Genomic DNA, 72,089 nt, shown 5'->3' on the forward strand with positions numbered 1-72,089 from the left:
CTGGTTACATCACCAAGAGCAAACATATGTGGACGGGTGAGATGATTTTGGAAAATACAGTGATGCAGGATGCAGTTTTGGTCTCCAAACAGCCCTGCTTCTTTGAGGTGGTTCTTGTCTTTAAAAGCATCTCTTCCTTGTTAAAAAAAGACCTTTAAAATGTTTATTTGGTTGGCGGTTGGACAATGGCAGAATAACTGGCTCTGAATCTACAATCGTAGCCACACAAGTCTCTTAAAAACCGTGGTGATGACAAATTAGCTTTTTCCACTGCGCGACTGCTTTCACTTCCTTTGGATCTATTCCTGTCTCAGACAGTTTGTCCCACATACTTAAGTGGTGGTTTGAAAAATTGCAGGTATACAAGGATTCGCGGCAGCCCCAGGCCTCCTACAGTCTTTTATATGAGCCCTCTGAACAACAGCAGGGGTGTAATTGATTTTGTTGAGGGATAGTAAAAGTTAGAAACATCTTTCTTTTTTTTTCTTTGCTATTTAGAAGCATCCACTACCGAACGAGGAGACACGTTTACATTTACATCACCTTCGATGTGAAGCACGGTGGAGTTAAGGTTCATGTGATAGTTGATACACATTTGCTTCTTTCTTTCCTTCTAACCTCGCCAAAGTCTGTATCAACATGACCGTGTTTTACATGTCTCAGGTCTGTGCCCCCATGAATAAGACGTTCTTTCAGTTGAGTTCTGTTGTAGCTGCACAGTGAAGCTATTTTGCAAATGGCACAGTACTTGCTTGTTTGCTGAAATGCCTCATTATGAGCCTGTGTATATAGCCCATATACACATATGTCAAGCTGTCATGGCTCCTTCACATTATAAAAAGGCAGTGATTTCTAAACATTTTCTGTCAAGCACGTTTTTGGTGATAAGAATATATTTTTTTATCTTGTTTGTGCATGTCATACCTTTTCCTGCACTTATATGTGTGTCAGTGCATGTGACTTCGTAAGGCTATTTGTGACAAAATTATCTTTTATAGTTATCTTACTATCTTTCTGTGTATCACAATTGTATTTCTGGTTATCTGTGATACTGATATACTGAATGCAAGCCACATAAATGGCTTTTCCACAAAGCAGCTCTGTAAAACACACCCTCTGCCTTTCTCGCTCATTTAAAATGTCAAGGAAAGACCTCAGTGCGGATTCAGTTAATCATTCTAAACCTTACAGGAACACATGTCCTCCCCTCGCCCACAGATGTGTTACCTAATACCACAACGGGTAATGTCAGCATGTACTGCCAGGTTTTGGATGTAGCACCTAATTTTACCAACTCTGAACAGAAACTACAGAAATAAACACTTAAGCAATGGTTCATTAGGCCTAAGGTGAGGTGACAAATGAAGCAGTGATAATGGAATATCTGTGACACATATGGAAGGAATGAATAATTTTTTCCTTCTACACAAGGCGAGTGCAAAACCGATCCTGGATATTGATCACTTGTTGTTATTCAAGATTCAAAAAGAAGAAACACTGCACTGTAAATATTAACATTGATGAATTCTGCCTGAACAGTGCGTACAGTGCAGTGACATAAATATGTTGTTACTTTTAAAGGGATAGTTGGGGTTATTTGATGTGGGGTTGTATGGGGTAGGCATGTATAGCCGGTGTATTACTTGGAGTAGATTCAGACCATCGCGGTGGCGGTTAGGAGAGACGACAGGAAACATTGGCACACCAGCAGATGATGTGTTGCGGTGCACAGGTCCAGCAGAAAAAAATGTGTTTTAGACACTATATACTACTTTAATATCCATTTAAATGAACACTTTATGTAGCATACTTCCCGTGAAAACAGCACTTTCTTTTGGTACTACATTTCTTCAACCGCTGAACTACCTTATAAGCGCGCCTACGGAGTGCACTGTATTACACCTCTTTCTGATTCACTCAGTTGACCCACGCTTGCAGCTAGGGATGGCAACATTGGTCTTGACTGAAATTTAAGTACTGTAGGTCGGATTGTCATGAACATTTATGTTGCTGAGAGGATGAGTCCTTCTAATATTGAAACTTTGACCGCCTTTGGTCAGCAGGTCAAAATTTTAATTTATCCTACTCAACATCTACAGGAGGGATGGCACACAATTCGGTTTTAGGCATATAAATTCCGATGCCTTTAGTTATAGAATTTTCATGCTATCATTATATTAGCATTTCAGTTTGCCCAACACTTTGGTTTATACCATTGCCACCAGCCTCGTCTGTACTTTGTACTTTGCTAAACTAAACTGGAGATCATGGAAAGCATTTTAGCATTGTGAACATGTAGCATGCCAACTAGCTCTTAGCTCAAACCATTGCAAAGCATGCTATTGCCTCACAGAGCTGCATGATTGTGCAGCTACATTTTCAAACATTTTGTTGATAAACTTTCTGTTACAGGAGTTATACTGTTATACTGTTATAGTATACAGTATTATAGTGTAACAGAGATGAAATGTCACAGGTAATTTTGGCCCAAGTGCGAGATGCTGTATGATTTGCTACATCTGTGTTTGAGAGAAATGTTTTTTAAGTGTACGTTAGACCCCTAACAAAGTTTTCAAGGCATTGTTGGTGTCTTGTATTTCAGTTTCAGCCCACGTAGTAGTTAATCCCTGCACGAATCCTGCCTCAGCGTAGTGGCGTCAATATGACATTAATAGCACTGGGAGGGCCAAGTGATGCGTAATAAGTGCTGCTAACCTGCTCATGCTTCTCATTTCTCTGCCCCGTGACACATTATCAAAGACGCATTGCACAGATGTGAATACGCCGTCATGCAAGCTTTGTTTCACTAGAGGGAAATCCAATAAACTTAAATTAATGCTCCTGAGGGACTAAGCTACAATATAAACCGCTCTCTAAAAGGTGTTGATATTTTTCAAAGGTAGTTTCATGTTTCAGAGCATCTAATTATAGGAGGGAAGGAGTCGTGCTTTGAATTTAATTTCCTCAAGTTATTTTCGCAGTGGAGCAGTGATCGATAAAATTTCGTCAGTGGAGTGAGATGCTGCACATGCACACATAAGCAAACAGATGTTTACATGAAATAACAAACCGAAAGGAGTAATGATTACACTTAGTATTTTTTTCCATAGTGATGTTAGTGATAATGGTAGATCATTTTGTATTATTTACCCCTTTAATTTTCTCTTTCCTCTCACTCAGTTTTCCCTGGTCGGTGACTCATTCCTGCCATTCCTTTAGCCCCTTTACCATTAGTCTCTTAGCAACCAGGGCTTGATCCCTCAGGATGCAGTCAGGAAACTCCTCATCTCCTTTTTTCTGATGTAAAATTAGAAAACAGGAACCAGGGACTGGCAACATAATCCCTAATTCTACTCCCTGCAGGCCTTGATGTAACTTAAATCAACAGATTGTAAAACCATCTAAGAAATGGTCTCAGTGGTCATTAGAGTATGAGAGAGAAGAAACATGGTGACATTATCTTTGGACTCTAAGTAATTTGAATTTAATATAGATTCATGATAAAATGGACCAAATCAAACGCCTTGAATTGACTTAATATAGCTAATTTCTGTTTTATTCATGATTGGGAGAGTGGGTGCAGGTTCAGTGCCAAAAGACTGAATGGTTCTAATGGTTTTGTTTTCATTTTAGCTTGATTTACACAACCTGTTACTCTGAACGCAACTGGCTTTTCACTTGAAGCTTTTAGGTATCTTTTCTTCCCCTCAAAATGCCAGTAGCCTGCAATAATATTGTAACTGGCGATTCTTTTTCTCTTCCTCAGGATGGGAGGAATGATAAAGCATATTTTTCTCAACTGTCTGAGACTAAAAATAACTAATGAAATTATTGCGGAGATTCTACCGGGAAGGCCACCTCACCCTTTACTCCTTGCCCAAGACTTAAATTTCTCAGTAGCCTTTAACGTAACACGTCCCACAGTTACTCTGGAAAGATCATTATATTTCTCTCTTTTTCCATGGTTACTAAAGCATAGGCCTATCATCATCATCATTATCATCATCAACATCATCATCATCATCATTATCATCATCTTATCTACAAAAACTATGAGATACCATTACTCACATATTAAATGTCAAATGTCCTGTAGATGAAAAGCAATGATTGTAATTATAGACGAGTAGAGATGCTCCACAAAAGGACAGAGACATTGTTGCAGTGTCAAGCTCACAGTTTTACTTCAGAGCTATCATCAGGAGCACGTAGAAGCTAATAAATACCAGGTGCAAGTACTGAGCCATCCGAGCCATCCGCCAGCACAACTGTTACTTATTAGCTGTTTCCTGGCAGCTCTGCTCTTTTATGCTTAAAATATTAGTGGATCAGTGGAGTTTTTTTTTTTTTTTTTTCTGGTTGAACTGATGTTATGATAGCGAATGTCTGAGTGTGCCACTTGAATGAACTCCCACTTGCAAACAGCAGATGAGTAGATGGGTGGTGCAGATGAGTAGATGGGAACAGTGTAAACAGATCGTTCAACAGAGCACATTGAATTCACCAACAGAAATTTAGGACATACAGAAATGAATGAATCAACACAGAAAGAGAATGTGGGGCAGCAACACAAACACCCACACCCACACACACACATGCCATGTTTCAATAATTATACCAAACACATGCTCGTAACTGTATCAGTTAAGTAGTGACGCATGTTCTACGTCACACTGTGACTAACAGGCTTAAGTAGCTCTTCAAAGAGTGGTTTGACATTGAAACACAAAAATGCCACAGGGGGGGGGATGTTACACTGTATATTACTTTCTAACGCCCTACTGAAAATGCTTCAAGTGAGGGTGACCATACACCATGGCTACCGGAATGACACGACTCCTGTCTCTCTCTGGTCTGAGGAGGAATGAGACATAGAGAAGAGAAAACATATAGTTTTTTTTTTTTGGTGGATAACTCAACACATCCACCCCCAGAGGAGGAGGGTCCTGACGTAACCAGTACCAGTTTTCCAGTCAAAAGTGAAAATCTGTTGCTTTTTTTGGATGCCATTTCAATTTTATCTGACTGTCTTGTCACATGAGGTCATCTCCTATGTTTTCCAGGACCGACATACGTCGTTAAGATTTCCAGTGGGCCCGCAGCAAACGGCTGTCTATTACCTTCAAAAGAGACAAGGACAGAACTCTGCCCTGTCTGTTTGTGAAGGTAATTTTGATACTGCACAGTTGTCTGCTCTCACCAGTCTTCATTTTTATTATTTCATAAACTCATTTATTACTCATTTGAACTTTTCAGTCACATTTTTACTTTTAGTCAAAGTGTTGGATTTTTATAAAGTTCTGGTGAACACTAAAATGTGTTCAGACAACCAGTGCATCAACTGTACAATTTAAACTAGCTACATAGCGTGTGTGTGTGTGTGTGTGTGTGTGTGTGTGTCTGATCTGATTAATTCTCACTTCTGCTTGCAAGATACAGTCTTAGTTAGTCTCAGATACTGATGAGCCACACTTTCATTCTCAGCTGGAAAGGATTTTTGGTGATTTTTACCAAATGCAGATACCAAACATCTGCTCCGCCACTTTGTCACATTGCATCATTTCCTCCCCCTAACACACATCCTGTAAAGCTATGGATCAAAATTATACAATAACAATTAAGCAGCCCATTCCACAGCACTTACATGACATTTCAGTATGAAGGTGGTGGGAGGGGTTCTCTGCAGGACGTCAACACTTAAGTTGATGGTAAGGCGACTCTGACAATATCCTGCTTCTCATGACTCACTCTTAAATGACAGAGTGTGGGCAACAGCCTGACAGTTCAGTGCTCGCCACTCAGATCACTGGCAGCAGTGTCTGTAGTGCATGATACTAGTAGAAGTTTTAGGGAAAGGATACATGCTTATTTTTATATTAAGGCATGAATGTACTTTAACTCCCCAACTTGTGCAAGAAAGGTGGATGCAGGGAGGAGATAAATGGCTAAGCCTTAGACACAAGACACACTGAGCAGTATTTAGTAAAATCTAAAAATAATCTTTACTGGACTCCATTCATGAAAACCATAACTGGAAGACTGGTATAAAGCATCTAGGTCACCATGGAGCTCCATTCCCGCTCAAGCCTCAAAAATGAGATAGAAGCTGTCGGAAACTCATCCAGATTAGAGCTCACGTTTGGTTTAGCATAATCCTCGACTCTGGCATCACCAGCAAAGCGTAATGATTAGAGATGATGCACAAACAAAAGTGCACATTCACATGTGTGTGTTTGTGGCTGTGTACACAGCTGGATTTATAGCTAACCAACGTCACAGGAGGGGGGAGTCATCCATTAAGGTTATTTGATGAGTATTTTTAGCTGTATGCATCAATGCAAAACAAAAGGATGAATGACATCACATTAATAAAGCAAATCGTGCAGCTTGTCGTCATGCCGTTTATATTGTGAAATTGCACATTTGTGTGAAGGAAATCGACAGTGATAAATGTTAAGTTCAATGTGAATTACATTTATTTTTTACATTTTCCCATAGTTGAAAATTATATATAGTTTTCTATGTCAAAGAGTACATAGAGTTTGAAATGTCTGTACTTCTGCCCTTATCCATTATTCTGTCATTTCTTTCAGTTTGAGCAAAAAGGCTTTTAAGGACAGGAAAGACATTAAGCTTTTACTTCACAAGGAAACCATTGCCTGAACAATGACAGAAAAAAAAAGGCAAAGAACAGACCATTCCCCTGCTCTCTAAGTCGGTTATACCTGTAGGTCAATTATGTAATTTCACACAATTAGAGCATGTGCTTGAGTGGCTCCATTTCTGGTGTGTGTAAAGACAGAAAAAAAGGACTGACACACTCCCCAAAAAGGAAGGAAGGTACAGAAAAGAAATAAAACGAATGACAAAGGCTCAAGTGTACTGGAGTGCTTGACGGATAATTTTCTTCACAAGGTTTCATTTTCACTTCAATTACTGTAGTTTTCACGAGGAGTAAATTTAGACAGCAGTACCCACACAAACACACATGAGCTAAAGCCCTGTTTGTTGCAATCTGTTATGTAACAGTTCAGATTCTCTTATACTGTGAAGAAAAATTATTGCTTTTTGTATCTGGCTTGATCATTTGAGCCTGATGTGTCATCTTATACATGCGCTAGGTCAGACATCAGCTGCCTAGAAGTTATCTTGAGTGAGGACCAGGCTTTTCTAAATAAACCACCACCAAACCACCACAGTATGTACTTGAATGAAAACGCATGTGACGTACGTGACTGAGTGCAACTAGTGTACCCACTCTTTCTACACATAAATAAAACCTTTATCCTAAATGCAGGGGTAACAAACGTCAAAGCCAGTTCAGGATCAAGTGCACATTTAGTCTTTGTCCTTACTGTGGGTACATGCAGTTAGCAGCAAATTGATAATCAGGAGTTAGTGGAGCTGCTCCCAAACAGTTTGCATTCAAAGAGGGTAGAGGACCAGTCACGCACCTTAGGCAGTAAACTGCGGGGAAAATGGACCTTAGCTCTGCTTTCAGTGCTGGAAACTAAGTTGTCAGCATCACAAAGTCACTATGTGATGTAACTTCCCAAAATCGGCAGTAACAGCGGCCGCCGTAAAGACGGCACGGTGTACAGATGAGTACAGATAGACTCATTACCACAGTCTCAAATCAGTTCTTTTAACAAACCTACGTATGTGAATCACTCACTTTGGAATATCATTAACAGAAAATTTGTGAATTAATCCATTCTGTGTAGGTGTGTGTACGTGCACAAATAGTTACTGATGAAAGTAGGGCAGCACTAGCACTGTGAATAACAAGTGCTGCAGTGTTTTGTAACATCCCAGTGTAGTGCTGCAGAGTCCCATTCGCAATTTCAGTCACTAACTCTTCATTCATAAGCGAGACAGACACACAGACAGACAGACAGAGGAATAGAGGGGGAGGGAAGTGGAATTTTTTTTTGGGGGGGGGCAATGATTAGATTAAAAAGGAAACTGGAAATAAAGATGTGAGCGACATTGAAGAGGACAGAGGACAATGTAAAGGTAATACTCAGAAAAGAGAGCAAGAGGGAGAGCGTGCTCAAAATAGCAGCAGTTGGGTCAGATGATGAGAGAATCAAAGAAGTCATAAGACAAATTTTGTAAGTGGAATGAAGCAAAATGCAAGTACAGAAAGAGCCCAGGTTTTTTTCTCAGAGCTAGCACTGTAAAATGTCCTCCACCTACTTATAAATTAAGATTAATTAAGCCATTTTTTTCAAGTCTCCCTCTGGCTACATTTATCTTTAGTTGCTTGTCGTGTTACATTGAGGACAATGGAGACAGAGCCAAGCTGCACAAGAGGATCCTGAGTAGGTGACAAATATGGAAAATGGAAAAGGCTCTTGACAGAGCAGCAGCTTCAAAGAGCCACATACAGCTCTCAGTAGAATGTGGATGGTCAAGCAAGTACATACATACACGACCTACTGTAGCTATAACAAGGTTAAGAAGCCACAAAAGCGGTACAGAAAGAGAGGGATGGATAAGGCGACTACCACCCTAGAACTGTAATTTTCGTTGACTTCTGAGAAAGCACAGAAAGCTGTTCCAGGGCTTGAAAGCACATACAGTATCTGCAGCAGCATACTGTACAGAAGCACAGCCTGAGCCGGACATGGTTCAAGCCATGCCATCCCTCAGAGATAGAGCTTACCTATGCACAGATAGAGGCCAACCACTCAGACACTGGAGAGATGAAGCAACTTCTACAACTCCTCTTTAAGATTCTTGGTTAGAAAATATATAAATAAATGAAAATACAGGATTTTTGCCTGCTCTTAAGTTCCTGATTGTATTCCGTACTAAAAAACATTTTTAAAAAGTACGTGGATACACCTATGATGCACAAGTTTCTATTGTTCTAGTGGACCTTTTAAGACAATCTGCTGTCACTTATTTCTGCCCCATTAACCCCATTACCATTCTGTTCAAAGGAATGCATTTTATTAAGCGTTGCTGTATATTGGGTAAACATTAAATAAAGGGCTGGTTTGTTTTAGCTTGTAAGTCTCCTTGATTTTTATTATTAATTTGAATTCATATATATGTATTAGGTGAACCTGGATGAAACTAATGCAGTATAATGGAACAGGCCTTTCAGTAAATCCTCCTTCATGAGAATTATAATGTTCAGTATTTGCTGAATCTGTTTGAAAAGTGTTGGTTTATTTTAATGGTCAGTGTGGAGGCTGTAATTGTGGTAATGTTTAAGTGTACTGAGAAGTGTTCCTAATAGTTGGTCAAGTCTAATTCCTATAAATGGGATGGACAAAAAATTAGGAACACATCTCAGTATAGGGTTAGTTTATATACAGTGGTGGCCAAAAGTCTGAGACCACTTTCCCATGTAGCCTCACATATTGCTTTCAAAATAAGTCTCAAAAAGGTAACAGGTAAGGTATATCATAAAGGTTCTTAGAAGCTATTCTAGTCTATATGGGGATATAGTGGTATAGCTTTATTGCAGATCAACTTCTGTTAGGACATGTACATGTGTGCATACATGTCTTGCTATGGTTGTGGGGACAAATCTGGGTTTGAAACAATCTGTGAGGTTATTTTGGCCAGTTGTGACAGCTCCAAAAGGCTTTTTGAAGGACACCTGCAGTGACTGAGGCCAGTGTCAAGTTGAGTCTCTACGACGTGAATGAAACTGAAAGTAACGTCCTTTGTAAAGGTTGAAACGTGAAGAGTGAAGTACACGCACCAAGCGCATTCAAAATTTCTCCAGTAATTTTCGAATACTTTTATTGTTATGCTCTACCGGGGCAATCATCCGTAATTGTGTCATCAGTTCAGCTCTTTCTTGTTAGACTTTCTGCACGACCTAAAAACATGTTCAAATGAGCGCAGCGCAATCACCTGCTTCTTACAGTGTGTTTTGTCTGTATGCTAATCAGGCTGCGCGGACTCCGTGACGGGATTGGTCGAAGCAGAGAGGAGGAGCCTCCAACTCCACGGCCGGCTTCTCCTATTGGTGCGACAATGATCCTGCGAGTTCTCACCACAGCTGTAGTCGTTCAAGCATTCAGAGGAAAAGAGCTTAAGAACCCGGCCAGCACATCATTAGTGGCGGCTGACCTGATAGGCAGCGCGCCTCTTTACCGCCTTTGTCAACGTGTGTGTAATTTGTGATTTGGTTTGAGATGCTGGTAGTGATTGTTGGGGACTGGGTTAGTTTTAAAATTGTGATTGTGCATCACACCCTTAGAAAAAGACTGTTGGACACATTAGGAACAGGGGTGCTGCTTGTGTTTTGGGGTTGGTTAAAATCGCACAGTTGGGCTCTTTTTTTGGCTTCTGTTCCCCTGCTTTAGTTATCCTCTCACCTTGTTTGTATTTTTGTTTCCTTATTTAACATCTGGGTTATGCAATAAATTTGATTTACGAATAACACCTGGTTTTATGTCGTTTCCCTTTTCCCCCTAGCTGTGTCGTAACAAAGACTGCCAACATATGGTGACTGGGGGGACAATACACCATGATTTCTTTGTATATGGAAACCAACATGGCTGCAACTGAAACCTGGCTCTGTGAGCAGTCCATGATCAGTAAGTGAAATACTCGGTGAGTAAAATTTCCCGGGCTGTTATGTCTTCTTTGCTTGCAGAAATCAACTGCCTGGTACTGGATGTGAGTCCCACAGCGTCTGAGGTTTTTCTTTCCCAGGAAAGTGGTTCCACAAAGGGTTTATATCTTGATGCTTCATGTGAACAGTGCAACATCTACTGGCCTGAATGCAAAATGGGCAAATACAAATGTTCGTAAGTTACAAATTGAATGTAAGTATAAGGTAAAGCATGATTGTATTTTATATTCCAAGCATAGATTTATATACTGTCAAAGCAAATCAAAATGTTTTGTATGAATCGAATGTGTCAATATCAGTTAAGCTCAATGTCTTAGTTTTAACTTAAGTGTTGGCAAAATACATGTATCTTTAGTTTTAAATGTCAGTGTTGGTGGTTGTGCTGTAAAGGTGCAATATAAGATGTGGCCAGGACTTTAGTTTAAAATGTTCAAAAAATGAATCAACACTATCAGCAGTGTGTGAAGGAGACGCAGTGATGTCATGATCTCCATCTGTTGTATTTCAGTTATCGACTGAAATGACCTGTCCTGTGTTGTAATACCACTTTTTGACAGATCAGATGATTGATCTTTTATGTTCTGAAGTCCTTTTTACAAATGCTTCAAAAAAATTTCATAGTACGCTTGCAGGAATTTTGAGCACCACATTTTACAGTTTTGTGCTTTGCATGTGTACATAGACAGAAGCTCTTCCTCTTTCAGTGTTTTTGTGTGTGTTCTTCACATGTACATGTATCATTTATTCAGATTTAGTCATAAATTCTTGTTTTTATAACAGTATATGGTAAATGAAGTTTAAATGGATGATTGATACATCTTTTATCTTAAGTCCTTAGAATGCTTCAAAAACATTTCATAGTCAAAAGAGGAGCTGCTTATGTCCTTATTTTTCCTTTTGTCTTTTTATAGGGATGGCAGCATCCACCTCGGGCCAGAACCACACCTTGCCCTAAGTGACTCTCACTTGCGTGACGTCTTGCGCATCAAAACCACTGTTTTTGAGCCAGACCTGGACTACATACTGCAGTCGAAATCTCAGTATCACCCTTCAAATTAGTGCAGGCAAGATATGTGTTTAGTCCTCTGATGTGAATAAATTCTAAAATCTCAGTGAATTGATTTTTTTTTTTTTTTTTTTTTTTTTTTGTGATGATCAAAACCACAGTTTTGAATATGCCCGGACCACTGTTTTGAATTTAGAAGTTTACAGTGAGCATTTAATGGTGAATAATATGTAATTTTTCAAATGAACCTAGATATGTTTCATCTTCCCAAAAGTTTTTTTCCAGACAGGCTTTTTCTTCATTTTATGTGGTCTTCAAATATGAAAGGCAGAGAGATTTTGGCAAAAACTTGAAAATGAAGTATGCCATTTGCAATAAAAATTTCATAAAATAGTTCATTTGTATTTAATGTTAATGGTTCAAAGAATGTCAGGCTGAATGGTCGGCCCCCACACATTTTCACCTTACCAAATCTGGCCCTCTTTGCAAAAAGTTTGGACACCCCTGTTTTAAGGTTATGTAACCACTGTTGCTATGGTGGCAAGTTTACATACATTGGTCAATAACTGACCCCATAATCAAACAATTTAGGAATAATTAATGAAGTCATCATGTTGCAACTCATTTATTTACAAAAGAACGGGTTACAATAATATTGCCATAGAGGATTATTTTTGTCTCAATATTTTGTTATCAGTCAGATGACTATTATATCACCGACAGCGAGCCAAACCAGCAAGCTAGCTGCAGTCTCCCCTGGTGGAATTCTGTTTACTGTGTGCTTTTACTACTGTTCTTCATCCTTTTTTTTTTTTTTTTTTTTTTTTTTTTTCCCCCCCATCTCCTCATACGACTTCAACTGCTTTGTCATACAAATTTAATTAATTTGCAATTTCTTCTAGGCAAACTTCTTCCGTTTAGGCACTTCTAGTACTTGGTTTAAGTTTGGGTAAGATTATGATCTTCTTTGAGGGTTTGGGTTGAAGGGTTAACAATGGCTTCTAACATTATGTTTATTTACTTTTAACCAAAGCCATGAGTTTTCTCTAACCTTAACCAAAGCGCTAGGGCCCTGGATACGGGCCCAGGTCTGTGGTGTGGCAGTCGTGCTTTGCATGCTCGCCAATCCAAACCAAACCACTTCCTGGTGACTGCTGCTGTTAACAAATGTAGTGCATTCCTTCAAAACAACAAAAAAACTAAAACATTTCCTCTGAACATAATCCAGCCAGCGATTATGTGTCCTACAAAACGTATTTGCTTTTGCAGTTTTGTGATAGCCTAAACTTAATTTCTAGCAGACAGGGTTGCTGTTTTTGGTGAAAAAAGCTGTGATAAACCCACTGCAGGCTACCAAAACAACACCAAACGACAGCCAGACAAAGCTGGCATTTAGCAGCTTAAGAGCCAAATGTTTTTCTCAAGTTTATTGGAGAGCAAAACAGCACTAAATGGAGATTGAACATTGGACTTACATTCATCTGGTGGAAACACGACTCCACATTAATGCAAATGTTGCTCTGTACAGTATATTCTTGATAATATGTAAATGCACAACAGTTTTGACACAAGTTTGCCATATCAGTGATTTGGAGTTGGATTTTTAAAATATTCTGCAGCCAAATTCTGCAACTAAATATATATATTTTTTTTTTTTCAAATTTAGCTTCAGAATACTAAGCTACAGCAGTGACACCTTAACATTTAATGTTTTCAAGGCGAGAGCAGACAAACACTCAGACATGAACTCTTTTTTGACAAGAGTCAAGAACATGTCTCCAAATGTTGCATCACTGGCAGAATTTAAAGCCCCCAGGGTCCTTGAGATGCCCTGCCTCTATTATAACAGCCCGCTAATGAGGTTCCATTTATAGACTGCTCATTTATATGATGTCAGTGCTCAGGTCAAGCCAACACACACACACACCCATATATCCATATTTAACTTGAAAAGGGGCACATTCCTAATGGATACATGTAATTTATGATAAAAAGTCTTGCTTTCCTAATTTATTAGTTGAGTGATTTGTGTTTGGGGTTCCTCTTGACCCAAATGTATACTGTTACAGTTACATAACTTCCTTTCATTTGATTAGAAACTGAAACTTGACGCTTTACTTGACGGCGATGGCCTCAAGAAACCCCTGACCAACCACGACCAACCATGACATTGCTGCTGCCCTTGGATGTAATTTCATTGAATCTCTTTTCATGATAGATGAGGCTACAATTGTTTGCATTTAACATGCAGCTGATGTCCTGATGTGTCTTACCATCTTCTGCCTGACACTCTTGCAGTTGGGGCAGCTGCCCTCCCCTCACCTGACTGGAGCAAACAAAGAGAGAGCATCAGATTGATGTATTCAGCCTGGACACTTTTAATGTTTCATAGATATCTTTGCCACCTTTGGATATCTTAAGGAAACTGCTTTGTAAACCTTTCCCAATATCATCTCAACCCAAGTAGATGCCATTTTTCATATTTATACTCATAAATGAATTTAAGTTTCATATCCTCTGGATAGCTACATTGTCTATCAATGTAGCATTAAGCTACCGCAATGCAATTTTAGCCATGTAAATAGAACAAACTTCTTATGAGTTATATGCAAATAAACCATTTTTCTAAATTAACAGTGTAAAGTAATCTTCTGTATGTGTGACAAACTAATGCATATCGACATACAGCTGTTTAGCAACAATTAACCACAACAGGCAAAGTGGTTTATTTTGTGTTTTGTAATGTATGGAGTTTCTATTTCTTCAGAAGAACTAGTGAGCATTGTGTGTGTCATCAGCTGTCACCACACCGTCTGCGTGGTTGGAGGTCAGACAGCCTGTCTCTTGTCAGTGGTCACAACCTCAGCTCTGGGTCAGGCCAAAGGTCGGCTTTGAGACGATCAGAGCACCATATGGTGCCAAACTTCTGAAGTCTTCCAGATTGCCAAAAACAATCACTGACTGTGTTCTCTGTTAAGTTGATGTTGAACCGATTAGGACAAGACGCTGACTATTCATTGTGTCACATTTAGGGGCCCCTGATCCCCTCCCAGGGTAGAAGCCTCCCCAAGCAGGATTGTAACACCTACAGAGAAGATCTTTACCTCTCTGCTGGTTCTACTTCTTGATGCCACTGAAGTGTTTTATATTATACAACCAGAGGGGTCATTTATTGTACCGTCGTCTTTCTCCTCAACTTGATAACAAGCCATCTGCTTTTTTTCAAAATTTTGTCACCATCTGTAACTTTTGGAAAGTGTATTCCTCCCTCTGCAGATGGAAAACTCTTTTTGTTTTCCTTCATACTTGGGGAGCTTTGTAATCTGTCGCTCTAACTTGGCCAGCTTTCTGGTTTTGTTCTCAAGCAAGTTATGACAGATGTTGCATTTAGGTCATTGTCGCTGTTTTCAATAAAACTAAACTCAATTTATCTATCAGTACTCATTCTTCATTTAGCCGGTAATGAACTCAGCAATGTGGAATGGAGAAATTGCGGTGTTACAGCTGTGGGGAGTATCATGTGCTGTACATCAGCATATGTGATATTTTTAGCACTGTAATTTTATTTTTAGTTGTTTGTATTTTGTCTCAGTCTTATTACCACGTCAGTGAAAACCTCTTCATTCGGTGTAGTGGTGATCAAATGTGTCACTTAAGGGGCAAGAAAATGGGGTTTGTTGTCAAGATGAATGGGTTCTGGAGGACAGCCAGGTGGCCAAAGGATGACTGTGACACAGAGGGCAGAGGAGAAAAAGACAGATAAAGGATGGAACAGGACCACCCGTCTTCATGTTTGTAATTTTGAACTCATAGTTGAGTACTGGAACTATTTTAGTGATAGGGTACCATCAAGTGTAGCAAAAAGTATTGTATGATGGTACAGAAATGGCATACAAAACAAAATATGACCAATAATGGTTGATAATGGAAAACAAAACAGGAAATGCTTCGATACATTTTTGAAAATTATTCTTAAATAAAGCTCTACTGGCAAAGAGCAAGTATGCAGAGAGAAGGAGGGTAGACAGGCTTTGTAAGTGACGATGTGATGATGATCTTTTATAACACAAACACAAAATGTAGATAAAACAACACTTCACAACTCATCAAAACTTCTTCAAACAGTCCAACTTCTTCATTGTATTATATTCCTCGCTGTGATATGGCCATCTGATAAGACTGATGGACCCCCAGCTCGTCTCTCGCTCGCAGTAACTGAAGAAGAGTTAAAAAAAAAAAAAAAAACACTGTAAAGACGGGACATGAAAGAGAAGAAGATGAAGTATGAAATGTAAATTTAAGGTAATTCCTAAAAGGAAATCATGCATCAGAGCAAACACACCAAGCTATTGCACGAATAATAATTTCCAAAAGAAAATCTATAAAACAAGATAAATGAATACTTGGAAAGAGGCTGTTTTGCTCTAATTGGAGGGGACACGACTGGAATGAGCTTTTAACCTTTTCTTGTGACTAACAGGAAGTGGTATCATACAAATTTAAGTAAACAGTGCTCCTTGCTCCTATTGTTAAGCCACTATTGGTCAGTCTGCTATTTTAGTCCAGACTGAATTATCTAAAAAAAAAAACTTATTGGATGGATGCCATGAGACATGAATGGAAGACATTCATGGTTTTCAGACCATATCCTAATGTCTTTGGTGATTTCCTGACTTTTCCTGTAGCACTGTCATGAGATTGACATTTGTGGTTTTGGGGGAAATGCCTCGATGTAGCTACTGGGTAGATGGTTATGAAATTTGCTTCAGACATTCTTGAAACCCTCTTGACTTTCAAACACAAGGTTTATCGCTTTAGTTTGTTGAGTTGCGTGACATCATTCTCATGAATTCAAAGCGTGTGTGGCTTTCACTGGCAGGGTAAACACTCAAGTGTTTATAATTGCATAGCTAATTCAAACATAGTTATTATGAATACACTAAGTTGTAATTATTTAGTTACTTACTAATTTCACAAAAGTCACTTGGATGCCTTGTTAAAATGCTCGCTTTGATGATTTCCACTTTGGGCAGAGCCAAGTTCAATGACAAAATATAAATACATTGCACGCATCCTCTTTTATATTTTCAGTTCCTTGATGATGATTTTAGGTTGTGGCCTTGACAGTAGCCTACAGTGACCAAACATAAAATCCCCATCCAAGTACAGAAAGTGGATGACTATAATTAGTTTTGGAAAGGGCACTGCTGTAATCAGACACATTTTGTCATTGTGGGCAGCAGAAGTTTACTGTATAATCATTGTATGTTTTATTCTTAGTTTCTTCTTCAACCTTTCTGCTGCATATGAAAGTATAGGAGGTTTAGTCAGTTCATACTACCCTGTCATCACGATAATTATATTACTCACTTCTCCTTTCCTAATCAGTAGCTCACAATGTAAGTGTAGAGTTGGCGTTAAAGCTATTATGGACTTTTTTTTTTTGTAATGTGCTCTTGTCATGGTTTGCATTCATGTGAGGACCAAAACAGCCAGGAGCCTCTGATTACCTGCAGGCTGAGGTCGAAAAGAACGTGACAATTCGTCTTAAAATAGGCAAAGTGCTAATTATGCTATCATGGAATCTGTTATTGCTGTGGTAAAACAGGTTAAAAGTTATTTTCTTTTATGCATGTTTAAACATAGAAGCACAATTTTGTTTTACAAATGAAGTTGTATTTAGATTTGTGTGTTACTTAAATGAGAAGGGTATAATTCGATAGAAGGTGAAACTAGCATACTCATGTAAAAAGTCGCAATTGCAAGTAGAAAGTATCCAGCATACAGGTAAGAGAGTGTGTGAAGTTTATTTCCATATAGCCTTATACTTTATTTTACCTTTTACCTGTAGACAGATTTCTTCTAACCAACACATTTAATCTCACAATCAAGAATTAGCATACGTTTGCTATTTTCAAATAGCAATGAAACAGTAGGCTATATCTCTAGAGGTGCCGTGCTATTAAAAATCATGTGTCAAATTTAAGGTCATATAAGCAGGCCACACTTCTTCAATATTCATTGATATTTTTGCATGTATGCAAGTCATTTAACAAAGAATTGTTACGTGACCTGTGTGATGACCTGTGAACATGATGCAATGTCTATACAAGGCAACTTTGGAGCTGCACTGTACACTAAAAGGTGTTCTTTTCTTTTCTTTTCTTTTCTTTTTCTCATCTTAAAAACTATGTCTGCATATTGGAAAACAGTTAAGTGAAATATATGTTGGGTTAAGACGGTAAACAAGCTTATTATCCCAAACATCTAAACACCTTTAAATATGTGAAACCTAAAGTTTACCCCTGTTTTTAAATCAGTCACTGTGGAAAAACAAAAATATTCTATTTGTGCCTTGAGGTCAGCGTTAGAATTGAACAGGTTCCCTGATCCTAAACAACACACTGCACATGGATTTGATCAGCCTTTGACAAAAACCTACAATTACCAGTGGCAACGTAAGAACAACAGCCGGGATTCCTACCTGCTTTTGCTTGTCTGTGGTCAGCCAACAACTACTGTTTTCTTCAACCAACAATACATTTCAGGTGAAGGATAAACTTTTGCTCTGGTTACACTGAGGTACTTGATATTTTAACTGACCACAGACATTGGTCACAGATTCTATCATTCTGTATATAATTGTTTTGTTTAAACCAACACTGTCGTCATTCGGTGCTATATCTTAAATGAGGCCATTCGCTGTATTTGCACATGGATGTCAACACAGCCTAATAACAACAGGTTTCTGTGTTTTCATACAGTATTTCCATTCCAAGGCTGTGATTTTAGAAAACAACTTGTTGTCCTTTGTTACATATTGCCATGCAAAGAGTATTTTACAGGAACTTTTTATTTTTCATCAAAGACATTTTGACATTTTTTCACCGCGAGAAAAACATAGGTGTAAATAATAAAAAAGAAATTATGGTTTAATTCCATTTAGCTGCATCTGTTTCAGGGTCCTAATGATGTGCACGCTGGCTAACAGTTCTGTTGTCATGGGTTACTGGGACACTTGAATCAAATACAGTGATCGTTAATGTTATTAGTAACACCTGTGCTTTTCCCACCATGACGAAATGACTGCTGTGAAAAAGATCTGTTGCAACCAATTACAGATAAAGGTAATGACAACATTTATTCCATAAACAGCAAGGTGTGGTAGCAAAACTCCTGAGTGTACTGAATTAAACAAGGGTGCATTTTATTGCTTATGAAGTCAACTTTTAATTTGTAAGAGTGACGAAGACTGAGTGACGGTCTTGCTTTAAAAGTCATGCAGAGCTAAAGTAATTCTAGCTTTAGACATGTTGAGATAAAAAGACTATACTGTAACATATGCCTGCATATGATTCAAATGTAAGTTTTCCTTCTTTGTAAAATTTTTGTTCATGGAACTGTAATGATTATGGCATACAAAGGTACTGTAAATACAGTCAACTTCAGACACACAGTAACTTGTTAACGTATTCTTTAGCTCTCAGTATTTCTGCATTTTTTTCCCCCCATGGCACAAAAGTGCATCTGTATGTTGTTGTTCTCTTTATGCATGTTATTTTTGTCAAATTTTGGAAGACCTAGATTTTAGTGGCATCGGCTTGGTGGGAACTATCTACTAATTTATGCCGAGCTCTTGAGCATGCAGCAAAGGTCTGGCGGCACTCGAGCCCAAGTAGGTCACTGAAGAAAAAAATAGCATCCTTGTTGTCAGCCTTTCTCACCTGTTGGTCCTTCTGCCAGTTGAAGGAATATTTTTCAAAAAGTAGGCTGAGAGGAGGTCAGGCCAACCTTGAGCTGTGAAAAATTATAGAGAAAAGATAGTGTGTTTTATTATATTAAGGACACTACGGTTGATACAATAGGTTTCATCCCAAAATTCTGAGCTGCCAAATGTTTCAGCAGCAGTGTTGTTCCCATTAGTCAATGGATGCTGTGAATAATTTCTAACTGTTCCTCATGAACAATCCTTCACTCTTTGACTCTTGTCTCAGCTGAACATAAGACCACAGAATTGAGTGCCTTTGACGTCATCACTGTGGAATAAGTAGAAAACGTCTTGTAACAACAACGAGTGATTTGATACTCATCTGTCTTGGACACAACTTGTGAGGGATCAGGCTGTCACCATTGCCTTCACGCATTTCCCATCCACAAACAAAGAATCCTGGGAGCTATAATTAATCCTAACTTTAACCTAAATTTTTGCTCATCTGTCAGCAGCATTACCAAAAGAGCCTTCAATCATCTCAGCAATATGCAAATATTCAATACTTTCTTTCCCATTCAGACCTGGAAACACTTATCCATGGCCGCTGTGAAGTTTTTCTGTAAAAGCCATTTAAACTTTTTTTTTTAGGTAATTCAGAAAGCTGCAACCTACATCTTGACTTGGACCAAAAAAATTTGACCATATCATTCTACTTCTTAATCACTTCCACTAGCTACCTGATTTTGCTTGACTTTGATTTTGTTCCTGTTCTATAAAGCATTTAATGGTCAGCATAAAAAGCTCCATTAGCTGCAATATCATGGAACCATTTGCTGTTGCTGTCACCATTATGCTGTTTATCATAACAGCGCCAGCTAAAAATCACCACAGTGCTCTGAGAATGGATGATGAACCTTCCTGAATGGATGATGAAATGCCTGAACTCGGGGGCCACAGAAAACATGCTACCCAAGGGAAGGCAAAAGAACAGACTTCAGAGGCAATATATCTGAAACTGATGAGATGAGACGGGTCAGAACTTTGCAAAGCATTAACAGCAGAGGGAGACAGAGCAAAAAGGGAGCAGGTATTAATGTACAGATGTACTATAGTGACTGGCCACGGAATAGGAGCAATGGAAGTGACTATTCATTGGTATGCTGGTGCTCTCTGCTGGACAGAGAAAATAAATGCAGCACAAGAGAGCAAGAGAGACAGAGCATTAATAGGGTTCTTGCAGGGTTTAATTCAAGGCATAGATCATAAATATTTCACTGTATATAACTGATGCACTAAATCACACCACCACCAGTTACTAATTACAGCTGTGATAGAAATAGCGTACAAAACAATGCAGTATTACTGCCAAAAATAATTCCATCCTGATAACGAGAGGAAAGCATTTCTGAAATATATGTAGATTAAACTGATTTGTGTTTCCCCGGTAGCTCACAAGGTAGAGCGTGTACCACATGTCAAAGCTGAGTGTTGACTGCAGGGGTTTGAATCCAGCCCATATCATATCTTTATACCAGACTGTATTTGAGGGCAATAATCTGCATATTGAGGAAAAAAAAAGAAAAACAGCCTAGCTTCATTTGATATTAAAGGTAAAAACTAAATCATGCTAAACTCATGAGGAAAGGGAAATGAATTTAAATAATGGACATAGTGCCTATAAAAAGGATTCATCCTATTCCTGTTTGGTTTTACAATAATAAGTCATCAAATCAGTTAATGTAATTGGAGTTTTTGACATAGGTGAAAATCTACAAATTGATAGTAGTATAAATTTAGTGTAAATTAGTACCAATATAACATGATTGCATAGATGTTTACACCCATTCAAGTCAATGTTAAGCAGAGGTATCTTTTTGAGCATTGACGGCCTTCGTCTGGTTGGTCTGAATCACTTTTTCATTCTGGACAAACTTTTGTTTTTTCCCCATTATTTTTTGTAAAACTGCTGAAGCTCTGCATAGTTGCACATGGGACATGAGTCACCTAGCACAAATTCTTGATTGGATGAGCTCTGGACTCTTCTCCCAAGTTGCAGTTCTCTTGCAGAACACAGCAAGTTTTCCTCCAGAATTCCTCTATATTTTGCTGCAGTCATTTGACCCCCTACCCTCACCAGCCCTCCAGGGCCTACTGCAGAGAAGCATCAGCATGATGCTGCCTCCGCTGGGATTCATGGCAGGGATGCTGTTTCTGCTGATGTGCAGAGTGTTTACTATGATGCTCCAAAAACATATCTCTGATCCGATTCTTCCATTTTTACTCAGGTGTACCAATGAAAAACATCATCCCAAATGTCACTGATATCATGACTGTTATGTGACTTTGTCTTTGCCACATGAAGTAACTGATGAAGCACCCAGACATCTGCAGCCCTTTCAGAGTTGCCATAGATATCCTGGTGACCTCCCTTAGGACCCTTCTTTTAGGGATACTCAATTTTAAGGAGGCATAGCTATGTAGCTATGCCATATTTTTGTTTGACCTGTGCTCTAAGGGATATTTGATGCCTTGGAAATTGTCTTGTATCCTTCCCTTGGTTGCTACTTTTTAATAACTAACTTTAGATTGCTTTTTTAAAGATTTGCTTTTTTTAACTTTCATATTTACTTCTGCTTTTTACATTCATTTTTCCTTTTGTTTTTTTTAGATTCACTTTTAGTTTTGTTTTTGACTCGTACAGTCCCTCTGATTTAAAACCAGTCAATACAATGACTCGTCCTAATGAAACGTCCTGGGGGAGTGAACACTTCAGATTGTAAATAAGTGTTATTGACAGAAAGTAAATCCTGGGTGGACAGCAGGTGATGAAATAATACTGAATTAATGAATTTCACATTTGAAGCTTTATTTCTCTTTTTTCAGTTTAAAAGTGTCAATCACTCTGGATTTTAATTTATTGGACTGTATGTTCTGATACATCAAACCTATAATTACTAATTAATGAACGATCTAAATTGATTAATTAATTAATTGATTTGCTGGCTAATTTGATGATTTATTAAATAATGAATTTGGTCATTAATTAATCTATTAATTCTTCAAATGCATTAATGTCCCTCATGAGAAGTATGCAGAGGTTTTCAGAGGTTCCTAATGGGACAATTTGACACTCTGAATGAAGAAGGCAAAGACAATCAGTACCGCTTAGCTGTGGTCCACCTTATCCTCACCACTGAATAAATGAGAATATTGTAGAGAATAAAAGGCTTGAAAAAGCACAAAATAGCCTTAACATTCTCAGTATTTAGTGCATTACTGCTGGCTAATACTGTTCCTCCTCATTGAAAATATTGCTTTATTGCATCAGAGATGTTATAATACATATAATATAATAACAATAGGACACACTTAATCTTCACATTATTTTTGTTATTTTTATTGTACTGCATTTATATCATTTAGTCAAAGTAAGTCAACCTTCTCACTTACAGCCTATACATGTACATTGAATTCATGTCAAATACTTATTATTATTAGTTGACAAGCCAAAATATAGTTCTTTAAATATGTTTTTGTGTCTAGAAACAAAACCTGAAGTATTTTAAAAGAAAAAAAAAGATTGTTAATTCTGAGTGGGGTTTTGAAATAAAAATTTGTTGGCCAACCAAAACATGCTCTTAACAAGTAACATTAACACAAACTGTGGAGACTGCTGGAGGCAACAGCACCAACATCAGTGGATTTAGTGAATTAATTGCCACTCTTCTTTTTTGGAAATAGCTTGTAAGAATAGTTTTCATTTTTGTTTAATTGCGTACATCGAACTAATAGTGCTGAACAGTTTTGAAACAAACAACTCATGGAGGGTTGGAACTTTCCATTTAACAATAAAAAACATCAGGAAACATCAGCAAAACATAAACGTTTATCTGACAAGGAGGCAGTGGTGGCTTTACACAGAAATTGTCCATGAACAAAATGGGATTAAACATTAACCTAATCAGAAGCCACTACATGAATCAAACAGCCCATTGACTCTTATAGATTAAAGTGTGGAGCCGCAGTAATGTCTGCTATTATAATGTTTTCAGTTCACATGAGAATTTTTTCCTCTGCGTAATTTCCAGTCTCTTTTTTCCCAGTGAAACTTCATGGTCGTCCAACCTATTTTTTCTGTCTTCTTCCCAGACTTTTTTCCTTTTTCTTTTCTTTTTTTTTCATGTAGGCTAATACACAGGCCGGCGCTGCAATTTCGGAATCTGCCCTTGTATATGGCGGACGAAAATTTCCACAGGAGGAACCGCAACACAAACCCCGTGTGCAAGGCAGAAACGGAGAGCCTGCACGGACTGAGAAAACCTCGGCAAATCCATGATTTATTACGCCATTACTCTTTACTAAAATGTAACGTAGCGTGTCGCGGGGGAAAAAAACGCCGTAGTAAAAATTTTTAACATTTGGAATTTCTCATAACTAATTCACAATTTTTTTGGGGAAGCAGTTGTGCAGTCACCTCTGGTCGGGGAGGGAAGATTTCTGGAGCGAGAGCCTGTTTCGCATGAGCTGCATCGTTTTTGGAGGTATGTCAAACCGCTGTGTTTTCTTTTTTCTGATTTAGAAATCCTAAATTTGAGAAATTTCAGTGGCGGATGTTAAGTTTCTGTTCCCACTACGTAATAAACGAGACCTGGCAGTCTCTTTGCACTATTGCCTGCCACTAAACCAGGTGCAGGCTCTGAAGCCATCCGAAATAGACCTAATCTGTTGATGTTTTTTGACTGAATTTTCGTAATGAAGTTTCCGTGTAACTGCTGACTAGTCGTCTGTGCACCTAGTTTGTTCGGCTGTCCACCACCTAGGTAAGAAACACGGGGTATATTCTTATAGAGCAAGGGGACCAGGCGATAGTGGCAACATGAAGGACGATGAGGGGAGGAACAATCTGAAACACAAAAACCTCCTGCAGCCATGTTTTGTGAATTTTCCTGCAAATTTGAGCAGAGCTCCGGAGTTGTTCCTCTGAGAGTCACACAAGACTAACGCCACTTTTGGTCTTATTTGACGGCTTGCTAGTCATTATAGACGGACAAGAGAAAACACCAAAGTGTCGTCTAGTCAAAATACGTTTTGACTTTTATTTTTAGGAAGACAGAGGATTTTAAATCTAGGTGTCATTGGCGCCACCTGTAGGCGGTCATTTTGAGAAATTAAAAAATTGTAATGAGACTAGTTTTGAGACTTGTTTATTGAATTGAATGTCAGTTTATGGGAATTCAGTAAATGAAATAAAATTGAACCACTATACCATGTGCTTATCATGCAAATTAATAGAAAATGACCTTAGAATAACTGCATTCAAAGCAATGTGCATGTTAATTTTGCCCCCCCCCCCTTTCTGTGGCTTTATTCATAATGACTATAGCCTTCAGTTGGTTTGCTTAAGGTTGAAACATGTTTTAAAAAAACAGTAATCTTGTAATGTCATTTTACTATGGGAGAAAAAAGATGAGAGAACTAATATCTGTTAAATGTATTCTGTATCTCTTCAATCTAACATCCACATCAACTGTAATTTTACTGTTTCTCTTTGTTTGTTTTTGTATGAATGTGTATTTGTGTGCTGTGATGTGTACACAGATATAATTTACTGCTTGGTAAACATGGAACAATTTGGACTTTTATTTCTAGAGATTGGAAATGTGTAAGTGGAAAATAACTATCCAAAGTGAACTGAACAGGACTGGAAGAATAAAAGACCAAGTCAGCATAATTTGAGGGCAGGAAAAACAATCACAACCAGTGCCTCTAATGTTTATATTAATCCTGCAGACGCCAAACAGTTTCCCATCTTGCATGGCTTGCTTTTATTTTAATGTAAGGGAAACTGTGGAGGCCATATTTTGCTGTGGGTAATTTTAATGCTGACCTTCAAATCTTTATGAATTCAAAGAGCCGGTGGAAATTGTATGGCTGGTATGCAAAATCTGGGTGTAAATTCTGACCTTTGGTCGGAAAGTCTTATCTAAATGCAGCAGTTTCAGTTAAAGTACAGAACTGGAGAGAGGCAACCAGTGTCATGAGTTTAATAGGGTTGGATTACCGTGTTAGTGATGGGAATGTTTATATGCAGAATACCTGAAGGACCAAGTAATAAGTTATAAAGCTTTCAGGCATAATGCTGCAGTGTTGCAATGAAAAACACCTTAAACCCTGATTTGGTTAATGTGAACTGTATTCTGGGAGTGTTCTCGTTTTAAGTAAGGTAAGAGGAATGCTGGTCTGTCAGTACATGAACAAAAGCTTTGTTTCACTGAGGATATTTGGAGCGAATAGTTTGGATAGAGAGGTGAAACTTGTTCCTCCAGGCTGTGATAAACACAAGATGGTGAGGGATTGTATCACAGTCTGAGGGTTACAGTGGTTGAAACATAGTTGCTGCTGTAATTGTCATCAACTTAGTAAAGAGGTTTTGTTTTCTACTTTATAGGGTGAGGGCTTATTAACAGACAGTTTCTGTCTTTGATGTCATGCCAATACTTTTCTGTTAATGTACAATTACAGATTGTACTGATTTGTGCTTAGATGTGTCTGAAGAAACATACATGCTTTTTAAACATGGTGAAGGTTTTATGTTCTGTTATTTTCTTAATGGCATGTTGAAAATGTCTGAAAATGGCTTCACTTAAATTAGTCTCTAGGGAAAGGCTTTTCAGGGGTTGGGGCTGCTGCATTAAAAAAATTCTGTGCATTCTGCACATATTTTTCCTGCCTCTTCCTTTGTAAAAATGAACCTTATTGGTTTCATGAATAATGCATAAGGACGTTCAATTGCTGCAGCAATGAAAATTAGGCCTGTTTACGTGCAGTGGTTATGTACACAGAAGCTTCTTTTTTTCCTTGACCATTTTCTGAAGGTAGAGCAGAGCCTGAATAGCTTTTCTGAAAATACAAATTTTCAGCAAAGCAAATCTCATTTCTTTGAGTGAAAAGGGGAGGGGTGAAACTCCCGCGGGTTTAATGAATCCATAAATCACAATAGTGCCAGGTTTGCTGCGCCTGCGTCAGTGTGCAGTGTAATTTTGATTTTCATCAAAAATTTAATCTGCCAGCCTACAAGGGTTTAGCAGCAGACCGGATGCCGCCCTGAATTTCTAATTTTAGGGGCCTGATCTTTCAGGATTTATTTTTGTATAATTCGTCTGCTTTTCAATATCTCATGTTATTAAATTTTAATTCGCGGCATTAACATATAGATTGAAAAGGTTTTTATGGCGGTTTTTGAGTGTATGCTGATGGAATTTTACTAGACGACACAGTTTCTTTTTCCAGAGCATCCTGTGTGTGTGTTGGGGGGGAGTGGGGGGGGGGTGGGCGGGGGGTTTATCCATTTCTCTGCATTATTGCTTTTTGAAATCATTGGTCATACACCATCTTGGAAGACATTTATTACAGAGGACAGGAAAATGTGCATTTGATTAAAGAAACAGGGAAGAGCAGGCAAAACATTTAGTGTGAAACTGGTTTTTTGTCAACCCTTGCTCCTAGTCACTGACTCTGCTCTGGATAATACAAACATGCAGTGAAAGCAGTGATTGAAGTGACCCCCTCCATCCCCCATTTTAGCTGATTCCTATTTTTAATCCCTCCAGAGTGGAAACATTTTCATGAGCCTTAAACAAATTTGTATTTTATATTTGGAATCTCTATTCCAGTCTACTTAACATGCAGAGCACAGTGATTTTTGGCAAAGTAAGATACAATTCAAAGTAAGAAAATCCCTCTAACTTAGAAGCACAAGATATTCGCCTTTTTGCTTTAACCGAGCACAGTGATTGATTTACTTCATTATTGTGCAAAGGCAGATACAGTACTGCCCAAATATAGGCCAATTATTTTAAGTACCTCGACTAAGCGCTGAATTCTGAACAGAGGTACGTCCTAGAGATGTTTTCCTTGTATGCCTAACCTCCTTATTCTGTAACCCTAGATAAATTTAGTACAGTGATATAATATATTGTGGTTAATATGCATGCATTGACATTTTGAAACACAGCTGGGTCAAAGCACAAAGAGAAAACTAGTTTAATACATTGACATAAATCACAATGCCACCTACGCCTGCTTACTTTAATGCCTGTTACTCTGATACTATCTATAGATCCTTGATATGCAAATAACATTTGATGATTTAATTTAACTGTATTTCCTGGTCTTTTTGTAGTGTTTATCTCCTTTGTTGGCCTTTTGTTTTAGTTGGTTTAGGTTATGTTTTATTTGTAAGGAACATCAAGCGAATGTGCATCTGGTTCATATTTTCGTTCTGCCATGGTGCTGTAGGTTACAGTGTATCAGAAGCCTCAGACTATGAGAGAACAGAAGGCCAGATGGCTAATTTTGCATTTTGACTTTAATTAGAAGAAAAACAGGCCACAACAGGCATTTCATGTAGTTGGGGTATGCATTCAAAATGTTACACAGGAAATGTTACATGGATGACGAAGGGTTGATCTAATTCATGGCATGCATGTGTCCCTGCCATTATTTCATTTGATTACAGTTGGCAAAAGTGATTAAAGTGTTTAAGGAGGCAATGAGATGCATTTGTTTTCCCCCCACAGTAGGCGTACTCCGATCAATCAAGAATCAGTCGATACCAGCGGATATACAAACACTCATAAAATAGCCAAGCAAAGAATTGTCACTCCAACATTGATTTCACTGCTCGAGCTCCTGTTCAGAGCTTTTGCTGGCAGCTTATGGTCCTATCCAGCCCCACACAGGCTTAAGATGGCCCTGGTGACCACTGTGGGAGTGTGTCCATGTGGGACTCCAGTTCACCGACTGACTCCTGTCAGCTACACAGCAGGCTGCTAGTACTTAGTGAGCTCTGGCATTCTTTATTAGCATGTTATAAGCAAGTTATGGAGCTATTATTTTTTCCTTTCCTGAAGAAAAAGTTCTCAATTTACTCTAAAAAATTGTGTGTGAGATTATTACATTGTTAATACTAATGCAAAATGTCTTGTACTGTTTTAGCAAGTTGAGGTGGATCTATTTTTATAATTAAGATATGATTGCGTATCCGGTGGTTTGCAACTGAGGGGTCAGGGCCCTCCTAAGGGTCAACAGATAGTCTGTGGGGTCATGAGATGATTAATGGGAGAGGAAAGAAGAAAAAACAAAGTTCTGCCTCACAAAACTGTTTTAGTTTTTTGGACCTTTCTTTAATTTTTTGTCTATGAAATAACCGATCGTCTTACCTCTTTGTGGCTCAAACGAATATTCAAATGAAACCATGTGAGGAGTTTAGTGGGGTTATATCCTTTAAACATGGCCAGGGATCCCAAACAGATGCTGTTGGGGCCACTGAGATTATTAGTGATAGTAAATCTACTAAGTTACTTTGTGTCACAGGTAATGAGATGCAATCAATTGTGTAAAAAAAAAAAAAAAAAAAAAGTAGTACAGTATAGAATCTATGGAAAAAAACATGCTCTGTTTTAACAAGATCATTATCTCAAGAGTTCTGAGAAAAGTTTTCTAAAAAAACAAAAAACAAACTGCTCTGCTTTTCTGAATTAACGATTCAGATCATTATCTCAGAATTCTGAAAAAAGGTTAAAAAAAAGAAAAATCCTGTTTTTGTCTATTAACAACATCATATCTCAGAATTCTGAGATAATGATCTCGTTAATTCAGAAAAACAGCAGATTTTTTTCTCTCAAGTGAATGCAATGTAATAGAAAGGAATGTGATAGTATGTTCGAATAGTGGGTATGGTAACACTAACTTATTTAGGCCTCTTATGTTGGAACTTAATGTGGAAAAAAACAATTTAAGAAAAGGAACCAGTCGCTGATTGTTGTATCAGTTGGTCCAAGTGATGTTTGTATTTGTGATTGGTATTGGTGTTAATAAAGCCTATGACCTTAACTGAGCGGCCTTGACGAACTCTATTCAATTGTTTCAATCCCATAGTGACATGATCAATGCATTTCCGTTAGTGTTAATAAATTATAAACAAATGATAAATGCATCAAAGTTGAGTCACTACATTTGTGCTGTCCTCATTTGTTTTGACTAGAATTTAAGCTGACAGACAGCCTTTACTCTATCATACATAACAGAACAATGATGACACATTGCTATTTGTATGTGTGAGGGATTAGACTTGTCACGGTAGAAAATTTTCATGCCAGTGTAAGTTCTGCCAGAACACCGCCAAATACCAGTGGTGTTGACTTTGAAATCGCTTCCCTTAGGCTATGTTTTGTAAAAAAAGCACTGAGACAGAGAAGCTGGGCTTTTACTGTATTTTTCGTGACTCACTGTTAAATTTCCCCAGAAATACACATTTTGCAGAGCATTTTCATTAGGAAGAAAGGTTGTAAAAACATACCCATTTATTTTTAAAAAGGCTTGTTAAAAAACAAAACAAAAAAAAAAACAGTCCAGTCGTTAAGTTTGTCAGTCTAGTAAAAATGAAAAACGGGCCTAATTTAAATTCCCTGTATACATTGAGCAAACTTGCCTGCAGAGAAAACTGGCTCAAGGCTGAACCCGAACTACTGCTATCCTGGAGCAGTCATATTTATTTTGGTTAACAAATTCACTGCTATAATGTAATTACACCATCTCTTTCTCCATGAGTCAGAAAATGTTAAAATGGAATCCCTTTCATTTGCAGGTGCTATTTATTTTTGTGGATATCACTTTTGTTTTCACAGGGCAGAATGAGTGCTCAGTGTTCAGTATAGTGTTGTGAACTGTATACCACTGGTGATACTGCCCATTGCAACAAGCCTTGTAAGGAGTAATTTCTAGAGACATTTATAAAGACAAACACACCAGCACAGCTTAGATTTTGTTATAGGTGTGTTCTGTAATACAGTGCTTGAATGACATTTATTAAAACAGAGATAGGTACATGTACAGTTTAAGCACTGATTGCCTAGAAACAAAACATTTAGAAGCATTCTATTGCCTTAACTCCAAAATTGATCTTATGAAAATGCCCTCAGCAGCAACAATTGAGATGTTGTTGAACAGGGCACTTAAAGGGGAATGCCAACCATTTCATGAATTCACTTGTTCCATATGACTGTTCACTCCTAAAGCTAAAAAATGTTGAGCTGACTATTTAATTTGTGATGCCACTGAGATGTAAAATTTGGCACTGCTGCGTAGACAATAAATGGGCGACTTAACTTTGCTGATCCAAAAGATTTCTCTGTGAATTCTTGCATTCAAAACGAGGTTAAACTTTCCGTATTGTAGCAATGCACTTTTCTTTCTAGTGTGATAACTGCATTAATCACAACACATATCACAATTTTAGCTTTAGATAGATTAAATATTATCCTAACTGTTCTGGTACAGGAACACATCCATTATGGAGACCCAGAGTGTTATATCTTAAATGAATGTACAAAACATTTAATCATATGTGATTGTTACTTGGGTTCGATAGAGAAGAGAGCCGATCACGTGACTGGTTCAGTCCTATTTGTCAATTAAAAGAAAGATGTGACATAAAAACCAACTTTGGAAAAAAGACATTTTGAAATAAAAAACAAACGAATAAAATAAAACTGACCTGCAATAAATTACTATTGTGATAAGTAAAATTTCATAATGATGAACTGAGTTTTGAATGTTAAGTGGATTATTTGATAATTTCAATTTTAAGTTTTACATTTTTATGCTTCCGTGCCAGCGACAGCCATAGCTGAAGGCATTATATTTTTGGGTTGTCTGTCTGTCTGTCTGTCTGCCCCATTCTTGTGAAAGCAGTGTCTCGTAACGTCTTGAGGGAATTTCTTCATACATTCAGATAAACTGATTAGATTTTGGTGGTCAAAGGTCAAAGGTGAAGGTCAAGGTGACCTGACGTTCTTTTGAATGCGATATATCAGGAATGCCTACAGGGAATTTAATTAAATCCTGCAAAAACGTCCACTTGGACTCGAGGATGGACTGATTAGAATTTGGTCATCAGAGGTCAAGGCCACTTTGACCTCACAAACACATTTTTGCCATTATTCAATACTGTAACTCAGGAACAGAAGGGGAGGTTGTGACCGCATTTGCAACTTGACTGGTTGCAGGAGGCATACAACCGCGAGGTGGTAATTTTACTTTCTGTAGGCTCTGTGCTTCAGCACATTGAATTTGGAAAAAAAAAAAAAAAAAAAGATATCATGTCAAAGTGCCAAGTCTTAGCTTTAATTTGAGTAGGTTTATGCCAATGAAGAAAGAACTGTGTGGGAGATTGAGCCTTAGAGTTTAAAGATCTATAGCTCTTACTCTTTTCAAAACAGTATTTATTCTTTTCAACAGTCTTAAATGTTTAACAAGGTCTCATCGAAATCAACCTGTGAGTATAAACACAGCTTGTTATCTAATTTCTGGACGGTGTACAGTGTGGATGAAATTACACAGGTATACACAGTTGTTGTTCACCTTATGGAACTGGTGAAATGAGACACTGCGACAAGACTAATGGAAAAGGAAATTGAAAGAACTTGTAATGGAAAATACACACAAAAATGCTTTAGTAATACACGTCTAAAATAGCAATTAAAAACTGAAAAGGAAATCTTCTATAATGAAACTGAAAATGGAAAATTACCATAATGGAGAAGCTAAAATGGAAATACTCAAACTTACATGTCAGTGTTCACCATTAAATGGATGGTTTGCCATGATTTGGTCCCTGAGCATGGCACCTACTGGCTTTGGTGATCCCCTGACCTTTCCTGTTGGGTCAAATTTCACCTTGTCCAACAATTTGGTTAATGGCAAGATGCAAAAATTGACTCAATTCTCATTGAATATGCTATGGACATTTACGGCACCTAGAATTTGTAACTAAATAGAATCTACCTTAAAATTTGAAAAACCATTCAAGCTTGTTCCAAACAAAGGTTGTATAAAGTATTAGGAAATCAACAAAACACACTACTTGCACAACCTTGGTCAAGGCCTGTCAAGTGTTGCACATACTTTATGATTAATCTGACATTATTTTTTATTTTTCCAAGCTATGCTAACTGAAAACCAGAAATGTTTTGTCACAACATTATCCACTTCATGGGCATGTTTGCTTAGGCTTGTTGGTCGTGTGTCATATCCAAAGAAAGGTGTATTAGGGCTATGAAAAGGCTTGTTGTTGCTGTATTGGTGCGCTATTAATAGAAGACCAATTTTCCCTCTTTCCATAATATCAGTCATCCTGGCATAACTCTGTTTTGCTTGGTTGCATTTTGAGCACATTCTCTTGACAAGGCCTTTTATAGTCTTGTGCTGAAGTGGCAAGTTGTGTAATTTGGATATTTCTGAAATTAGAGCATTTGGGTGCCACAAAGCTGTGGAATTTATGCCATCAAAGGTCACTTATGAACAGTTAAGCCACTTTCTTGTTCACTGCTAACAGTACAAAACATTCTGTTTTTTCTGCCCTTGAAATTACACTGTTACAGGTGTCTCCGGTGCATTTTGAGCTCACACATCTCTGTATTTAGAAAAAGGGTGGTGGTTGTTTCATAATTTAGGTTTTTTTTTTATTTTTTTTAGGCTTTCTATAGTTGACAGCTGCAGATTATTGCTTATTCTTTGCAGTGTGCACTTAGGCACTTGACTCAAATCAAAGTTGACATATAGAAACAGGCTTTTTTCTCTGATATTGGTTGTGTTTGCAGTGTTTCAAGAGAAAACATTTGTGTTTGACCTGGCAGAGCTGATAATATGCTCAGATACTTTACTGTATATTGAACTACAAGTCATGCCTGAATTAAGACTGTATATTGTTACTGGACCAAAAAGTAAAGTCTTTTCTTGTCTCTCTGTTGTGTCTTCCCCTCAAACAGAAGCACAGGCTCAGAGGAGGCGGAGTCATGAGTGCACAAGAGGCACCCAACCCTGGGAAGGAACAGGCGGACAGTGGGAGTGCGGCCACAGATGGCCCCTCACCAACCTCAGCCACAGCGAACAAGAATACTAGCCCACCACCTGTCACAGTTAAGAAAGAGCCCGGGACCTCGGAGACGAGCAATGGGAAAGTTGTTGATGCCAACCCTGCTGAGATCTGTGTTGTCATTGGAGGAAACGATGGAGGAGCAAGTGGAGGTGGATCCCGTAGAGCTCAGACCGAGGGTATGTTTGCCCTTGGTACTCCTCCTCCAACGAAGAGCACAGACTCATGCATAGGTGTGTGAATATACATGCATTTGCTGACTGCAGGCACGCCTGGTGTCCCTTGACCCTGGTCATGCTTCCTGACTGTCGAAACAGGCTGCACAGCATTTTAAAAATGACATTTAAAAAAAAATCGACAGTTGTGTTTTTTTTCAGAAACAATGTCCCGGTTACGAAGAATAATCCACAAAGCTCAATTTCTACACAAGAAATGGCCCCTAATGAAAACTATTGACAGTGTGTTCTTGCTGTTGAATTTTTTAAATGTAATTTTCCAATCCTGTGAACACAAACAAAATTTCTTCCATCTCCAATATTGGGGTCGCAGCTGCAATCATAAAGACAAGTAACTAAAAACCTGGGTGAATGAAACCAAGACTAAACACAAGGATAAATTACGGGGCGGATAAGAAAATGTTTCTTTTTGTAATTGTAGTGAGCTGGTTCTTTTAAAAGAGTTAGTCTGTATTTTGTGCTTTCCTCTCATTTACAAACTGCAAGCTCTCACATGATGATGTTCGTGATTATTGTTAATATAGCAACCACTCAGCAAATTCCTTAGTCAAATCATTTACACAAATACACATACGCACTGTGTATGTGTATTTGTGCAAACGGACAGTGTGTACATTCAGTTGCCACTTTGTTAGGTACAGCTAGCTAAAATGAAAGCAGTCCAACAGTCCTGCAATAAATCCTGTCTCCAAGAAAGGTCTAGTGTTTCAAATATTCAGTGTCCCCTCCTTAATATAAATAAGGTGGGTAAAATATTAGAAGCTCTTTTCCATTATAATGCAGAATAATTCAACAGCACATCAAATTAAATCTTCCAAAAATGACCATAAAGTTAGGCACCTATGTGTGCCTAATAAACTGGTAACTGAGCATAGATGTCGTCACTGACAAGTATTTGATCCAGTGTCTCTAGGATTTCCAGGTTGCGCCTGAACATTAATTTCACAGTTTCAATGGAGGACAATTTAGCATTTTTGACAGCTGATGTAATTGAAGCACAATAAGCAATGACTTGGAAATGGAAGCTGGCTTTATGTTGCTGATATTGACCAGTAAAAAGTGCCTTGATTATCCCTGATTCTGATCTTGGCTCAGGATTTTCCCATTAATTGAATTAATTAATCCGATTTGGAGTAATTCTTCCCTTTTTAGCCAACAGAAGCTGAGAAAAGATCTCAGTGGAAAGCTAATTTTGAGGTGAAGGACGCAAATTCAGAAAACATAAACATTGCTGGGAATGTGACATATAACACAGAAGAACATTAACTCATTGTTGGTAATATTTTAGTTTTACTTAGAGAAGTAACCAGGTGATAGAGTAGTTATGATGGGGATTACTTATAGGCCGAGAGAGAACTAAGATCTAAAATTTTATGACAATCATATATGCTTTGTGTGTATACTCCTGATGATAATGTCAGTTTGTTTTTATGACACTGTTTTGAATTCTCATGCAGGTTCCTATGTATGTGGGGTATGCGGGAAGAAGTACAAGTATTATAACTGCTTTCAGACACATGTCAGGGCACACAGAGGTAAGACACTATAGTTTTTTTATCTATGTATTTGGTCTTATTGAAAAGCCAAATAATAACTGACTGCCTGCTCTGTTTTTCCTCTTGACAGTATGCTCCTAAAATTATTCACTTCCTCTACATGAGTCATTCATGCCCCATTTTGGCCAGGAATTATATTAAATTTATTTATTTATTTGGCCTCTGAATTATTTTAATCTCAGAGATAGCAATTTTAGCTACAAGGTGGAAGCTGTGAGCTGATGTGAGCACACTGTTGCATTCATCTATAAAGATTTCTACAAGGCTGACTATTTATTTTCCTTTTTTTCTACTATAGAATCAGAGTCCATGGTTGGCGATGGTCTACCCCAGACACCCAACAGTGAGTACACTTTTGCAAACTCAGACACACTCACGTTTAGTAGCGTGCCAGCACAAGCTGTTTATTTCATGCTTGGGTCATTGAACAGACATTATGTTGTTTTAGCGGCTATCATTTAGATTTTGATACAGATGACTGAAACAGTGCACAACAATTTAACAGGCTTAGCAAGCGTAAAGCCATATTATGTATCCTCATTGTCCAGGGTTTTACTTTCCATCCGCCTCCCTCTTTCCTCGCCTCCTCACTGTAGTCGCCCTTGACACAGGTGACGTCCTTATCAGGTACTTTGGGTAACACTCAACTTAACTACAACATTTCTGGCACAGTAACGTCTCTCTGATATTGATCCTTAAAATACGGAGATTAATCTTTACATTTTCACCTTCTCTCAGTAAACATGTACATCTGTGTAAAATAGTATGTGTAGGCAGTGGTTCCTCAAAGTGGTTCTGTTCAAGCTGCATGATCTGTGAAATGTCTTCTTGGTGGAAACTGAGTTATTGCAAAAGTAATGATTACGGTCTATGTGGACCTTCAGCAGGATGGATATCTTACAGCCGATGTAAAAATCACATATATGAAAGGAATCAACTGGAAAAAAGACTGTACACTGGTCTGAGCTCGGTTTGTGTTTGTTGAAGAGATATTATCTCTAGCTACAAGATGAGAGGCCGTGGATGTCAACTGAACAGTATGTGGATTCTACTTTATTCAGTCTGTCCCTGTCAGGTAGCTAACACTAGCTAACAGCTGTCTGCAGATATCAGGCTGATGTCTTGTCAACACAAACAGTGCAGATGAATTAGTGAGCAGACTTTCAGTTTCTGTTTTGTCTGTGCTCAGAGTGATAATTACAGTTGATATCTGTACTTAGCTGAAGCATCTGCTCCTGACAGTCTATGCGTAGTTGTATGGGATGGCATTTATTTAGTAAAATATGCATAATGATGATGCCCTGATAAGTGTCGCAGGTTTTTCATTGATCTTGCCCAACTGTTTTTCACATATAGGCCTAAAAAATATCGACGTGTTATGTTTTGGTGATTTTGCATTTGCCAAGGAGAAGAAATTCTTGTTTCACATTTTTCTAACCATGAAATGTGTTAACAATTTAGTCACTAACGTGCTTTTTACACCCTTTTACATTCACTGAAACAAATGTGATGCTCACTTGTCAAACTTTAAAGCACTTTATGCAGCATTGGTATTTATCTGACTAAACCACCAAGAATAGAAACAAATCAACTTCAATCAAAAATAATTGATTCTAGACTTTGTGAATCAAAATCAAAGCATGACCTCAATACAGACGTCCAGCCCTAGGTCACAATGTTATTTGGGAGATGAAATTAGTTTAGTTAAAGTTTAATTACTCTGCTTTGAATAATTTGTGTCTGATATGGCTTTCCCACAAAAAATTCAATTAACAGGCTAAAATTCTACCTCTCCTCCCTCAATAAAAGCAATAATTATTATTATGTTTTGTAATTTCAAAATTTTAACTGCTGGAAAAAAAGATCTCTCCTACTTTTCCGAAAAGTCCATTCTCAGTGCTCTGGAGGTTTCAATTTTTACAACGATGGATGCTGGACCATGATATGCTACCAGACTAGTTGTGATGTCACAAAATCCTGCTGGTGCGTACATATAAAACTGAGACATGAGGTGAGCACAGAGAGCATTTTCCCCTCAGCAGATGAATGTGAAAACAAACTCTGCACATACGGCATTCTGCACAGTGAAGGTCAAACATCCAACTGCAGTAACAATAAGCAAAACACATTTTTGAGTGGGAGGGGGGTTTAAGACTGAGACAATTTAAGTCCACGTCCTCGCAGCCAAAACAGGAACACACTGGATCCTTGTTGTCTGACAGCACCAGTTCCTCTAATGCAGCATAGGTAAACCTGAAACTACCTAGAAAAATAAATGGCGGTTTAAAGGAATGGGGATGTTTCTCCTTTTAATGACATCACATATCAGCCGCCAGGGCCTGTACCTATTTATCAGCCATCTTAAAATCACTCCCAGGAATCACCGTGAAAGTTTGATTAGGACTAAAAATACTCTTACCTCAGAGTAGTACTTGAGTTATTTATAAAGCTTCCTACACGCACTCTCAGCAATCATTACATGAATGTGCACATCGCTTAAAGGCAACAGTATCAACATGGCAGAGAGAAAAGAAAGAGCAATCATCTTTATGCAGACAGAACAACAATTTTTTATTTATTTTATTTTAGCTGTATGAGGAACACAAACGCAGTGTGACCAAAAGGTCTGTGACAGTGTTAATAAGTAGGCATGATAGGCTGCTTGGCAAAATAAAATAATGATAGATTAAATTCTTGAGAGGATGGAAAGAGCGTTTTTGGTGGATGTCACATATTTATACTTTGTACCTGGTAATGACTGACATGCCAGTTTATGAGTGTATTTTTAAATGTAACATGCTTGTATGAACAGTCCAAGTTTCCCAAAAGAACATGGCAGCAAAGTAATCTGTTTATTAGGAATTTATTTGATATATATTTAAAAAAAAAAAAAAAAGGAAAAGAAAAACGCATTAGGGACCAAAAGAAATTAAAAGCTCAGGTTGAGGGCAGCACAGTGAAGATATGGCATTATAATAATCTTGATTTAAAGCCCGCATGAGACCAAGCTTGCCCTTAATGATTGGTTACAGTAGCATCTTATTTGTTATCATTGCAAGCCTGCATTTTAAAACCAGTTGGAGAACATTTAGACAGACCACCTGATAATAAGCCTGAATTTTCCAGTTAGTATGGTTTGTGAAAAATCCTGCGTTTAAAGGAAGTAGGTATCGAAGAATTTGGGCTGTAGTGTTGTGGAGGAGTGGAGTTGAAGAGAGTATTTTGGGAGTGTGGCTAGAACAAACTTAAGTGGGTGTTCAGACCAAAACCAGCTCTACAATTAAAATAAGTTGCAGGGGGTGGTGGGCATGTTTGGCTTCAGGTACTGCCAAGACCAGGAAAGTCTACTTTGACTAATCATCTGACGCCAAAACACTCCACAGAGGTTTACAATAGTTATACTATGAGACAGAGTTATCACACTGACAAGAATTGTATCTTTTGTTGTGCTGATTATATATTGATATGATATATGATATTTGTGTGCTGCATCTAAAAATTGTAAATCAGTCTGAATGCGGAAGGATTGAAGAAGGATCACAGTAGAATCAATGGTTAGGTTCTGTTTAAATGGATGCACCCATAACCACCCAAATGTTGTCATTGTTTCATCGAATGTGTCCATACCTATGCTGGGAGGAATGAAGTTATGTGAACTTTAATTATACTGACAACTGCCAGGGATCCACTAATTTGTGGAAGATAGTTTTAATTGTGTTAATTGGTGGGGAAATTATAGAATATGCTTGCTATTGAAGCCTTGAGGTGTTAAAAATGCAATTACAGTTAGCTTAACCCTGCCCTAATAATCACTTTTGTAGCTGTATGTCCTTGTTGCCAATTAAGCATAAATTTGCACAAACGCTTCTGCTGTGAATTGAAGAAACTGTCTTTTCTGAATCGGCTGTGCCTCCTTGTATCACATTTGTAGGACATTCATTTACTGCGCCTCCAAAATTTTGAAAATACATTTTGACAAGGTTATCTTAACACTTACAGTGTCGACACAAATTTTTCAGACTTAAAAATGGTCACTCTGGCGTAGAATAGTTTATTTCATATACATCTTTGAAATACCTCAGGAAGTCAGCCAAAAATGTGGCTGATTAAATTGACAGAGTCAGAATGCACTGCAGGAAACTTAAAAGCTGTTGCTCTCCTACTAAATGATAAAACATTTGTCTCATGGGTGTGGGAGGTGAGGGGCCTTCAGCAGGGGCAACATCAGTCAGACCCATTATTATAGAGAGAAGACTAGCCTGTGTCACTGGACTGGAGAGAGGAGGTTAGAAATAGATTTTGTCTTACAGTTGCTCTGTGCTGTTTATTCAACAGATTGTCTTCAGACAGGATTTCACTGTAGTGTGCCAAAAGGCACTTCAGGTGTTCTTAATTGTCAACAGCCACCTGGATGCGCAATGCATTCCACTGCAACAAAGTCAGCAAGAGCAGAACAAGTCATCTGCATCCCTTATGTCCTTTCACCCGGCAAGAACTGGCTGTGAAAATAAATAAATGTTTAAACATGTATACAGGAATTAATATTAATGCTCATTGAAAAATGTATGTTTGCATGATTTTGGTGATGACAACGTTTCAATTCAGTATTCCAGTTAAAATAATCCAGTTTGAGTCATTTGCTAGCAGTACATACAATCTGACAGATTCACAATAAAAATGCAAAGACAATTCACTGTGTAATTCTTAAGAACTCTATATTATCTTTAATTAGAATTAATATTTAATTCATTATATGTTATAAAGAATTAAAAATGCATAAATGCAAAAATTTGCATTGGAATTTTTATATTTTTAGTGTGCCCATTCTGATTAATTAAAAATGACTTGATTACTACTTGATTTTTGAGGTTTATAATTTCAACTGTGTATGTTTGTGTAGGTTTGTTTGTTTATTTGTTTGTTTGTTAGTATGATTATGCAAAAAGTACTGAACTGATTTGCACAAAACTTGTTGGAGGGATGGAGCATGGGCCAGGAAAGAACCCGCTAAATTACAGAGCCAATCCGGTTAAAGGGGTGGATCCAGGAATTTGTTATCACTTTCCCTAACATTGCGAGATGGGACATATTTCGACACTTTTGTCAAATTCTCAGGAAATAAGTCATGATGTCTTGATGTTAAAAAAAAAATCAGACATTGATGGTGTTGAGATCAATGACTTTGCACGTTGTGGTTTAGATCCAGATAATATTCAGGATCTGATAGACGTGTAGGATTGTTTTGCCTTGGCAGAGTTATGCATTCTACTGAGTAGCACTCATGCTTGTTTTGCATAACTATATTTTTTTAAAGCTTTGGTTATATGCAGATATTACAAAATAAAATTATCTAATCATGATTAACTTCTTTCACATTTTCCCTCAGGGATTCATCTGCCTAGTCGGCTTGTTTATCTAATCTCATTTAGCCTCCGTCTGCCTGTCCCAATACAATCAAATCTTATCCTGTGTATTTTAAACTTATTTGTTTGTTCATTGTCTATTTTTCAAATGCAGAATGACTAAAAACACAACTCTGCTCTCTCTGCCCCTATTTACAATATGTGGCACCATGATATACTTTTCTGCAAATTGTGTGAAAAGCAGTTGGAACACCTTGGCGTACAAGGTGTTCTACTTCTCTGAATTTATTAAATTACAACGTGTTGTAATTTACCTATATCTACCCTCTATCATCTTTCCTGCTCTATGTACTGTTAAGTATACAGCAAAGCAGTTTTGTTTTTGCAAAAACAAAACCTGCTCTGTTTTTCTGAATTAATGAGATCATTATCCCAGAATTCTGAGAGGTTTTCTTTTTTATATATAAATATATAAAATCCTATAAATATATATATATAAAATATGAATATATAAAATCCTCTGTTTTTCTGAATTAACGAGGTCATTATCTCAGAATTCTGAGATAATCTTGTTAATTCAGAAAAACAGAGCAGATTTTTTTTTTCTCAAGTGAATGCATTATGCTTCCATATCAAACTTCAATTTATAATTAAAAACTGCATTTGGAGTACAGCTATAGGATTTGTCAAAGGTCCCATGAATTTAATAGAAGCTTTTACATGATTTTTTTTTTTTTTGAGAAAATCAATGACATGAACTGGGAAAAGTTCAGAGTTCTGGATGAGTTGGCATGGAATGACCCCTCTGCTTGTCATTGCCAATAACATCCATTGTCTGCCTGCTTGTGTGTTTAGTCCTGGATATAAATGGTGCCCGTCTCTCTCTATCTGTTAATCTGCAGGTAGCTTCCGTTACTCCTGTGACATCTGTGGCAAGAAGTACAAGTACTACAGCTGCTTCCAGGAGCACCGTGACCTGCATGCCGTTGATGGTAACCAAGAGTTTTTGGACAATTTGCATGACAATTTATTTCTTCTTTGAAACTCGCAAGACTTGAACTGGGGAACATTCATAAGTGAACTTTCCATTTCACAATGTCCTGTCGCTGCAGAACCTCGCAGCAGCAAAAGCTGAGTGGCATGGTAAAGAGGAGTAGATCAGAAAAACTAGTCTTTTTACTAAAAAAAAAAACTAAAATTACAAAATTCACCATAAAAAGAGACATAGTATGTCACTAATAATAGTCTGTCTCAGGTGAAGTGTAATTCAGGCAGGCTAGTTACTTACTACCACTTTACTACACAGTATCACTCCATGTAAAGTCATAGGTGAGAGGGTATGAATACGGAAACATTGAGATGCCCTTGCCGTTCTTCACTGTAAGCGGAAAAGAAACATTAATACTGATATATATCTCGTCTTCTCATTTCTTCTGTGTTGTTTTCTTGAAATGAGTGTGCTGTAAAATAAAGGGTAAGGTAAATTTTTCATGAACACAAAGGTAGTGGGCGCTTGTCCAACAAATTTAGGAATATATTTATATTTTACCTTTTTTTGTTTTAGCTTCAGTGCACATTATTTGATTTTGTTTAAGTCCGCCCTGAAAAGAAAGGACAAGTACAATGCAGCAAAGCTTGTGTGCATGACCAAAATTACATTTGACAAAGTAACAAGATGAAATTTGAACAGTCTGTAGGTCAACATGTTTGAATGATGATGCTGGAAACAATTTGATATATTTCTAAGAGTTCAGTTTATATTTTATGATAAGCATAACCATTAGGTGAGAAAATAATTGTCCATTTCTTCCCCATCTCTCTCAGATCCTTATGAACAGGTAGTGTTACCTGTGGATGGCCTTAAAGAGGAGGAGCCAGTTGAACCCTATCAGAAAATTGGACCAAGTAAGACTGTTTGATGTCCTTTTTTTTTTTTTTAAGTCCATTTCTTTTAGAGAAAATGTTTTGCAAATGGTGATCGGAAACTTAAAGTGAAGACAAATATACCATAGCAGAGCAAGGCTACAAAACTCACCATAAATACCGTAGCTTCAAAAGGAAGTTGCAGCTGCTTTCTTGGATTTTATGTTGTTAAACCCTGCAGAAGAAACAAACTAAATTGAGATCATGTGTCACTGTAATCCATTGTTTCAAAGTTATTTGCTATCATTTGTTTTGTTATATTTTGCTGGTTATTAGGAGGACAAAATCAGAAATCAGAGTTAAAAAATTTGTTTTACTTGGCATTGGAACTCCCATTACAGCTTGATAGCTTGCGTCCACCTGCGTCCAGTGCAGTGTATTGGACACAGTTTATAATGAAAGACCATAAGTCATGGAGATGATCCATGTTAGAAAAATAACATTAAGCATATGAGCTAACTCCACACTGGAAAGGTTTCAGAACATGAGTCCAAAAGTCCTCCTTCGCAGGGGAAAAAGCACTCGCCCATCTCCGCAGAGACCGCGGGTTCAACCGACGGCAGCGGGTGTCCCTTCAAACACAATTGGCAGTGTTCGCAGGTGGGAAGCCTGCACTTGTCACTGCACTAATGACTCCTACTGATTGGGGAAATATTGTGAACCTCCACTATTGCACTATACAGGGAAACCCCTGTGTTTTTTATCTTCTCTAATATTGAGGGATTGCTAAATGTAAACTTCAATCGAGAAAAGATACGTTCAGAATCACCAGCTCCTTCCTCTTCCCCATTCTGTTAGGACTTCTTGTTTTCTGCTTCTCCCTAGTGACATAAAGGCATGATTTACAAAATAATTCTGTTCTTTTTTTGATTGAACACAACTAATCCAACAAATTGGATCTTAATTGATATGACACAGGTTCTTTCACCAACCCGGATCGTGATGAGAGCAAACGTTTGTTTTTGTGTTTTCTTGTCTCTAGAAACGGGGAGCTATGTTTGTGAGTTCTGTGGGAAGCAGTACAAGTACTTCAACCCGTACCAGGAGCATGTTGCTCTTCACACACCGATGGGTGAGCCGGTTTAGTTACTGCTTAAAGCTGCTAAGTGCAGGATTTGGAAATTTTGGACTTAGAATTTAGAGTTCCTATTTTAGTCATTTCAGTTTATTTTTTACATACTATATAATTTCTTATAAACAAATGTTATGGAGTGCTAATATCTTGAATTTTGTTTTGAAATGTTTATAGTGTTGTCATGTTTTTCAGGTAAAACATCCGTAGTGCCAGATTTAATGCCATTGATCTAATGTGATTAAATTACAATTAACTCTCAAATCTGAATCTCTCTTGATCTAGGCTCCTTTGATATGAAGGCATCACGGGTACAGGAATGTGGTAGTATGGATATGAGTAAATTTGGCCACAGCCAAGCTGGAAAGATAAAAAGTAAGCATAAGTATTTTGTTGATTTATTGTGTAATAATAATCAAAGTTTACATGTCTTGTAACTTCTTATGGTGACTAATTGAAATTTGGCCATCGAATCTTAGTATCATGCACCTTGACAGTGTGTATAGCCCTAGAGGAATAAGTTTGTATTTTTGAACTTACCTTTATCCCAGAGCCAAGTGTAATATTTACAGATCATATATTGTTTTTTTTTTTACCACTGATTTAGAACTTGAATGCTTTGTAATTGGCTGTGGGTGTCGACATGACAAATTGTAAAACAGCTGAAAATAAGTCACAATTTAAGCAGAGATTGATGTTGATAAAATGGGGGAAAAACAACTTGCTGAACATGATCAGAAACCAAACACCTACCGCCTGAACTGTTGAATAATGTCTTTATAAATTGGCAGTCACCTGCATGACTTCACGAGTGCAGACATTTTACCATGATATGAGGGTAGAGACCATCACAATAATGGTAAGCAGTCCTGTTGTGAGTGTGCGTTGGAAATGGTCACAAACATACCACACAATGGCTAAAGTATGTTTCCCTGAGCCAGTGGAAAAAGGATAAGAGAACCGTAAGAGCTTGGATATAAGGTTCTGGGTCACCTTGCCCTTACCATTGTATTTACTGCTGGAAACTATCAGCCTTTAGTGAATGAATATTTGCACAACTTAAGCGGTGATACACGGAGAATGTTTTTTCTTTGATATGATTGTTATTTTTTAATTTCCTCCAGCACTGAACCACATTAAAATTATGTTTAGAAAACAATAACATTTGGTAAAAGATTTAAGAATCTGTGTAGTCTGTATTGAATTTAACCTTCGTCCCTTTAAATCTATCCTCTTTTTTTCTAGTCAGACTAAAAAAAATAAATGAAATACTTGACCATGAGAAAGTGTAATACAATAATTTGTATTTAGCCTGTTATCGTAACATATTACATATAGTTTATTTTCAATAATGCACGTAGTTTTAGATAATTGTTCCATTGCTTAACCAAAACCTTTTATTCCAGCTGTCATAAATCATTGATATTTCTTCCAACTGGTTCTGTATTTTGTGGCACATGAACGCCCCAATCTATCTGCGAAGAAGCACTCTGCCATAAAGAACTATTTAAAGCACGGCACACACTCACATCTTAGAAGTGGGTCAAAAAGATGGAATGAAGAAGAGGAATTAAACCCGTATTTAAATGTAATATGAACATTTGGATCCTTTGTCAAGGCTGTTAGCGTGATTGATTTGCATGCTAAACTGAAATTAAGTATAAATTGCATGTCATTGACTTGGCTCCGTCTTAGCTGTTGTGTAGTTAATAGCTTGAATTGAAAATATTATCCACATTATTTAGCATGGCCATGTCCCTCATTGTTTCTCCTGTGTTTTTACCAACAGACAGTCCATTCAGGCGGAAACTGGAGAGTGCGATTCAGTCTAGTCTGGTTGACACAAACAGCTCACAGAATTCAAGCGGTGAGCACTGAATACCTTATTCTACATGGATGTATGTCTGTTTGTGTAGAAATGTATCATTTCTGCTTGAATGGTGAAAGGTATTTTCATATTTTCAGTTCTGCTACAAAGCAGGTATGTGTAAATATCAGTAGAGTTAGAAATAGTGCTTCTGCAGACAGTTTTGCAACTAATGCCCTGGCTGAAAAATGAGATGGAGGAGGAGCAGAGGATGTAAAGAGGTTTGGATGACCTACCTTTCATTAATTGTTACTATCTACTAAACCACAAATCCAAGAGCTCTTTTGTCATTATTCCTCTCCAAACTCAGACCATGATAATGGAGACCTTGTTGAATACAATGTTTGATCACCTTTGGCTCCGACAACAGCTGCCACATTCTGTAGTCACAGGTGCTGCAAACATATTTTCTTTATCAGCTTCTTACTATGAGCAGTGCTGTTGTACATGAAAACAACATTTTCTGGCAAGTTATAAAAGTCCTGGTTGTTTCTCAGCAGAGCTTTCTGTCTGTGCTGTTTTATCTGTACTATTCTCACTGGTTTGAAGTGGGTTGGACTAAGTTGGGGAAAAAGTGACATAACACATTTCTGTGCATCAATCACCAATATTAGAATCAGAATCTGATGAGTTAAACCTAATCAAATCACACCTACACAGCTCCAATGAAGCAGATTTATTGAATGTTTGAGTGTTAAACTCAGTAAGTATTTTTTTTCAACTTTAATTTTGTCACACTGCTCAAGTGTTTGGTGGTAATACGGTCGATACTTGTTACATCTGCCATGCTCAACTTCTAAAGGTGATGTCCCACCTAGCAAGCAGTCAGCTTTGAAAAAAACAAATAGAAACGGGTAACTCTACAGTCTTGGTGATGTTCGAAACCACTCCTCATGGTATCAGCGGTTCAGAATTTTTCAAAGTTTGTAAGTTTTATCAAAGATTTTTCAAAGCATTTTTGCTTGTTCTCAGTAAATGTGGATTTGCTGTTGTGTGCCCCTGTATATGAAGTGGCATAAATAGAAAGAAAGAGGGCAGTCCGGTTCTTATTTATGGGTGTGGTTCTAGTTTTCTCTCCACTGTGTCTATACAGTGCATGTGATGACTTGTTTGCACCTACATATCTGTCTTCTTGGGGTTTAGGAAAATCGTTTGTTTATCTGGTGCTGAAATCAATCCGTGTTTGCCTCTTATAGACACTGTATTAAAATTGATTATATGCAGATAAGATCACCATCAGTCACTGATTAAAATTTCTATGAGGGTTTGTGATGCTCTGCACCAAATCATGGATACATAGAAGAAAAACTCTTTGATTGCAAATAATGCTTGCACAAATATGAAATATTGAAAATTAACAGTAAACATTAAATGAAGCAATAATTGAATAAACAAGGGAAAGGAACAATAGAGAATGTTTTACTGTGTCTGTGGTGTTAACTCCCTCCCTATCCTCTTGTCCACAGGAACTCCGAGCCCTCTGGTGGCCAGCTCCTTCTCTACAACACAGAGTAAGTCCCACCCCACCTTCCTGCTCAAAACAATATATGCATGCAGCACTCCTTCTCATTTCACCATTTTTTTTCTTTTCTGGTATGCTTCAATTTTTGTTAATCTGTTGTTGCTTGGTGCAAATAGTTTCTCTGTAATCCACTGTGATTATACAGATTTCCTACATGAAGCTTCATTATCACCAGGGAATGTCTGAGCAGGATGATTAACATTAGTCTTATTGTACATCTGCATTGTGTTCAGATATAGCTGTGTCCTGTAATGACTGACAACTAAGCATTTGCTGACTCATGCTATTACAAGGTTTTCTTTTGGTGGACAAAGATTGTTGGATAATTTTAAAATGTTTTAATTTAATGATGTAAACATTTTAGCATTTATTATATAGGATACAGTTGGAACAGGCAGGAAATGGGGGGATTTCTGGTGGGTGGGTCGGGGGGGTGGGCATTCAAACTGGGGACATAAAACACAAAATTGTGCAAAAACGTTTGCAGATTACAACACAATTTTCAGGAATGCTCTTGCAAATTGAGCCACTTTGGGCTGCAAAAAATCACAAAAAACAACCTCATCTTGGTGGGACAGACTTTCAGAGTTGCTGTATTCGACAGAGATCCAGTATAGATCAGGGATAATAGAGGCTAGAAGGTGGACAGATGCGCAGTATTTTCATTTTTGCCTCCGACAAAGAGTCAACGCTCTTCTGGGCCTTGTGATTTTTTAGAACCCTACACTTGTGGTGCCTGTGGCATCCAGTTCCAGTTCTACAACAACCTGCTGGAGCACATGCAGTCCCACGCTGGTGAGTCCACGACTACAAATGCATGTTAAGCTCAACAAGGAAACAAATACAGAATGTGAACACACCGTGAGTGGCTGCAATGCATGTGATAACACATAGTCTTTTTTATTGTTTATTGAGGTTTAGGCATAGAATTGTTGTACACAACACAACATTTGCTTAGAGTTCCAAGGAATATATTGTTGTAATGAGGGTTGTTGCAGATCTGGATCTGAGGCTCCTGGATAGGTTTCTTGTTTTCTTACAAAAGCTTAAGTGCATCATACATTTCACCATGTAAACATACAGCAGGCACGTTGTCTTCGGGGTATCTTTTCAATTATTTAATCAATTAGTATATAAAATGTCAGAAATAAAGATCTGAAAGTCATGACAATAATTTAGTCTCACCAACAGTCAAAAAAAACATATAACATATTACTATTGCATATTAATATAACACATTGATTTTACAATGGTATGACAACAAGAATAAAAAGGGAATACCCATATTTGAGAAGCTGTAGCCACAAGATGTTTGGTATTTGTACTTTATCATGTGAATTATATAGTTCACTGGACAGTCCTAAAATTCTATTATCCAGGCTTCACCAATGGAAACAATTTACACTAGCTGATCATTTATGACGAATTTTTGCTGTTTGCTGTTTTTTGCTTCTGGGTTTATTGCTGTGAGACTGAGCTCATCTAATAACATACCAAGCAACATTTGTTGCTGATCTTATTTGAAAAAAAATTTGAAATTCATTTTGTAAACTTGCACAAGTGGTTTTAAGCCACAATTTGTTGATAACAGACTCAGGGAGGCCAAGTAATGTATTTTTGTCCTTTTCTTTTGCTGACAGTTGTTTTTGTTTTTTTTCTTTAATTTTGTGTCATGATTTTATTATTTACATTTTTCTTCACTGGGAACACTAAACACACACTTTCTCCAATGAATTTGCACAATATCGTCACCTCTGCCTGATCCTCCATCTCTCTATCTCCTCAGCTGACAATGAGAACCACACCAAAGGGGACTCTCCCAAAACCTCCTCTGCCTCGGGTCCTCAGGAGCAGCTGTGGAGAGGTTCTCAGGCTCAGGCCCATTCCTCAGTTAAACTACAAATCCAGCCTCAAAGTATCTCCCAGAGAAACCACACACTCAGCCGTAAGTACTACCATCAAATTAGTTATTGTATATATGGAGACATGAAAGGTTTTGTACACCCCTTGACTCTTTTAACCATTTGTGGTTAGAAATGGGTGTTTTTATGGTCATTTGGTGGTTGGCAGGCATAGCATATAAGCATCAACCACTGTGGTTTGATTCTCGGTGGGGAAATCTGTTGATTGCCATACCCATCTCTCTCCCTGCATTTCCTTTCTGTATCTCTGCTGTATTAGTCAAATAAATGCAAAACAAAACAAATGATTATATTACAATAATATAATTCAAAGGATGTTAGCTATAACCTCTAAATTTCTCTGTTTCAAGTGAATCTTGTCTGTAAAACAAAGTCGTTCCCATGTTAATACCGTCTCTTTATTATTCCCTATGATTGTGTATTTCCATGTGCTTTCTGTGAATATATCAAATTAAAAAACATTAACACTAATTATTTGTCTCACGTTTTGCTCTGCCTTATCCATCCAACTGCTGTTTGTGCTGGCAGAAAATAATGGACTACCTGAAAAGGAGCGACAGCAGGTGGCTGAGCGCCTGTTACGGGTAATGTGTTCAGATCTGAGCATGCTAAATGTGCTTAACAGCAAGGACTTCCTGAAGTTGGCACAGACCCTGGTCGACACGGGTGCTCGTCATGGTGCCTACTCCACCCGTGATGCTCTTGGCAACATGAGTGCCTTGGCACTGCGCCAGCTGCCCCGCATGTACAACCAAGTGAAAGTCAAGGTCACGTGTGCTCTAGGCACCAATGCTTCACTTGGCATCGCTGTCACCTGCCACTCCCAGACAACTGGACCAGATGCTTGCTATGTTCTAACAGCCTACCAGGTGGAGGGGTCGAGACTGAAGCGCTATGTGCTCGGTGTGAGGGAGGCTGAGCTGAGGGAAGGGCCGGAGCAGGTTCACCACTGGGTGCAGAATGTGCTATCTGAGTTTGTGATGTCAGACATTCGCACTGTGTACGTCTCAGAGCCGAGGGTTGGGTCATCGGGATTCGCAGGATCACCACTGGGTGGCGGTGGCCGGGGGAGAATATGCTTGCGCTGCGCAGGGTGTTCCCTCGGTGCAGTTGTCCAGGCTGTTCTTGGGAAGCGCAGTCTCCAGGCTCGAGGTCTTCATGAGCTGGCCGAGCTTCTCTCAACGTGCAGAGATATTGCCTCCTCCACTACACTGGTACTTCGTGAGGAACAGTGCACCAACACATCCACAAGCACAACTGACGAAGGTACACAGGGCAGCCCCGCACAGTGCCCCACTCCTCCTTGCTGGGATCGCATGGCTGAAGCTCTTCTGCAGGTCCATGCCCACTTTGAACAGATTTGTGAAGCTTATGGACGCAGTAAGGCCACGGCTCCACTACTCCAAGGTCTCAACAAGCATCTGCTGGGCACGCTGGCTTGTCTGTTGGCACCTCTGCGCCTGGCTGCTCTGGAGCTCAGCAGCCAAAGGAGACCAACCTTACAGCAGGTGCTGCCCGTCTACCTTCGCTTGGAGAAGTTTTTCACATCCAAAGCAGGAGAGGCTGGAACTGGCACTGCTAGCAAACTCTGCCACTACTTCCTAGAAGCACTCAAGGAAAATTTCAAGGTACTGAACTAGGTTTTGTTGAACTTCTTTTTTTCAATACTTCAACTGATATGTTTGAACTATTAGGGGAAAAAAGTAAACAAAATTACAAATCTGACAAGACAATTGATGCCAACTTTTAATACTTGATGGTTATTTTAAAAAAGTACCCAGCCCTAGAAAAGGGAACTTTGACATATGATAGTTGAATGCGAGTAGTTTGTTTTATGAAGAACTGAGAGTCAATGAATTGTTTCTCTGTCTCCAGGTTGAACGAGCTCACCAGGTAGCCATGGTCCTGGACCCACAGCTCAAACTGCGTTCAGTGCCAGCATACCAACATGAAGACATAATCTACCGTGCATGCGAAATGGCTGCTGAACCCAGGGATGGAGGTATGACAGGTGGTGGAGGTTCAGGTGGTGAAGAACGCGACACTGATGGTCCACCAACCCCTAAAATAAGCCGCATAGAGGGAGGTGGAAGCAATGGTGGCACCTCGAGGGGGTCATCCTCATCTTGCACAGTGTCCAGTAATGATGACAGTCAGAGCCAAGTTAGACAAGAGATTTTTCAATACCTGGCCGAGCCCCTTGTCCAAGGGACACCTGACCTCTTCCAGTACTGGAGCTCAGCAGTGGGTGACAAGTTCCCCAGGCTTGCTCGCCTGGCACTGTGGCTCCTCGCTGTGCCTGCTGTGGGCATACGCGGTGAGTGTGTGACTGTGTGCGAGCAGAGCCTGGCTATGAAGAGGAGGCAGCAGGTCACTGCTGAGGAAATGAACAAACTCATTTTCCTTCGCTCTAACATGGGCTAGAAGAGAAACCCAACCAACCCTAATCAACCAAACTTTCACCTCCAACGAATGACTCAAGACTATTATTTATATACTGTAGGTTTAGACCAACTGTAAACTTCAATGTGTATGGACATTAAATACTTCTTGAAACAGATATATACAGGAAAACTCACATTGTATAGTTTGCAAACACCCATAAAACGGCTTATTACATATTTTATATGGAGGAAGGACTGTTGTAAAGTACTGTGGACAAAATGTAGGGGTGGAACGTTAACTCTCAAAAGATTGTCCTGGTTGGTACGCCACCCTCGGTATGGGATGCACATGTAAGCAGGATGAGTTTCGGTCTTCTCTTGGCCAGTGATTTGAATTACTCCAGCCTAACAACTAAACTGCTACTAGGCTATAATGCTGTTATTCTCACTGGATGGCAACATTTTCAGGTAAAATCAACTTTCACTGCTTGAAACAACTGTCATAGACCTTTAGAAAATAATCAAACCAGATGAGCAAAGTTGTCAAAGAGGGATGAAGCAGTTAAAAACTGTAGCATATACAATATGTTGAAGAGTTATCATTTTCATTGGTCTATGACAAAAAGGATCAAGTGGTGAATCCTCACTGCCGTTGTACCTCGGACAAGTAAGTGTGCTAGGTTTATGATTTACTGTTATGTACCACTGAAAATGATATGTTTAAGCATATTCAGCCGCAGTGGATATATCTGAGCTTAATCATTATGGCAAATTTTTTGATGGTTGCTTCAGTGGTCTCAAAATGTAGCTGCGGATCATTTGCATGCACTGCACTGCATGCATTTTTTAACCACCAGGGTAAAAAAACACAAAAAAAACAGCTGATTAAACATTAATTCCGATATGATGCATTCCTCCTTGTTTATGTCACAAATTGTAAAGAAAAATCATCCAATGGTTTGTTTTCTTCCTAAAACAAAAGAGATAAAAAGTGTTCTCAAGCTCTTATGCTGCTAGATATGCAAGTCAAATTGCTAGACTTGCACAGAAGGCCGATATTATTAGGTTGACTTAAATGAAGTCATGCTTTTGATTGAGTTTCCTTTACAAATATTTGTTTGGTACATGCACAAAGAGGGCAGCATTATATCAGAACCTGTTTGTGGTCAGCTTTTACACTGATTTCATTTAGCCTTACTCTTAGTAAGTAAGTTACTATTATACCTACAACCTTAGCTGGATTGCATCAACAAGGGATTAAGACACATGCTGAATTAATAAATCTTATATTATCCTATGATACTTGATGGTACAACTCAGCCTGCATGTCAGTAAATATACAGTGATAACATCTAGAGGCCACTTTGTTTGGCTGGATGATAGTCTCCAGTGCTGGTAATTCAGGAATTCCACACCACTCAGCTCTGTAAAAAGACACACCTACAGTTGTGTCTATAAGATGCATCAATACACCTCTTTCAACATGGAAGATGTTTTTGCCTGTGCATCGCCCTCAGATAAACAGCAGTAATGTTATTAGCCATCAGTTTGGTAAGCTTGTAGGCAAGGATTTAATTCATAATTGCATAAATCCTTGTGTGGTTGGCCACTGTGTGTTTGTGTGTGTTTGTTTATGTTTATGTATGCGTTTGTTTTCAAAGCTTAACTAGAAAACTTTTCCACAGGAAAGTTAGATTATTATTTTATTTATTATACTTTCCTCATTTATCATTCTAATATAAACATTGTCTTCCTTATGTGCGCTACGAATTTCCATTTTTTTTAAGGCAATAAGCTTTATCATAGGGGCATAGTTTCCGACTTTCACTATTAAAAATGACTGTTGTCATGACTTTCCGACAGTTTATTATTAACAGTAAATTATTTTTCTCTTTGTGAAATCAACGGGATTTTCTCAGGAATGAGTGCACCCAAGCTGGCACCGCCACTTTTTCCTCAATGAACCTAAAACACACCAAACTGTGACCTCAATGCCGAGGTATGTACTGAACCGTGACTTTTGTGAAACGTTCCACCCCAAATGCAGTTGGTGCCACTTGCAACAAACGAAGAAAAAAAGAAAAAAGAAAAAGGATCACTGAGGGTTATTTCTTTCAGGACGAAACAAATTCTGCCAGTACATTCACTAAGTCAACACTTGCATACTAATGAAGTCAAGTTATTTATTTTTTTATGGATTCTAGAATACATTTACGTGAGCTAATACCTCCTAAAATGACTTGGATGAATGGAAGTTATACTGTAAAATTTGTTTGTTGCCTCTGGTACTAATCAGTCAGATACTAGTTTGTCATCTGTGTTTTTGGGCCTTAAGTCTCTTTCATGCGATCACCTTAAACCCCTCAGTCAGAGCCAACATCATGCCTTTATATTGCTGTTCAATGGCCTTCGTTTCACCATCTTTTCTAAAGCTTGTAGTTTTTTTTTTTTTTTTTATTTCACTCCTGTAGAAGGGACTTAATGGCTGATGGTTGGAAACAGTGCCCTCTAGTGGTCAAATGTGGACTTTAAAAAAAAAAAAAATGTGGGCAACTGTGGTATTTGACAAGTGCTTTATTCTAATGTTCCCAAGTTTTAAAAAGGTTGAACTGATGAGCATGCACGCTTTTAGAGTCTCATTTCACTTTGTAAGACAGGTCAGGAATAATTTCAACAATAACACACCCAAGCACAAGTATCCACTGTATTAAACATGTACTGAAATGACTCAGTAGCAGATTAGAAATCACATTTGCAGGTCTTTGTATTGGAACAGCCGCATAAATCAATACTAATGTTATGACATAAACATCAGGATTTGGAATTTAGTTATCATACTATTTTGTGGTGCAGTTAGAATATTGTGTTTTGATTCTAAAGGCTGCAGTACCGTTCAATGACTTGACGGCTCCACATGAATGAACAGGGAATGTCTCTACCTGCTTGACTAGAGTTGACTTTTTTTTTTGTTGTTGTTGGTTTTTTTTTCACTTTTTTTTGGCAGAAACTATATCACCTACTCCTGATTTAAATGTTTAACACTCATAGTCGAATCATGTTTTCCAGCTTTAGGCTGCAGTGCAACTCAAGGTGCTGCTACATTATATTTCTGCCCAACGAATACTTCTCAGCCTCACAATCGTTTCGGTGTAAGCCTCTACGGTGGAGAAATTTAAGCATCCACTTCCTGTTAACCTGCGATCTCCTCCGATCAGAGTTCACCGTTTTCAACTTTGACCTTGCAGATGTGCATGGCCAATAGAAAACACTGACACACTGTACCTTGAAATGGAGAAGTCACTGTTCTAACGCTGTGTCATCATCTTGTTTTGTTCAATATCACACTAACAAGACTACAAACTGCAGCATCACCCTCGTGGAATGTTTGCAGTTTGTAATCGCTCTGATCGACGTTTATTTATCACCCACATTGGAGTTGTGTGACATCACATCTGTTTTCGGGGCTGAGTGCGGAACAGTTTTGTTCAAAATAAGGTGAATGTGACTGTACCTTTCAGTTGTAAGGGCACAGGGAGTAGGAAGTCAGTGCACTGCACACGGGAAATTAAAGGGCATTGGAGCAAACGGTGTAGTGAACAAAAATAAATATAAGGTCTTAAATTATGTTTATGTCTCACAACTACATGATGTTTTTTAAAAGACTGTAGCTCTCCTTACCTCCACTAACAGCTTTGATTTTAGAAATGTTTTTCTCTCCTTAATGGGTTTTTAAAAAACATATGTTTTTTTTTATTTAGGTTCTCAGAAGGAATTATAATTATGTCTGGGTTGATTTGGTTATCTAACAATTTAACACACTTTATCTGTTTTTCCTCTTGGGGAAAATGGCTTGATTCAGTGTAACCCAGACATCACTGCATTGTGATAATTTGCATTCCTGAAATCAATATGTATACTGCTGTTTTCGAACTGATTTATGTTACACATTTATATTTTGGTAGAAAAAAAAAAGAAAATTGCTGTAAATTATATTTTAAATTTAATTTTTTAAGTACCAATCCAATGTTTTACCTCAGTACAGAGAAGGTAATGTTGTAATTTAGTGATTGGAAATCAGCTGTTCATACAAAAATTAGCTTTGGTCAGAGAAGTAGTCGAAATACTGTACATTGGTTTGCGGTATTAGCAGTGATCCTCGATTGAACTGATGAAGGGATTTTTCTTACAGTTTTTAAATACATATTTTAAATAGGATATGCTCTGGGACAAAATGCCATCGTTGACGTAATGATGTCAACTTAATTTTACTTAGAAATAGCATTCTTTTTGTTGATTAAATGAGAATTATATCTAAGATATGCATGCTTTTAATAAGAGTACTGATATATAAAGTTATAAGCCAGTGTTTCTCATCAGATGGAAGTGAATCATGTTGGCTCTGAGTAGAAGTTACCTTAAGACGCTCATCATGAGATAGAGAAGTGACCCCGCACTGAATTTTAACCTTTTCAAGGTGGGAGTATCGATACTGATCATGGGTTGGTGTTTATGGGCTGACATCATCCATTTTCAGAGGATGTATTGTGTAAATACAAGAGAACTGCTGTTTTTATGCCACAAGGGGGCGCCTTCATTTCAGAGATACAGTAGGGAGCACCAATAACATTATACCTCTTTTTTCTACAGTAGCATTTCAAAAGGTTTTGATATGATAGAAAACTCAACTTAGATACTGTTATTAGAAAACTGAAATCAGCTGTAAGTTTTATTTTGTTTCAGGATTTTAACTTATTCAGATAATAAAAGTTCACTTGTAAAATATGGTATAAGGATGCTAACATGGAGATCAGTTTTAACTATGGATTATAGTCTGTATTATCAATTCAGGTTAAGAAATTAGTGTTGCTTTCATCCTATTTTACAGGCATTTCTTCCTTTTATACTCTGCTAAAATGCAAAAAATGTGTTTTGATTCTATTCATTTTGTCTTTTTTATCGCACTTTGGCAGCAGATTCCTGTGTAGATTCAAATCTGAGTTGTCTTATTAGTAAGCCTAATTTATACTTTTGTAGCAACACTATTTTTATATAATGGCAAAGAAAGGGTTCAATGTCTTTTTTTGTTTTGTTTTTCCTGTGTCATATATGGCAGCGCTGTTCAATGTTTCTTGAATACATTACCCACTGTAGTATGTGATGTGTGAATAAACTCCAAATCTGTGTCAAACTGTTGTGTACATGCTGTTAGACGAATGGTAGCTGCCTGTGTGTATGTTTGTGTTGAGAAAGGGAGGATGCTTAAGAATCTGGAAAGTATTTTAATGCCACGAAGTCCAGCTTTATCCCTGTTAAAGTGTGTATTCAACAGTTAGAGTTAAAGCTCTTACTCTTCTCTTCCAGTCAAGGGGTGAAGTTTAATGTTTAGAAAAGCAGCTTCTGTATTTATGAATCGTGAGAACTTGATAAGATATTTGAATACCTTCCTGTAAATTGAGGCTGGTTGCTTATTTTCAGTATGAATGAGGACTCCCACCTAGAGAGAAATAAAGCAGAGGGAGAGACGGAGGGCCTCAAACACATGTAAACGGGAAAGAGGCCTTATATAAGGGCAGAGCGATTGAAGACTCACACATGGGGAGTGAGTATACAGAGGCTGCTTAGAGGTGCGTGCAAAGGGTTCCCCAGGGGCTACGGATAGGGCAAAAGAGCGAGGGAGTGAGACAGAAGGAGGGAAAGAGCGAGCAAGTGTTCATCACAGCCTGCTGTCTTTCTTCCTCCTCTCACACCCGGGTCAGTCGGCCCCCGAGGTGCAGCAGTCTGCAGCCATGCAGAAACACCCGCACTCTTGTCTCCTCCGCTGCTCCCTACTCCGAGAGCTGCCTATCAAAGCCTAATTTGCAGCACATGCGTCCCAAGTTTGCTTCCCCCACTTTTCCTCCACTGCCCCAGCGACCCCCTCACCCAAACACATACACACACATACACACAAACTGCAACAACCTCCTCCCTTCCTCCACACCCTGCTGCTGAAGGTGACGTTTTTCCACAAGCTATTACTACAGTGAGATGCTAAGTTTGTTTTTACTTTTGCCCACCAAGTGTTTGTGAGCCGGCCCTCATTTTCAGTCATTTAGGAAAGCAAAATGTGGGGAAAACAACCCACCCACTGCTCAATTGCTTCCGTTTCGTTCTGGGTTACGGACCTGTACAGTTGCAGATCAGCTCTTTCTCAGAGAAAGTGAGTAGGAGCTTGTGAGGCTGCAAGCACACAAATCATAAAGGCAGCATATATAGATTTTCTTTAGATGCCATTGTTCAAGTTCTAAAAACTATGGATTTGGACTTTTGCATTGGGACTGTGATAAATGCATCAGAGGCTGGATGTGAAGGGGTTTCCCTCTGTGTGCCAGTATATGACCACTAGGTGGCAGTATCTGACTTTTTATCAGTTACAATAATGGCATCACCTGTGCAATATAATGAATCCAGTCCAGCAACACTACAAATAAGGCCTCAGAAATGACCAAACTACCAAAATAAAACATTAAGGAATTCTGGATTACTTCATACCCCCCCAGGTGCTGCTTTTATTGTGCTCACTGCTCGAGTGGAAACACTAACTGTCATGCTCCAGGCAGCCCAGCTTAGGCTGTAAAGAGAGGACAGTCTCTCTGCCTTCAGAATATGGGAGGCCAAGATGTTTTGGGACAAGCTGTGACTTTCAAACACAGCCAGACATCCATCCAACAATCCAGAACGCTTTGCTTTAATGTTGTCTTCTGTGCTTGTGTTTACAGAGTTACAAAGTATATTCACTATACATAACATATGTTGTTTGTGTCATGAGATGAACGAAACTTATATTCCTACATATGGGAAGTTTCTGAGCTGGAAGATTTGGTTTTTTTTTTTTGGACAATGAGAGGAATCCAGGACACACGAGGAAATGCCCTGACAGCAGGAAAACATGTAAACACTTCAAGAAGTGGATAGTGAGTCAAGTTTATAGCTGTGAGTCAATGAGCTACTATGCATGACTGTACCCACATCCCCTCATGTTTAGCATTTGCAAGACTCCACTTAAACATTTGTCAGTGTGGATGTTTAGCTTTTTGACAATGACCCATTGAGAGAAAAAAAAAAAAAAAAGTCTGCCTCTGAAGCTGATTGTTTTGTTTTACCAAGTAAAGCACATGTAGCCGTCCAACTGCATTTACAGTAACAGAGAAAGTTCTGTAGACTTCCCTTTGCCCTTGGCTGTTACACAACTAAAAGGGGCGTCCAGGTTTCGTTTTCCAAGCCCAAATCAGGCGGCGCCATGCAGCTTTGCTCCCACCTCTGGCATTGACAAGGTTGGCACCTTCACCCCTGCCCAACCAATGGCCATCACAGCTGTCCCGACTTGTCTGCTCAGTGAGCGTTGGAGGGACAGGGAAGGACAGGCGGAAGGAAGTGTTCTCATCCTCCTCTCCTTGTCCTGTATGGAGGACCCGGTGGCACCAGCACTGTAGTTTCTCCTGCTCAGCAGGTGCTGACTTTTATCAGTAGTGACATGAATGTACAGAACTGCCAGGGCACATCCACCCAGTTGCTGTCAGGTGTCGTTCCCGCTAACACTCCACCTAGCCCCTGACCTCACAGGCACCCGGTGCGCCTGTCGGTTCGCCTGCCTGCTCTGCACCCTCTGCACACCTGCGCAGACACACATATATACTCATGCACGCACATCACACACTGACTCAGATTGAAGTCTTTTCCCACAGTAGGCCGAAAAGATCGAGTTTATGGCTTCTCTTGCACCTCCCAGAGATGCTGGGCTGTGCGAAAGTCTCATAAGATACAATATGATAACTACATGATGATGCCTTCACTGGCACAAATGATGAGAATCCAGGTTTTTTTTTTTTTTGACTCCCAATGGGTTCCATCCCACAGGTGCTGGCAACTTCCTCCCTGAAACAAAGAGCACACAGTGTGTGAAGCTCATGATGAGGAATTTCACTGCCTATTACAGTAGGCAGAGCAGCATTTGAATATTTCATATCTAAGTCAGAGTTATGAGATGACGCTGAAGTGTGAAAATATGATGTTTGACTCTTGGCTTGAGGAAGGCAAGTGTGGTCACTGTGAAAAAGGAGGTCAAGGTTAAATTTGCTCCGTGGATATAAATAGCCCTTCAGTGATGTCCCCCTGATCTCACCGTTATTATTTATTAATCGTTGCCATGATCTGGGGAGCACATCCAGCCTCACCATGCAGTTTCAGACAGCTGAAGACAATGACAGGAGAAGGACGAACATCTAACCTTTGGGCTTTGGTGAACAGGCCTATATTGTTTTGTATGAAGATGTCATTGCCCTTTTGTTAAACTGCCGTATTCAGGATTGCTGATGCTAGTCTTTACAACCATTGTTACTGCCTGGGCATATCTGTGCTTGTGTCCCCAACATGACTCTGCCTTTTGTTAAGTATTTTTTCTTTCATTGACATAATTTCTCGCAATTGATTTTCACCATGACAACCTGAGATTTGACAAGTAACATTACACATACCAATAAAATTGTTTTATTTGGCTGGGAAATTACTCAAGATGTCAGAAGTTGAAAATAATCAACTCCTCTCTTTTTTGGCTCATTATGCAATCTGTTTCCTCTGTTGCCTGGTTTTTGCTCCTCTGTTTTGTCCCCGTGTCTGCACAGTCTTGTGCTGCTCGATCAGTTCACCTTCTACTGCACCTTTCAGACTTCTTTCCCTGCAAATGAGTTGCTAGACACAATCCCTTGGGCCGTGTTGATAGCTCACTAAGCTACAACACATACCATGTACTTGTAACATAGTGAACTCTCCTCCCTGTTTCAGCAATTTGCCCCACATTGCATGCTTATTTCAAAACTGAAATAAGCTTTTAGAAAAAAATTGACTCACATGTGAGGCACTTACATGTTCTCTGAACTCTCCTGCTGCACCTGGCCAAGAAATAATCCCGCACACTCCTCTAGAGGAGATGGGCTGACTTCTTTCTTTTTTTTTTTTTAGCTCAGGGGACAGAGCTAGGTTAGCTGTTTCCCCCTGCTTCCAGACTTTATGCTAAGCTAAGCTAACTGTCTCACATTCAGCTTACCAGCATGACAGTGGTATTGACCCTCTCATCTAACTCTGTTCTGTATTTCCCCCAAAATGTATAACTATAATTAGTTCATTTCTTTAGTATCAAACTATGGTGATCAGTCACGTTGTATTTTTAAAAATAGAATTTGTGAAACATTAATGAATCAGGCAAAAAATTCAAAATGAAAATGAGATCAGGAGTATTCTGTTTGCTGGAGGGGGATGAAGTTGGTTGATGACTTTACATTTCTTCTCTTCATGAAATGTAACTGAGTCTCATGTGATCTGAAGGTAGAGCAGTAGTGAGGAGAAAGTAGTTCCTGCTTCTGGCAGTTCATGTGCCATCACTTAAGTATGTTGTTCTGCCTGATTTTAGAGCATTCAAATAATATTACTAACCTTTTAACTCTGTTTTACTGCTGCATGTCGTTGCTGTGTTGTTAGGATTTTGCCTGTAGTTTTACCACAGAACACCCCAGGCCAGCTCGCTCTTACATGTTTGGCTATTGGCCAACTAATGTCATGTGAGGCGCCGCTCTAGAGCTGAGGTAAAGAAGGTATGTTTTTAATGATTTAGCATTGAGTGCCTTTCTATTCTATATTCCATCATTTCATTTCCATGATTTGTAACTACTTGGTGGCTGGAATTATTCCTTAGGGAGAATAATTCCTTGGCACAGAAGCAGACACTCAATTGAAAATACACAGTGGGCAATTTTAATATGAGAGGATACTGAAAAATGACCCATTTATTAAGCCTGTTTGATAATCAAAGCTAATGGATCATTTCAATTTTCTTAACTCTGCAATTGCTAAAAGGAAATGAGGAGAGGTTGCTTGTGTCTTGTAATTTGGATATATGAAATGAGATGATTTATAATTAAATGGAAGTATGCTTTTGTAATCGTAAAGCTTAATTGATCTTTTTTGTAAAAAGCAGGGTCTTTCCACTGTAACGATTTGAGATGAATATGCACTTCCACAAATATTAACCTTTTTTAAAATTATTACTACCACTAAAGAAGATCGAGTTGGCAGAGTGCATATGCGTGCGTGTTACTGCCATAAGGAAATGATCACTATGCAGCCAGAGATGTAGATCTCCCACAAGGTGTCTCAGATCTGGAGCAAACACAGAGGGACCCAAGGGCATTACAGGTGCATCATGATGACGCACACCACTCATCAATGTCCTAGTCCTTGACAATGTCATTCCAAACTGAGGGAAAAAAAAGAAGCTTCTGGGATCTGTTCAGCGAGGCAAGCTTGTTTACATTCTCCCTTTTCTTACTCCTCCTAATTCTTTCCGGCGTTCTTTTGCCTCTCACTCCTTTGTTTTGATGGAAGCCGGTACCTTATTGGTGGAAACTAAAAGACAAGTTGATTGATCAGGCCAGGGGGTATTGATCAAGCTGATCCTCTGCCATGACCCTTGACCTTCTGATTGACAGCGGCCCCTATAATGAGGCCTCAGAACAGAGACCGTGGGATAGGGGGTTTTGCGAAGGGCATCTGTGGGGGAAAAAGAAACCCAAGGGGATGGGTAGCGTGCACACACACACAGCGCAGCTCAATCAACTTGGTGCCATTGTTACATTGCAGTGCCCTCGACAACCCCAATTTGCATAATCGGCTTTTGCATTGTTTGGCCTAGACACATTAAGGTACGGCATTGCATTGTTGACTGCAAATCAGCACGTGCCCATTGTTTGCTCATCTCGATGTAGTGTTGTGCATTGTTTACTTATGCTGCAGCATGTGTTTTTCTGCTTAGTGACTTTAGCATCACACTAAACGCATTATGTTCCCTTTCCTGGCAAGACTGAAATATGCATTACATCTTGCGTGACCACAGTGTGTCTACAAAAACCACAGCGTTGTTTATGTACATCATAAAACACTTTGATTATTTGCGACACACCCAAAGAACATAAGGTATTTATGTTCTTTACAAAGTCCACGACATTTTGTTAATATTGTTTACCGAGCACATTCTAGACATTCCTGCCATTTTTCTTGGTTATAGAGGGCTAAAGGTGACTACACATCTACTGTGAGACCCTGGCTTTAACACTATACACTGAGTATCTATCTATCTATCTATCTATCTATCTATCTATCTATCTATCTATCTATCTATCTATCTATCTATCTATCTATCTATCTATCTATCTATCTATCTATCTATCTATCTATCTATCTATCTATCTATCTATCTATCTATCTATCTATCTATCTATCTATCTATCTATCTATCTATCTATCTATCTATGATGGAAGTTGGGACAGGGGAAACACTGCAAACGCAGGCTCCCACCTATTCTGTGTGGCTATTCCCATTTCTGCTTACAGGTAAAACACGTCTCCATCAGCCAAGTACAATCCATTCAAGCACAGTCATACAGATGATCAGTGGTGTGCAAGCACTCGCGCGCATACACGTATACAGTACAGAGCCGTGACACAGGTGCCACCTTATGAATCTGATGCTTTATGAGCATTTAGCACATAGTTTTTCTTTTATTGTTAAGATGAGTGTAAATATTGCCCTTGCCAATGAAACACGCAACCTCAAAGATATTGAGCAACGAGGCTTGGTTGTATTGATAAGGGGGAAAACTTTAATAGGTGTGAAGCTTTGAGATGTGCTTACAATGGTTTCTGAGAGAATGTTGACTTTGTTAACAGGCACTTGAGTTGGGCTCGTCCGGTGATTTAGTTCTAGTCAGTCTTGCATCCACAGCTCAGGAGCATATACAGATTTAAAATGGATGCCGTGTGTGATGTGGAGAACTCCTGACCTCCATTCCGCAGGTGTTTTGTTTGGGTGAAACAGTTTGGGTTGAGGCAAGCCCACACTACAGCATTACCTCCACTTTGCAACCACTTCAACTATGATTTACAGTTGTTATCTGTATCTTGAGCGCTGCTCTGTGGTCGCTGCTGTCAAATTTGATTCATCCTTTAACAGCCACTCCTGCTGCCTCATGCAGTCATTCAGCAAGTGCAAGTGCAAGATTTCTGAATGGTGCAATTCATTTTATATCATGCATGCAAAATCTTTGTCTTTGCTATTTGTACTTTTAATTAAAAAACCACAACTTTTTTTGGTTGTGGGTAAGTTTGGTGGCTTTAAGATCCTATTAAATACATTAAGTTAAACCTAATTTAATTTTCTGGCCACTTGGGGGCAGCGCAACAAGCTATTGATGATAAAGTTGACGTGCTGAACTTGTTAACTTATTTACACAGTGAGTAGACACAGGGGAAAACTAGCATTGATCTGAAGCGCCAATTTTGTTCACCTGAAGAATTTAAATCCAGCATTCACTCTCCTCTGAGCTCTGTTTTGCTCTCCACCAACTCTGAAGGTAAATGTTTGGCTCTGTAGCTGCTACTACTCCATTAAGCTCACAAGCTAGTTGCTAACTTTGTCTAGCCATTGTTGGGTGTATCAGGTGAGATTTTGAGTCTTGGGACACTGCAAAGTTGGTTGACAATTCTCCAAGGATTTGTCACTATATTTTCACAATGCACATAGTCATTTGATCCATTGTTAATGGACAAAAATGTGAGTATCGCGGCATCAAAGTTACAATAAGTTACTCTTTATTGATTTTAAATATTTGATTAAGATTGGACTGAGGCTTTGGTCATGTTTTACTTACATTAATGTAAAAAAACAACAACATAATTCTGTGGTTAAATCATCACATTTGTGTGCATATCTGGGGGAAACAATTACTTTCCTTTCTGCACAATTAAGTGCAATTTTCCCATGGAATCAGGTTCCCTAATTAGCCTAAATCAGGCCTGTGTAGGGCCCCACTTGACTGTAGAGTAGGTGTTTAAGGTGCTTTGATCTACAACTCTCCAAATGTCAAAAGGGGTGAGATATACTACAAAGAGTTACTTCTTATGGGTGTATTTAAAATAAGTAAAGGAAGGAGGGTTTGAGTTTTACTTCAGTAAATTCAGTGTGTGAATGTAATGCTTAAAATTCAGGAGTGACAAACTGGCAATCGGTGTTGCATGAATTTGGTCTTAGCACTTTTTTCCCTCAAATCTTTCGTTGCCCTAAAACAAGCTTTTTGGTCCCCGTACATGTTTTTAATAAGACCAAGCCATTTTTCTTCCAATGGGCCATATCCCATTCACCTTACCAGACATTTTTCCACTCTTCCTCACCCTGATGGATCAGACTACTTCAAGCAAAAAGTTTCAGAAATCTTCCAAGAAATAATTTCTTTCCTTATTTATTTCTTGGAAAGCATTCAGTTTCAGCCATCAACTGGTGAACTGGAGGGCTGTGCCAAATTGTTGTCAGTCCTGGGGGCTTGATGCCTCAACCTGGTTAATACCACTGCAGAAACCACTCTAGTTTGTGTTTTTATGGACAAGCGTCACTGCAACTGTATTTCAAGTAGGCCGGCTAATGAGCTTTTTAACCATCTCCATATGGACGTGCTCTAACGTCTAGACGGAGGGGCAGTAGTGGTGGCAAAGCAGTGGTGTGCTGACTGCGCCGTACTCTGTACCCCTGTGCATATAATTCTTCCCCACAAGCAGTAGAGTTAAACGAAGGGCAAGCCTTGGTTGCCGTCGGGGAGCCATAATGGGTTACCGCACGGCACACAACAGCGGCTAAAATCCAGGATGTGAAAATGATGAGGAACACACTGCTCATTCACATTTACATATGTAGACAATGGTGTGATGTTCAACATGGCTCTGCATTTCCTGAAGTGTCCAACTGAAATGTTTCGTTTTTTACTTTGGGTGTTAGACCGAGTATTCATGTTATTTCATTTATCTCTACTAGTTTTGAATTATTGATCTGCTCAAAGTGTCTCCAGAGTGCAGAAATATTAACATGAAAGAGGCAATTCAGTATTACATCATTGTCCTGACTGGTCTATATTATTTAGCCGCTGGATTTCCACTGGGATGATGATAAACTTATGTAGCCTCCACCTTTCTCAGTGAATTTTATTGAATTGCCTCATCATGTGTCTGGAAACCATGTGTCAGTGCAAACCTAGAAACAATTCAGCACTGTGATTCTAAAAGTTACTGTTATAAAAATTGTGGATAAGTGTGGTTAGGTTTAACAAAAGCATTGCTTTTCTTTCTGAGTTTTGGCTCTGCGAAGTGGATACAGTTGAAAATGCCAGTCTTGCATTGCAGTTTGCGTGGGAAAATTGCGCCTTTTGAAAACACTGATATCAGATTTTTATGTGATAAAACTTTCAAAAACATGAACAATGCACCTCCATTTGGCGGCAACAGTGAAAGACCAACTTTCTGCCGCCTCCAACTCTCTCTCAATGCCCGTATTTACTTCATAAAAGCACGGAGGGCTCATAACATAAAAAGAAAGACATGCCATTGCTAACACCTGTGTTGCCTGGGCAGCTACACTACAACACAACATAAGTGATCTCAGAGAAAGTAAGCAGCCACAGAACTGAGTTTTGCCAGCTGAGGCCGAGCAAAGTGTATCAGCGGCCAAGTTTGTCAAACCAATCTACACATACAACCACACAGCTTACCAGACGGTGGTGGTAAGTATTTCATTGGCGCCCGACCATTTAACTAAATTGATGGAAGAGAAAAAGATTTTGAAGTTTTTTTAGTTTTTTTTTTTGTTGTTGTTTTTTTGGCATTATTGAGTGGACAGCAAATATTTAGACAAAAAAATGAAAGACTAGATGGGAAACTTTCAAGAAGTGAACTCATTTATCCATGTTTCCTTTGTCCTAGTTGTGGTGGAAACCAGAGTTGATCAAGAAACCACAACAATGGATGCGACTCCCTACCGACTGAAAGGTAGGCATACAAAGATACCATGTATGTTACCTTGGTTAGCCTTCATCAGCTGTTATGTAACAGAATCAGATGCAGTGTGATTAAGCATACAACCATACAATCATATCACTTGAGAAAATGTATCTTTTGCACCAACAGATACCAACAGTGAAGCAATATTAACAGGGTTTGGTGTGTTTTTGTGTCTTAAAAATGTTTTTCTTTTCTTTTCTTTTTTTTTTTCATTCACCCGAAACCATTTTAGGCATCAACTGGGAGCTGTGATTTGACAGCAAGAATCTGCCTTAAAGGTGCAAACCAGTAGACAGATGTAGTCGGAGCATAGAAAGACAGGGCTCTCTGTGGTAAGAAAAGCTTGAGGTAGAGATACAACATAGTCACATCCTGTCTTCCTCTTACTTTCTGCTGCTCTACAGCTGGAAGCTATGACTAATAAATGATGTAGCACTTGGATAAGGGAAGATAAAGGGGGAGACTGGAGGGTTGAGTGGGATAAGGATGGCATGTGTATACAGTGTATATATTTATATATAAAAGACTACAATGTAATACATCATAGCATAGTGATACAAATGCACTTTGGAGAGATGATTAAATCACAGATATAGAACTAGGACACAACCATATGCTTGAGTTAACTTCTCTGGGTTCACTGTGATCCAGAATGATCTACTATCTGACTCAAGATAATTCAATTTTCTGGAAATGAATTAATGTAAATAAAACTAATTCACTTCACTAATTCAGATGGAATAAGATGAGATAATTGATATTTCAGTTTTCATCAACAAACTATGACATTTTATTGATTTTACGCATCGTACCAGGAAGTAATTTGACTGCTCTCTGCTGTGGATGTTAAGTCATGTACCAATTCTGCCGGTGCTCTCATTATGTTTTGATTATCAAACCATAACACAACAGCAGTCTCTATTTTCAGTGTCCATATATAGTATACCACTGTCCAGCTGAACTGGCTACCCTTCCATGCTAAGCGCATATAAATGACAGCTGTCATAAGCATTAGAAAAGATTAAACCCGATTTAAGGGAATGTATACATTTTCCGTAATCTTTGCGATACTCTGTTTAAAAGTAACAAACAACACCTCCTTTTCAGTTATTATATCTCTTATTGGGAAGTGCTTTCTTTTTTATCAGAAACAGCCTGCATGCCAGTTTTCATGGAACCACTGAAAACTCAACCTAGTATGAGTTTGTAGGTAGCACAGGATTATACTCTTAAGGGCTCTAATGGGTATTCTGTAAGGGCATTATATTTAGAAAGAGCTACCGCCTTGCAAGGCTCTGGCCACTATTATGGAATCCTATTGTCACTGCAGCTTTGCATAACTGCTTTTTTTTTTTTTTTTTTTTTTTTTAGAATTTCCCCCATATTTACTGTAAACCTAATCTGCATTATTCTTTAATGTGTTAACATTGTTGACACTCTAGTGTATATCATTTTATTCTAAAAGATCATCCACACAAAAAAAATGAGGCAAAAGCATTTAGGTTTGCACTTTAGAGCAGCCACAGTCACAGATTAATCTGGGTGCATTAATGGATTATAGGACAATGTTTTTTTCCTGTTTGACTCGCGCTGCTCCACAGTCACTCGGATGACGTAGTGGGATTATTGTACAATACTGCAACCACTTTTCTCTAAACAGAGGTGATAGGGAGATAGCAATGACTGCATTGCCAAGGGAGCACAGTGGGGCTAGAGCTAAAGTTTGAGGTTACTTATGATCTACATGTCATCAGACAAAATTAATCTAGTTTTTCTTTTTTTAACAACGTCATCATTGATGAAAACAAAATCTAAAAAAAAAAAAAAACTAACATCAAACTCATGTATTCTTCTATTGAGCTCTGTGTTCACGGCACACGCTCATATTTTACCCATGTCACCAAGCTGTTACTTTTAGACCACACAGATGTAATCTCCCTGGAACAAAAGTGGGTGGCAAGAGAGAGGGGAGGGGGGGAGGTTAAAAAAAGACAAAAATATTTGCATGCATTCAGATACTGAATGTGGATTAACCAAACATTGTCACCTACTGTTACAACGCTTTATCATCTACTCAACTGTTTAATATCCTGGCTTTCATTTTACATATGAGGATAGATGTCTGGATTGGACATTAGAGACGATTGTGCATCAGAAAGGTCAGATGTGATTCAAGTAATTGGGAGTCTCTTGCATTTAAAAAAAGTATATTATAGGATAATTATCTTATTCATGACTCCTCCATGTGTCATTGTATGCTGGTACAGCTTGGTTTTTGTTTGTTGACCCCTGGCTGATTGTAACATTGTGAAAGTGACGTGGTGGGTTCTACTTTATGGCCTGATTCAGATTTGCTGTGGGATTTGCAGAATAGCACAGGGGCTCTGTGACATGAACCATCACAGATCACTGGGTTAAGATGGGATGTTGTCTTCCTGGACCATTAAATCCAGGAATAACTGGGAATCAGCCTGTTTTCAAAGAGAGAGGAGCGTTACTGTGACGCTCTTTTTACCGGGAAATGACAGAGCCAGGGAAGCACACAGTTTGAACTTTGTGCATGTTGACTGGTCCGTGCCCTGAAGGTTCGGATGGTGGGTGCGAGACTATAATAAAACAATTCTACTCAATCTCCTTGCATAACAGAGGGATGGTGAATGACCTTTATGTGAGCATGTTTCAGAGGTTTTTTTTTTTTTTTTTTTTTTCTTTTTGTCCTTCCAGCCTGTACATAGTGTACCAACCTGGGAGGATGCTGACTGTAAGACATTAGGTCATCTATTCTCTCTTCAGCACTCATGTTCCTTTACAGAGAGAGAGAGAGTGACAGTCAGATCTCAGGCGGAGAAGTGAAGAATGTAATTACAGGACTGGAAAAGTCTTTCACCCTCTGTCATGATACTATGGCACCTTGGTGGGGTTGTATTTTCATTTTACATCAGTGTCAACTTCTCATATCAGGTACATTTCTATGAAAATCCACTTGCAGCACATTGCAACACCAAATTACACTCAATTCTGTGAGCAGTGGTATTTTGCTGAGAGAAAATGCCACAGGCCAGTTGAAAATTTTACCACAATGTATGCATCAAAAGGAAAGCGGTCTCATGGGAATCAGAGGTCAAGCACCCAAACAAACAGTCGTCCAGAGAGATGGAAGCGTTGCCACACAACCAAATCTGAAAGCCTGTTGTGTGACACTCAAAGTTATCCACTGTCTCCCTTTGACAAGATTTAAATTTGTGATCCTTGTGAAACTTACACTCGCAGAAACTTTCAAGGTCAAACACCTTTCAATATGTCAGCACCCCCCTCCACACACACACACACACACACACACACGCACACACACACACACACACACACACCCCCACTGCCTGCTCACAACACAAAAGGAAATATGTGGCCTAAAGTCGCAACAGCATACGAAGAAGAAAGCAAATATTTAATGTTTGTCCTCTCTGCCCTTTATGGTAGGTGGCAAGTTTTGGCTGTCTAAACACACATTTACGACAAACAACCGTGGGAGAACAGAGAGGAAACACTGGCATTCCAGCCGACTGTTTCTACCAGCAGCCATTGAAGGTAAAGTCACCCTCTTTTCTGTGTCAAAATCTTCTGGGAGTAACAGTAACATTAACCAAAGGATTGTTATCATTTCACTCTGCAGCTGAGACTCATGGTGGGCTTTGTCACCGGTCTCAAAGGCTTACAAACCTTAGCTGAGAGTGTGGTTTTGAAATTCATATCCATCTAAAGTGACATGTCAGTAAACATTAGGATGTGTGAGTCAACCTGAAACATACAAATCCCTTACATTTTTCTTTTGTTCAAATCCCTTTGACAAAATTCCTGCTGCGGTGGTAGTAACTTGGGATAAACTTAGATTGGAGTTAACTGAGATTTTACTAGAAATGCACAGGTAGAAAACACAGAAGTGCTCTTCTACTGCTCTTCTACTGCCGCTAAAAACATCAAACTGTGGCTTTTAAACTGAAAGAAGAAAGGACATATGATCCATCAAATTAAGTTAAGTAAAGAAGGGACAGGAGTTGCTTCGGCTTCGTAGTTGTGCCATTTCATATTTGATCTACTTCATTTTGAAAAGACAGTAATGGGAAACATTGACAGGAAGAGTTAGAATACATCACACTTTGCCAAAGTTAAAATGGAAGACTTTCCAAAAAGTCAGTGAGCAGCACAATAGCTTTTTTTCCCCCACATTGCATAAAACACATGGTATTTTTTTTATTTTTTTTATTTTTTTATTTTATTTTGGAGCTTGTAAATATCTGTCGATTTTAAAACTTCAAAATAAAAGCTTTGATCTCTAGATAAAATCTGCAACTGTCTCTATATTATATACTACATTTTAAACATTGGCTTTAAGGAGCAGCCCTTTAAGTAAGCTTCCATGTATATCTTGACGAATATGAGTGTCAAAATCTATGACTGAAAATGCCATTAGCTTTAAAGCAGAGCTTTTGGGGGGGGGGGGGGGGGGGGGGGGGGGGGTTTCAACTAAGGATACCACGGACTGGAGTAATTCCTTTATCTCCTCAGACTTGCTTGGTTATGGTTCTGTGTTGTGGACTTGGTGGAAGTGTTGGATTGTTTAAATTGTAACCGCTAGAGGGATACATATACGCCTTCCAAACTCCGTAAACACCATCCCATCACTATGTGCCATAGAGAGAATTACCGTCAGTGAGAGTTGCCTACCTGTGTGACTTCCCACTTTGAAAAAAAAAAAAAAAAAACCCCACAGCCCCGGAACATTTGAAACATGAGTTGTTCTTAAAAAGACTTAGAGAGAAACTGCCTCTAAAGCGGACGACGAGCTCCGACTCCTCCAAGTGTATCTGCTTCAGGCAATCAATGAGGACCGCGATGCTTACTTCTGCAGCTCTCTGTCCCTCTTTCTCTCTTTCGCCTCACCAGATATTATAGTGCATTTCAACTTTTGTACAGGCACACAGGCAAAGGGAAGTTTGGATTCCATTTTTGATCACAATTTACCTCTTGTTTCCTTTAATAAATATGAGAGGTCGGTTTGTTGTCACTTTTCTTTGGAATTTAATATGTGCCATTTCTTATGCTGTTTTACGGGTAGGATAAGGAAACAACAAAAAGGTGTGACAGGAGCTTGGCGGACAACTGTGGATTTCTGCGAGTAACTCCTACCGTCCAAAGGGGATGAGGGGGGCATCGGCCGGACCCCCCTCTTGATTGATTACTTATTAGTCATCCCTTTGGCTAAATGGGACCCATTGAAAAGGCACCGTGGAACACATACATGAATCAAATATTCCTGTGTCCCCTGAATGTCTCCAGAGTAGTTTTGCTTAAGAGAGGGGGTCGTGGCTTAGCATTATAAAGAGGGAAAAACAGCATAGCTTTATGGGTTTATTTAGACAGTTTCTACGGTTTGACATTCTACCGCTGTAAAAAGAGAGAGGGAAAAAAACTCGAGAGGATTCCAAAGAGGAGAACATTTGTGGACATACATATTTTTGTAGTTATTCCGTTGTTTCTTTTATTTTTTTTTTCTCTTATTTTTAAATATTTTTTGGCCATTTCCTCTCCCGAAAAATGAAACTTTGGACATCACCCTGGGTGTCTTGCCTGGTGATTCTCATCTTGTGTTTTGGATCAGAGTGCGGGACAGCCCGGAGAAAGGGGAGATCCAAGAGGGAGTTGGTGCGCATTAGGGAGGCGAAAGCCACCATCCCAGGGGCTTGTGCCACACGTCTGCCCCGGGGCAAACGGTCTTTGCCCGGCTTGGAGCGACGGGTGCTTCGCCAGCGTCGGCGCTCCTCGCATGCGGAGGAAAACTCTCCAGACCGGGGGAACGCTGTCTATTTCACCGGCATGGGAGATCAGCTACGGCTGAAGCCTGGCGTGGAGATACCCAGAGGAAATTTCACTCTGGAGATGTGGATCAAACCGGAGGGAGGTCAACGATCACCCACAGTGATTGCAGGTAGGATAGTCTACACATCCTCCTTCCTATTGTCAACCCCAACTCTTTATATTAGTGTAACTCCAAAACTGGCGAGTTAAATCTGATAAGGAGTC

General features: G+C 38.8%; 2 protein-coding genes and 1 long non-coding RNA gene across 7 annotated transcripts in view; all 3 read left to right on the forward strand.

Annotated features, from left to right (window-relative positions):
• The first annotated feature begins 7,891 nt into the window (after positions 1-7,891).
• LOC130186800 (uncharacterized) lies at positions 7,892-11,709 on the forward strand. 3 transcript variants are annotated; one of them, XR_008830350.1, is made up of 4 exons: positions 7,896-8,016; positions 9,915-9,991; positions 10,444-10,581; positions 11,515-11,709. It is a non-coding gene; the product is annotated as an uncharacterized LOC130186800 (long non-coding RNA). The 3 variants fall into 3 exon arrangements; XR_008830351.1 differs by having other exon boundaries at positions 10,444-10,565; XR_008830352.1 differs by lacking the exon at positions 9,915-9,991 and having other exon boundaries at positions 7,892-8,016; positions 10,444-10,565.
• Positions 11,710-23,161: 11,452 nt separating this feature from the next.
• znf618 (zinc finger protein 618) lies at positions 23,162-56,289 on the forward strand. 3 transcript variants are annotated; one of them, XM_056403247.1, is made up of 14 exons: positions 23,163-23,861; positions 33,150-33,489; positions 34,950-35,027; positions 35,347-35,391; positions 41,314-41,403; positions 42,236-42,316; positions 43,317-43,406; positions 43,692-43,781; positions 45,196-45,273; positions 46,740-46,784; positions 47,513-47,590; positions 48,582-48,740; positions 49,246-50,345; positions 50,593-56,289. In XM_056403247.1, exons 2-14 carry the CDS (start codon positions 33,177-33,179, stop codon positions 51,139-51,141), a joined length of 2,796 nt encoding a protein of 931 aa, XP_056259222.1. In that variant the 5' UTR covers positions 23,163-23,861; positions 33,150-33,176; the 3' UTR covers positions 51,142-56,289. The 3 variants fall into 3 exon arrangements, with proteins under 3 accessions (XP_056259224.1, XP_056259222.1, XP_056259223.1); XM_056403248.1 differs by having other exon boundaries at positions 33,150-33,435; XM_056403249.1 differs by lacking the exon at positions 47,513-47,590 and having other exon boundaries at positions 23,162-23,861.
• A 14,270-nt stretch (positions 56,290-70,559) lies between these two features.
• Positions 70,560-72,089, forward strand: part of pappaa (pregnancy-associated plasma protein A, pappalysin 1a) — an 89,608-nt gene continuing 88,078 nt past the window's right edge. Inside the window, exon 1 of the mRNA XM_056404099.1 lies at positions 70,560-71,994. Coding sequence (XP_056260074.1) covers positions 71,604-71,994 — 391 coding nt within the window. The 5' untranslated portion in view covers positions 70,560-71,603. The remainder of the gene's footprint in view (positions 71,995-72,089) is intronic.

This window comes from Seriola aureovittata, chromosome 18 (assembly GCF_021018895.1).
Source record: "Seriola aureovittata isolate HTS-2021-v1 ecotype China chromosome 18, ASM2101889v1, whole genome shotgun sequence".
Classification (NCBI taxonomy): domain Eukaryota; kingdom Metazoa; phylum Chordata; class Actinopteri; order Carangiformes; family Carangidae; genus Seriola; species Seriola aureovittata.

What these genes read in the sequence shown, in the direction of transcription:
- znf618 (XM_056403247.1), top strand. Translation starts at nt 33,177, where the DNA reads ATGAGTGCACAAGAGGCACCCAACCCTGGGAAGGAACAGGCGGACAGT. An exon ending in TGACCTGCATGCCGTTGATG is followed by an intron (nt 41,404 to 42,235) that starts GTAACCAAGAGT and finishes CATCTCTCTCAG; the next exon opens with ATCCTTATGAACAGGTAGTG. An exon ending in CTCCTTCTCTACAACACAGA is followed by an intron (nt 46,785 to 47,512) that starts GTAAGTCCCACC and finishes GTGATTTTTTAG; the next exon opens with AACCCTACACTTGTGGTGCC.